The sequence below is a fragment of the Aulonocara sp. 'chitande type north' Nkhata Bay genome, linkage group LG9 (assembly GCF_057382095.1).
Source record: "Aulonocara sp. 'chitande type north' Nkhata Bay isolate Kocher_YH1m ecotype deep benthic linkage group LG9, A_spYH_male_GT1.1, whole genome shotgun sequence".
NCBI classification, from domain to species: domain Eukaryota; kingdom Metazoa; phylum Chordata; class Actinopteri; order Cichliformes; family Cichlidae; genus Aulonocara; species Aulonocara sp. 'chitande type north' Nkhata Bay.
Window position 1 is genome coordinate 1,134,180 of NC_141352.1, and position 72,089 is coordinate 1,206,268.

The window sequence follows — 72,089 nt, forward strand, 5'->3', positions numbered from 1 at the left end:
CTGCTAGGCAGATAAGGATGAAAAAACACTATGATCGGAGAGCAGTTGTTCGTCAGTTTAAACCTGGTGATCAGGTTCTAGTTTTGCTCCCCATCCTGGGCTCTTCTCTGAGAACAAAGTTTTCGGGACCATATGTTGTGGAAAAGAAACTTAGTGAGACAAATTATGTTGTTCAAACACCTGATCGTCGTCGCAAGACCAGAGTATGCCATGTTAACATGATGAAACATTATCTTACGAGAGAGAATGAAGATGATCCCCTCACTCCGCACAAGGTTACATCTAGCTCTCCTGTAGCATGCGTAACTTCAGAGATGGCCAATGAAAGCAGTGAGGAGGATGCGATCCGGCGCAAAGATGCGTCACAGGGTACGAGACTAAGTAATGGTGAGATTCTGTCTGACTTGCCCCACTATTTGTCTCACCTGTCACTTGATCAGGCTGAAGACATTCAGAACCTGATTGTGTCGTTCCGGTGTATGTTTGGGGATATTCCTACCCAGACGAGTTTGATATCCCATGACATTGTTCTTACCAATCCTGCACCCGTTAAACAGCATGCATACAGAGTCAATCCCATCAAAAGGGAGGCTATGAAAAAGGAAGTAGAGTATCTAATTAAGAATTGACTTGCCATACCCAGTTGCAGCCCCTGGAGTTCCCCTTGTTTGTTGGACATTAAAGCTGATGTGAGTCCACGGTTCTGTACGGACTTCCGCAGAATGAATGCTGTGACAGTTCCTGATGCATACCCCTTGCCCCTCATCGATGATTGCATCGATGACATCGGACCTGCCACATTTATTACTAAACTGGATATGTTGAAAGGTTACTGGCAGATTCCTTTAACCAAACGTGCGTCAGAGATATCAGCTTTTGTAACTCCAGACAGTTTCCTCCAGTACACAGTCATGCCATTTGGGTTATGTAATGCACCAGCTACATTTCAGAGGCTAGTGAACAAAGTACTGGGTGATGTTCCAAACTGCCGGGTGTATCTGGACGACATAGTCGTGTATTCCAGTGAATGGGCAGAGCATCTTGCTACTTTGTCAGCTGTGTTTGAACGCCTCTCAGCTGCCTCGCTGACTTTGAACCTTGCCAAGTGTGAGTTTGGTAAAAGCACCATTCTCTATCTAGGCCAACAAGTTGGCGGAGGAAAGGTATGCCCAGTGGATGCAAAGATCCATGCCATTTCAACCTTTCCAGTTCCATCTACAAGAAGGGAGCTACGTCGTTTTCTTGTAATGGCTGGATATTATCGCCGGTTCTGTAAGAACTTCTCAACAGTAGCTGCCCCGTTGACTGCCTTGACCAGTCCATCCGTTCCATTTTCCTGGTCTGATGAATACCAACATGCCTTTGAGAATCTTAAAGGATTGCTTTCATGTTCACCTGTTCTCTCCGCCCCAGACTTCAGCCAACCATTCAAGTTGGAGGTCGATGCTAGCGCTGTTGGGGTAGGTGCTGTCCTTCTACAGGAAGATCAGGATGGACTCGCTCACCCTGTGTGCTACTTCTCAAAGAAGTTCACTCTTCCTCAGAGAAGGTATTCAACAATCGAACAAGAAACTCTTGCCGTTCTGTTGGCTCTGCAACATTTTGAGGTTTATCTTGGATTAAGTGTAGAACCCATAAAAGTCTTTACAGACCACAATCCGCTCGTTTTCCTTTCAAGGCTTATGAGGTGGTCTTTAATCATTCAAGAGTATAACCTTCAAATCTGCCATAAAAAAGGGACAGAAAATGTCCTGGCTGATGCACTATCCCGTGCCCTGTAGTCTGTTTAGGGTTTTTGTTTGTGTTTGAAGGATCCAAACTTTTTGTTTGGACTTGTAAGGGTGGGGGTGTTACGTGTCTGCAGGCTGTATGTTTTCTTTCCCTCTCCTTTTGTTTGCCGTTCCCTTAGGTCGCAGACTGCAGGCTGATGTCAATCTGGGGATGTCCAACTAATTAGAGGAGGGAGACCCTGATTGGACAATCCAGGAGTGCACACCTTGATAAAGAGACTCACCTGTGGCTCTCTTCCCTCCTTTGAATTGTTTGGCACATGTGTGACAGTTCGCTGCTGTCTTTCTTTTGTTTGATGATTGTGGTGGGAGTAAAGTGGACTAGGTAAATTTGGGGACCCCATACACTTACTCACGTAGAGTCTTTTTGTTAGAAACACTAGGTAAGTAGGTTGGTGCCACCCATGTAATTTTGAGCTTGTTTTGAGTTGAGGTTTAGGGTCTTTCCCTCTTGTTTTTGCTTTTCTAGGATAATAGCTCAGCTAAGTTTTGGTTTTGTCTTTTTGGTGTTTTTTTTTTGGCACAACCTAACTGTCCCTTTCTCCCCCACATTTGTTGTTTGAATCTGGGTTATTTAATCTGTGAGAGCGCTGCCATTAAACCTTTTTCATAACACCTGTACCGAGTTTCCGGAGTTGTTGTGTTATCCCCTCCTGCCCTCGAGGAGACGTAACAATGGTCAACAGTATCGAACGCTGCACTAAGGTCTAGCAGGACAAGCACAGAGATGAGTCCACTGTCAGAGGCCATAAGAAGATCATTTGTAACCTTCACTAAAGCTGTTTCTGTGCTGTGATGAGCTCTGAAACCTGACTGAAACTCTTCAAATAAACCATTCCTCTGCAGATGATCTGTTAGCTGTTTGACAACTACTCTTTCAAGGATGTTTGATATGAAAGGAAGGTTGGAGATTGGCCTATAATTAGCTAAGACTGCTGGGTCTAGAGATGCTTTTTGAGTAAAGGTTTAACTACAGCCAGCTTGAAGACCTGTGGTACATAGCCGATTATTAGAGATAGGTTGATCATATTTAAGATCGAAAAATTAATTAATGGCAGGACTTCTTTGAGCAGTTTTGTAGGAATGGGGTCTAAAAGACACGTTGATGGTTTGGAGGAAGTAATTATTGAAGTTAACTCAGAAAGATCAATTGGAGAAAAAGAGTCTAACTTAACATCAATGGTACTAAGAGTAGCTGTAGATAATATTACATCTGTGGGATGATTATTGGTCATTTTTCCTCTAATGATAAAAATTTTATTTGTGAAGAAGTTCATGGAGTCATTACTAGTTAACGTTAAAGGGATGGTTGGCTCAAAAGAGCTCTGACTTTTTGTCAGCCTGGCTACAGTGCTGAAGAGAAACCTGGGGTTGTTCTTATTTTCTTCAATCAGTGATGAATAGTAAGATGTTCTGGCTTTGTGGAGGGCTTTCTTATAAAGCAGCAAACTATTTCTCCAGGCTAAATGATGATCCTCTAAATTTGTGACACGCCATTTCCTCTCCAGATTACGAGTCATCTGCTTTAGGGTACGTGTTTGAGAATTATACCATGGAGTCAGGTACTTCTGATTTGAGACCTTAGTTTTCACAGGAGCTAGAGTATCCAGAGTCGTACGTAGTGAGGAGGTAAAATTATTAACAAGATAATCGACCTCTGTTGGGGTAGCATTCAGATAGCTGCTCTGCTCTATGTTGGTACAGGGCATTGAAGATGATAACAGTGGGTGGATTATATTCTTAAACTTAGTCACAGCGCTTTCAGAAAGACATCTACTTTGATAAAGTCTACTCTCCACCGCTGTGTAATCAATTATTGTAAATGTAAATGTTATCAGGAAATGATCAGACAGGAGAGGGCTTTCAGGAAACACTGTTAAATGTTCAGTTTCTATGCCATATGTTAACACAAGATCTAGAGTGTGATTAAAGTGGTGGGTGGGTTCTTTTACATTTTGAGAGAAACCAATTGATCTAATAACAGATTAAATGCCAGGTTGAGGCTGTCATTTTTAGCATCTACATGGATGTTAAAATCACCCACAATAATTATTTTATCTGAGCTCAGAACTAAATTAGATATAAAGTCTGAGAAATCAGACAGAAACTCTGTGTAAGGCCCAGGTGGACGATAGATGATAACAAGTAAGACTGGTTTCTGAGTTTCACAGCTGGGGCGGACAATGTTAAGCATCAGGCTTTCAAATGAATTAAAAGTCTGTCTTGGTCTTTCATTAATTAATAGGCTGGTGTGAAAAATTGCTGCCACACCGCCCCCTCGGCCTGTGCTTCAAGATTTCTGGTAGTTAGAATGACTCGGGGGTGTTGATTCATTTAAACTAACATAATCATCCTGCTGCAACCAGGTTTCTGTAAGGCAGAGTAAATCAATTTGTTGATCAATTATTAAGTCATGTACTAACAGAGACTTGGAGGAGAGAGACCTAATATTTAATAATCCACATTTCACTGTTTTACTCTTTGGTTCAGATGTGGATACTGTATTGTTCTTTCTTTGTAATTGTTTATGTTTAAGTTGTTTGTTGCTGGTTTTTAGTTTGTTATTTGTCTTTTTGGAAGCTGACACAGTGTCTATGGAGATGGGTTTTTGGGGGGGTAGCAGGAGGAGAGAAGCTGCAGAGAGGTGCTTCCTGGTCCCAACTCTGGATAGTCATACAGGGAGTGCAGAATTATTAGGCAAGTTGTATATTTGAGGAATAATTTTATTATTGAACAACAACCATGTTCTCAATGAACCCAAAAAACTCATTAATATCAAAGCTGAATGTTTTTGGAAGTAGTTTTTAGTTTGTTTTTAGTTTTAGCTATTTTAGGGGGGTATCTGTGTGTGCAGGTGACTATTACTGTGCATAATTCTGATTTATTGATTTTATTGATTAACATTCAAATTCAAATCTCAGTGAAAACAGTGAAAAACAAAACAAAACAAACAAACAGTGAAAACAGAACAAAAATCTACCATAAAGAAAGAAAGCATGAGACAAGGCTAATCAAAAGGTATTGGCTGAAGCATTTGCTTATTATGCCAACCCTTTTCACAAAATATCTTTTTGTATGCAGCTCCTGTACACAGGGCTTGAAGAAAATAATAATTATTAGGCAACTTAACAAAAAACAAATATATACCCATTTCAATTATTTATTTTTACCAGTGAAACCAATATAACATCTCCACATTCACAAATATACATTTCTGACATTCAAAAACAAAACAAAAACAAATCAGCGACCAATATAGCCACCTTTCTTTGCAAGGACACTCAAAAGCCTGCCATCCATGGATTCTGTCAGTGTTTTGATCAGTTCACCATCAACATTGCGTGCAGCAGCAACCACAGCCTCCCAGACACTGTTCAGAGAGGTGTACTGTTTTCCCTCCTTGTAAATCTCACATTTGATGATGGACCACAGGTTCTCAATGGGGTTCAGATCAGGTGAACAAGGAGGCCATGTCATTAGTTTTTCTTCTTTTATACCCTTTCTTGCCAGCCACGCTGTGGAGTACTTGGACGCGTGTGATGGAACATTGTCCTGCATGAAAATCATGTTTTTCGTGAAGGATGCAGACTTCTTCCTGTACCACTGCTTGAAGAAGGTGTCTTCCAGAAACTGGCAGTAGGACTGGGAGTTGAGTTTGACTCCATCCTCAACCTGAAAAGGCCCCACAAGCTCATCTTTGATGATACCAGCCCAAACCAGTACTCCACTTCCACCTTGCTGGCGTCTGAGTCGGACTGGAGCTCTCTGCCCTTTACCAATCCAGCCACGGGCCCATCCATCTGGCCCATCAAGACTCACTCTCATTTCATCAGTCCATAAAACCTTAGAAAAAACAGTCTTGAGATATTTCTTGGCCCAGTCTTGATGTTTCAGCTTGTGTGTCTTGTTCAGTGGTGGTCGTCTTTCAGCCTTTCTTACCTTGGCCATGTCTCTGAGTATTGCACACCTTGTGCTTTTGGGCACTCCAGTGATGTTGCAGCTCTGAAATATGGCCAAACTGGTGGCAAGTGGCATCTTGGCAGCTGCACGCTTGACTTTTCTCAGTTCATGGGCAGTTATTTTGCGCCTTGGTTTTTCCACACGCTTCTTGCGACCCTGTTGACTATTTTGAATGAAACGCTTGATTGTTCGATGATCACGCTTCAGAAGCTTTGCAATTTTGAGACTGCTGCATCCCTCTGCAAGATATCTCACTATTTTTGACTTTTCTGAGCCTGTCAAGTCCTTCTTTTGACCCATTTTGCCAAAGGAAAGGACGTTGCCTAATAATTATGCACACCTGATATAGGGTGTTGATGTCATTAGACCACACCCCTTCTCATTACAGAGATGCACATCACCTAATATGCTTAATTGGTAGTAGGCTTTCGAGCCTATACAGCTTGGAGTAAGACAACATGCATGAAGAGGATGATGTGGACAAAATACTCATTTGCCTAATAATTCTGCACTCCCTGTATTTTTGGGGGGTTTAATAAATTTGTCCATATTTCTAGAAATGAGAGCTGCTCCATCCAAAGTGGGATGGATGCCGTCTCTCCTAACAAGACCAGGTTTCCTCCAGAAGGTTTGCCAATTATCTATGAAGCCCACTTCGTTTCTGGGACACCACTCAGACAGCCAGCAATTTAAGGAGAACATGCGGCTAAACATGTCACTCCTGGTCTGATTGGGGAGGGGACCAGAGAAAACTACAGAGTCCGACATTGTTTTGGCAAAGTTGCACACCGATTCAATATTGATTTTAGTGACCTCCGATTGGCGTAACCGGGTGTCATTACTGCCGACGTGAATTATGATTTTACGGAATTTACGTTTACCCTTAGCCAGCAGTTTTAAATTTCCTTCAGAATTTGACCCCTGGCGGGTGTGTCGCCGAGTGGGGAAAAACGGTTAGACACATTAACGGGTTGGTGGTGTACCTGGGGCTTCTGTTTAGGACTATGCTTCCTCCTCACCGTGACCCAGCCGCCCTCTTTCCCCAGCTGCTTGGGGTCTGCCGGGGAAAAGCTAGCGGGGCCTACGCTATCTTCGGCTGCACCAGCTACAGGGGCCTGGCCAGCTACGGGTGAATGAAGGGTGCGAAGCAGAGTCTCCAATTCAGTAATCCTGGCCTCCAGAGTTGCAAATATGCTACATTTGTTACAGATATCATTACTGCTAAAGGAGGCCGAGGAGTAACTAAACATCTGACATAATGAGCAAGAAAGTGCAGCAGCGACAGGTGAAGTAGCCACGGTGCTAACGAGTCGGCTACGAGCTAAGCTAAGCTAGCGAAACAGTACAGAGACAGTGAGTGAATACTTTGGCTATAAATTAGGTAGTGAGTACACAGAAAGTGTGCTTCGGATGAAGCACGTGAAGATTATACTATGAAAGAAGAATGTATTTAAAAGTTTTTAATTAAATTGCTAAGCAAATAAGCTACTCAGAAACACCACTGTGTTTGAGCAGGAACAGGAAGTGATACTCTACCGCAGAGAGAGCGAACACCAAGTGACAGCACCACCAAGAGTATCAGTACGGTTTTCAATTCCATGTTCAATGGAACCGATAAAAAGAGTTGTATTCAAGTGGATCTCCGTTGAAAGTTGGAATGGAGATGTCAGGTAATAGAGAAGCTTTGTGATTCTTTACCACATACTGTAGGTGTCAAACTCTGGCCCGCGGGCCAAATTTGGCCCGCAGCCTAATTACATTTGGCCCGCGAAGCCATACCAAAAATACTATCAGAGCTGGCCTACTGGTATTATACAGCTAATATATATATTGTTTAGTATTAAGCTTTGCTTGTTCCATATTCAGTTTTTCAGCAAAACGTGTTTGAGTCCATAAGAAAAGATTCATTCTTATATCTGGAGGAATAAATACAGTATATTTCAATAAATATATTTCAATAAATATTAACGTTAGCCCGCAACTTTGTTCCAGTTTTGAATTTTGGCCCACTGTGTATTTGAGTTTGACACCCCTGCTTTACCAGGTACTCAGTGACATTAACTTGCTGAGAAATGGCTTGACACAAACTATCGAGCATAGGTTCACCAGCCCTTTCAGTGCTTGGCGCAGGCACTGTCCTTTCTTGCATTGGTGTCTGAACATCATTGTCGTCGTAGGGTACAGATGAGACGTATTGCAATGTTGGGTGGAATGTGGTTTTAATTTCAGTTTTGCCATTCTGATCATCATCTGCAAAAATGCTCATGCCTGGCTGTGTATCTTCATATTTTTGCAAAACTTCCAGTTTTGCGTCTGACTCAACAAGGGCAGTCTGCATAGCATGCATTTCCTTTTTAGCCTTTATTGCAGCCTCTCTTTGTTTTTCTTCCACCTGCAATTGAGCCTCTTTTCCTTTCATTTCTGCATACCAATCCGCTTCTTCCTTTTCTATTGCCAAACTCTTCTCCAGAGCTGCAGCCTTTGCCTTTAATGCAGCACGCTCCATTTCTACCTTTAATCTAATAGAGGAAGATGTAGAGGAAAGGTTGTGATCCAGATCTACTGGAGCGTTTGCTTGCCGACTTGATGATATGGACCTATTATCTGCCTGCTTTCCTATGCCGTCCTCTCTGTTCTGTTCAGAGCGTTTCATGACTTCATTCATCCACCCTTCACATTTCCAAAATAAATCATTCAGGGACTTGTTCTTTGGATCAAACCAACTATTTTGATCTTCCAAAAATTCATCTTCACTCATAAGTTGTTGCAGTTCAGAATTTAGGCTTGCAAAGTCTTGCTGCAAAGAGCTAAAGTCAACTCGTAATTTAGTTTTAACGAGGTCAACATTTGCATCATCTTCCATTAATTGCTCAATTTCTTTTTTCATGCCTGTTAATTGAGAGAGCTTATGTCTACGTTTGTTGACATTTCTAGTCTTGCAGTCTTCCATAACCTTCTCAGTCATTTTTACAATCCTTTTTCCACTGCTTTGTTCGTCCATGGGCAGCAAAATTCCAAACTCAATCAATACACATGCACCTCAGCAAATTGAAAAAGGGCAAGGCAATTTAAAACTTACGGTTTTCCATCTTCAGTTTTTCCTCGGTTTGGTATTTCCTTCTTACTTACAGTTTTTTCTGAATGCTTAAACCCTAACTGTGATTCCTGTAGCACAATCTCTAAAACTATTCAGACTTATAGCAAAACCACTCACTGAGTTTGCAAAACTAAAAGCACAAAAACTGCTTTGCACTCAGTTTGCAATTTTGTAACACACACTTTGCAAAACTGTAGGCACAATTCACTGCACAACACTCAATTACCAAATTTCCAACACACTCCTAGCAAAAGTATACACATGTATGGCTATCATTAACACTAACTTGCCAACTGTCTGGCACACTTTCACACGTGAAAACTTTTTTAGATAATTAGTTCACTTTGCAATCAGCCTAAGCACTATAATACAGGTAAGCTGTGTGTGCGGAGTACAATGGAGGGAGCAGAAAGAGTGAGAAGTAGAGGAGGCCGAGGAAGAGGACGAGGAGGTGAAGAAGTAGGATGAAGAGGACGACAAGGACAAGGAGGAGCAAGAGGAAGACGAGGAGGGGGGAGAGGAAGATGAGGAGGGGGGAGAGGAAGGGTAGGAAGAGTAAGAAATAGAATTGCTGATGACATCAGAGCTACAATAGTGGACCATGTAATCAACCGTGGAATGACCCTGAGGGTAGCTGGCCAACGGGTCCAGCCTAACTCGAGCCGCTACACTGTAGCAAGTACCATAGGGACATCTTGAAATGAGAATCGGTTAGTACAGTCACTTCGCACAAAGATTTGTAGCACTGCCATATGCCAATGAGAAACACACCAATACCATTGATGTAAAAATACTGAAATTGTTACTTTACAGAATCGCTAGATGACCAGATGCTGGGGCAGAGGAAGCATGTTCACTGCAGACCAAGTAACCCATATAGTCATTATGGCGATTGCAAATAATCCTATACTTGGAAATAAACACTTGTGTTTGTTTTGATGTGTGTGAATAAACAGCAGTACTTGAAGTTTGGATCCCTCTATGCTTATGGATCTATGACAGAAGTATGAGCTCAAACTGACATAGCCTACCTTGTGCACAGAGAAAGCAAAAGCCAGATGTGTTTTGTATTCATACCATCAGTGTGCAGTTGGCGCATTTTGTGCTTAGTAGATGATGGCTTGTGTGTACTGTTTGATACGGAAACACCATTTTTACGAAGGTGTGAAGAGTTAATCTAGCTGTGTTTGCTTTTGCAAGAGAACTACAATGTTTTGATTATTGGGTGACAGGTTTTCTTATTTGTGTGAAGAGTTTTGCAAAATTAGCCAATAGTTACAAAAAATGTGCTTAAGCAATCAGAAAAAACTGTAATAGTCAGGCATTTTCAAACTCCATTAATCCGTGAAGAGCAGGTTTTTTGACTAATGTAGGTTTCCTTTGAATGGAGCCTTAGCTTGACGCTCCGCTTAGTCCCTCTTTCCATATCCAAAAAACAAAAAACAAAAACAACAGTCCTTGATAGTTTCTCAATATTTATTTCAAAAGTCCAAACAGGTACACAGCAACAGAATTCCAAATTACGAAAACTTATAAAGCTCAATTCAAAATGGATGAAGAGAGATTGCGAGGTCAAAAAACCATGTGGCTCCACTGTCCTCTCGCCCAACTTCCTGTTTTTTCTGCACTATCAAAATAAAAGCATATATTTCAAATTAAACTGCATGTAGGCTTCTACAGTACTCATGGCCAATGATCAGTGGTCTTTGATCAGTGTTGGTGATCAGTGGTCATGACAATTTGCATATTAATGATCAAGATATTGACCTCACAGCCCATTGTTCACCAGTTTCATTCATTGTGCAAATGTTCTGTCTCACTCAGGAGTGGGCACACTTCCATCCTCTCGAAGCCATTCAGTGTGTCCACTCCCAAAGTATGTGGGAAAAAAAGTATGTGAAAAAGGTATGTGAAAAAAAAATCCATGAATTCACATGGTAGGATTTGTAAAGAATTTATTCGTAAATTAGGGTGGAAAATAAGTATTTGGTCACCTCAAACAAGGAAAATCTCTGGCTCTCACAGACCTGTAACGTCTTCTGTAAGAAGCTTTTCTGTCCCCCACTCGTTACCTGTATGAATGGCACCTGTTTGAACTCATCATCTGTATAAAAGACACCTGTCCACAGCCTCAAACAGTCAGACTCCAAACTCCGCCATGGCCAAGACCAAAGAGCTTTCGAAGGACACCAGGAAAAGTATTGTAGACCTGCACCAGACTGGGAAGAGTGAATCTACAATAGGCAAGCAGCTTGGTGTGAAAAAATCAACTGTGGGAGCAATCATCAGAAAATGGAAGACATACAAGACCGCTGATAATTTCCCTCGATCTGGGGCTCCACGCAAGATCTCATCCCGTGGGGTCAAAATGATCATGAGAACGGTGAGCAAAGATCCCAGAACCACACGGGGGGACCTGGTGAATGACCTGCAGAGAGCTGGGACCAAAGTAACAAAGGTCACCATCAGTAACACACTACAACGGCAGGGAATCAAATCCCGCAGTGCCAGACGTGTTCCGCTGCTGAAGCCAGTGCATGTCCAGGCCCGTCTGAAGTTTGCCAGAGAGCACATGGATGATACAGCAGAGGATTGGGAGAATGTCATGTGGTCAGATGAAACCAAAGTAGAACTTTTTGGTATAAACTCAACTCGTCGTGTTTGGAGGAAGAAGAACACTGAGTTGCATCCCAAGAACACCATACCTACTGTGAAGCATGGGGGTGGAAACATCATGCTATGGGGCTGTTTTTCTGCCAAGGGGACAGGACGACTGATCCGTGTTAAGGACAGAATGAATGGGGCCATGTATCGTGAGATTTTGAGCCAAAACCTCCTTCCATCAGTGAGAACTTTGAAGATGAAACGAGGCTGGGTCTTCCAACATGACAATGATCCAAAACACACCGCCCGGGCAACAAAGGAGTGGCTCCGTAAGAAGCATTTGAAAGTCCTGGAGTGGCCTAGCCAGTCTCCAGACCTCAACCCCATAGAAAATCTGTGGCGGGAGTTGAAAGTCCGTGTTGCTCGGCGACAGCCCCAAAACATCACTGCTCTCGAGAAGATCTGCATGGAGGAATGGGCCAAAATACCAGCTACTGTGTGTTCAAACCTGGTAAAGACCTATAGTAAACGTTTGACCTCTGTTATTGCCAACAAAGGTTATGTTACAAAGTATTGAGTTGTATTTTTGTTATTGACCAAATACTTATTTTCCACCCTGATTTACGAATAAATTCTTTACAAATCCTACCATGTGGATTCATGGATTTTTTTTTAAAATTCTGTCTCTCACAGTTGAAGTGTACCTCTGGTGCAAATTACTGACCTCTGTCATCATTTTAGGTGGGGGAACTTGCACAATCGGTGGCTGACTAAATACTTTTTTGCCCCACTGTATGTGTAATGAGAGTGTGAGTAATGTGAATGTCTAAGTTGTGGGATAAAATTGAGGCAGAGGCAGCCAGAAGGGGACAAAGGGGGGGATGCCTCATCTGCACCCTGGTGACACACCCCTACTCCAAGGCCCTGCAAAGGCAAGGGCCCCCACAGCAGCAGTGCCACCGAGCCCCACAGAGCTCGAGGCAGCCTACCCGACCCCACTGCACAGGGAAAACTACACCCACCGCAGCATTCAGTCAACTCCCACACAACACAAGTTGTGCTGTCAAAATTAATGCGATAATTTATCAGATTAATGTGAAACATTTAATGCGTTAAAAGAATTTAACATAATTATTGATTAACATTCAAATTCAAATCTCAGTGAAAACAGTGAAAAAAAAACAAAAAAAAAACAAACAAACAGTGAAAACAGAACAAAAATCTACCATAAAGAAAGAAAGCATGAGACAAGGCTAATCAAAAGGTATTGGCTGAAGCATTTGCTTATTACGCCAACCCTTTTCACAAAATATCTTTTTGTATGCAGCTCCTGTACACAGGGCTTGAAGAAAATAATAAAACAAAGCAAAAACCAAACAAACAAAGAAAAAAAACAAAAAAAAAAACAAAGAAAAAAAAAAAACTTTCCACCTTAGATAAGTAACTACATCAAAGCAAAAGAATCAAGAGGTTGGTTTTTTTTTCTCCTTTTTGCTCTTTTCATTCTTGATTTCTATATTTTTCTAATACTCTATTTTTAAACATGTTTTTAAACAAGGAAAATGAACTACACCTTTTTAAATCACTGTCATAACTATTCCACAGGTTAACTCCTCTAACAGAAACACATCTCTGCTTTATTTTTGTCCTTATCTTGTTTTTTTTTAAAGAAATCTGTTCCCCTTAAGTCATATTGACTCTCTCTGACTTTGAACAGCTTCTGAGTACTGGGGCAAAGCAAGTTATTTTGTGCTTTATACATTATCTGTGCCATTTTATATTCAACTAAATCATAAAATTTCAGGGTATTCAGATTAATAAACAAAATGTTAGTTGGTTCTATATAGTTTGATTGGTTTATAATTTTTATAGCTCTTTTTTGTAACTTGAAAATATGAAGAGTGTTCGTTTTATATGCATTACCCCATATCTCCAGACAGTAAGTCATATATGGAAGCAACAGAGTACAATAAAGTGTGTATAATGATTTTCTGTTCAGGACATGCTTTGTTTTATAGAGAATAGCAATGGTTTTTGACATTTTTGTTTTCACATGGTTTATATGAGACTTCCAACTCAGCTTATCATCAATTATCACTCCAAGAAATTTATTTTCGTACACTCTTTCAATTTCAATTCCATTAACCCTGATTTTAGATACATTTTTCATTTGTCTAGTGCCAAAAATAATCAATTTTGTTTTCTTTATATTTAATGATAACTTATTTACATCAAACCAGTTTTTTAATATATTTAACTCCTTTTCCGCTGTAGTCAGAAGCTGTTCTAAGTTTTTACCTGAGCAGTACAGAGTGGTATCATCAGCAGACAATACACATTTTAACAGTTTGGAAACACTACATATGTCATTTATATATAATATAAATAATTTAGGGCCCAGCACAGAGCCCTGAGGAACACCACAAGTTACCTTCAACTGCTTAGATTTTACATTATTGAATTCGACATATTGATATCTTTCATCCAGGTAACTTTTCATCCACTTGTATGCTATCCCTCTTATGCCATATCTCTCTAGTTTATTCATTAATATAGAATGATCAATTGTATCAAACGCCTTTTTTAAGTCTATAAAAACACCAACAGTATATTCCTTATTATCTATTGCATTAGATATCCCTTCAACAAGTTCCATCACTGCCATTGAAGTGGACCTTTTCACTCTAAAGCCATATTGGTTATCACTTAGGAGATTATGCTTCTCAATATATTTATCAAGTCTATTAACAAATAACTTTTCTAAAATTTTGGAGAACTGTGGGAGTAGTGATATTGGCCTATAATTGGTAAACTGACATCTCTCTCCGTTTTTATGGATTGGAATAACTTTTGCTATTTTCATTTGTGAGGGAAACACACCAGTTTGAAAGGACAGATTACAAATGTATGCGAAAGGTTGCACTATATATTCTATAATACTTTTAACTAATATCATGTCAATACCAAAACAGTCAGTGGACTTTTTATTTTTAAATGTCTTCACAATGTTAATTATTTCTCTATGAGTTACAGCACCAATAAACATGGAGGACACATTCTGAGTAATATGTTTATTTAGGTCGTTATTATTTCTTGACTCTGGAATTTCTTTTGCTAAATTAAAGCCAACATTTACAAAGAAATCATTAAATTCATTTGCAATGTCTTTAGTTTTATCAAGCACAATATCTTTATCTTTTTTAAAATAATCTGGATAATTCTTATTTTTTGAGCCCTTTTTGATTATACTGTTTAATATCCTCCATGTTTCTTGTGTGTTACTTCTACTTTGCTCCAATAATTTGTGGTAATATTCTTTCTTACTTGTTCTTATACTATTTACTAATCTATTTTTATATAACTTGTACTTTATTTCAGCATCTTTTGTCCTCTGTTTTATGAATCTCTTATATAGATTATTTTTCTTTTTACATGCATCTTCTATCCCCTTTGTGATCCATGGCTTATTTGATCTGTGATGCTTTCTAGTGATTTTCATTAAAGGACAGTGTTTTTCATATAGTGAAATTACAGTTGATAAGAATGCATCATACGCACTATTTGAATCTTCATTTGCAAAAACCTCATTCCAATTGTGTTCCTTTAAGTCCACCTGGAGGGCAGCAATGGCTCTTGTTGTTCTATGTCGTATCATATCAAATATTTGATTCTTTTGTTTAGTTTTAATCCCAAAATAATTTTGAAAAATTGCAAAAACAGGAAGATGATCGCTTATATCAGTTATAAGAAGTCCACCTACTATTTCATGGTCAATTTTATTTGTGAATATATTATCTATCAATGTAGCTGTATCAATTGTTATTCTACTTGGTTTTATAATTACAGGGGAAAGGGAGTTACTATACATTGTATTTATGAAATCTGTTGTTTTCTGATGTCCATTTGGGTTTAGCAAATCTATATTAAAATCACCACAAATTATTTGCACTTTTTTATCATTTAGGTTGCTAAACATAGCAGCAAGTTTTTCATTGAATATCTCAAGGCATGAACCTGGTGTCCTATAGATGCAACTTATAATTATATTGTTAGCTTTTTCAACATGAATTTCAATAGTGACACATTCCAATATGTTATCTATGGTGCTTGACATGCATTCAATCAGACTACATTTCAAAACTTTATCTACATATAAAGCAACACCGCCTCCTTTTTTATTCACCCTGTTCATTGTAAATAATTCGTATCCTTCCAGTCCCATTTCACTAACTTTCTCATTATCGAGCCATGTTTCTGATATTGCAATTATGTTAAACTTTTTTAACTTACTTAAACATTCTGTAATTTTAGAAACATTTTTATACAGGCTTCTACTATTGAAATGTATGACCGACAATGCATTTGCCATTTTAATATTCACATTGAATTGGTCATCTGTATAGTACTCACAAGTATTATTGGTGTTATTGTAGAAGTGGGTATCTGGGTCAATATTACTTTCAGGGTCATTCATGTTGTGCTCTGCATAGTTAAACGTTTTGAAGTTCGTTTTCTCAACGTGTGTGGCAAAATAACCACCTTGACAGTCCTTTTCATAATCAAAGTCTTCCTCTTCAATATCTCCGAATGGAAACCTATAATCTGTGTCCAAACTTGTCATTTATGTGTTTTTGTTGTTGTTGTTTCCATTGTTTTTGAGCCATAAGGCCAGAAACACTTTCCATACCCATTGTTCATTATCCAATCGTCACTTTTCCAATAGATTCCATAGCAGATTCCTGATTATTTATATTGCTCTAAGTCTTTGAGTTCTCTTATCATCACAACTTTCGCTTCTTCGGGATTGCCATTTAGTCTTATCATTACTTTGCAGTTCCTCGTCCATGTCGCTTGTATCTTATTTTGTTTTCTCAGGATGCGTGCCTGTCTTGCAATTTCAGCAGTCTTTTTCGTTAAATGTTCATTTAAATACACACCAGTCCCTTTTAGCTTCTTACCCTGTTTCAGTAACTCAATCTTTGTTTTGCGACTCACAAACCGAAGAATGATTGCTGGCTTTGTTTTACTGTCTTTTCTGGGGAGCGTGTGGCATGCTGCAATATGATGGCTCTGAATACTTACATTCTTCGTTTGAAGGAATTTTATCACTTGCTGTTCAAGCGTTTGCAGCTCCTCTACCGGGGCATCTTCACCGTCTTTACCTCCGCCAGCTGTTACTCTGGCGTAGGTTCGGTGTTGCGTCTCCAGACCACTTATGACTAAATCATCCATTCTTGTGTATTGTTCAATTAATGCAGTTTTCTTGTTTTCCTGTAATCCAAGACCTTTAAACTTGTGAGCAGCTCTGAAGGAGGGGGGCAGCATTGCGCTGTACTGGCATTTTGGCTTGCTGGAACAGGTTAGAAGAAGAAGTGATACCATGCTACAGGCTACAGACGCAAGCATGGACAAGAACGGACGGGCTCAGTAGTCCAGCAAGCTTGTGCAAGTGAGGAATGTCGCTCTCAAAGGAGACCACTGGACTTTGGTGAACAACGATAACTACTTGGTAACAATATTGACTCGACTCTACAATCGTTTGCACTAACGGTGAGTAAAACTGAAGAGAGACACTATGCTGAGGCGTGTGCTGGACATTTTTTGACTATTGCAAATGAATGGAAAATCAAGGACAAGTTAACCACCCCTGTCATCGACAGTGCTCGTAACATGGTTGCAGTTGGCAAACTACTTCCATTTGAACACCTGCCCTGCATGGCCCGCATTCTGCAGAGAACAGTCACAGTTTCTCTCATGACAGTGGATTTGAAAGGGTTTTGGCCAAATGTCACAAGACTGTTGGATATTTTAAGCATAGTCCAGCAAACGCTCAGGAATTTAAAGGAACAGCAAGTTGTACATGGACATAAAACAGTGTGAGAGATTATTCTCACTCTCATGTCACATCATTCAAAATAAGCGTACTTCTTTGTCCTCAGATAATGTAAACAAAACAGTCTGCCTCAGTTATTGGCTGAGTGCAAAGGACCAGGTCAAATTACTTCTTTGGAGTGAAAAATTTTCAACATTCTGGGTTTTCAGCTGTGTCTTTTTGTGTTTTAAATATTGACTTTTGTGCATTAGGATGTTACACATTTTGTTGTTTACATTTCTATTGTTGCTAGATTCTATAAGAAAGTATTATTATTAAAACTAAAATCTCATTTTAATGTCCTTTATTGTTATGGTATTCTGCTTCCACTTTTTAGTCGTGGGTTCAGTATTATTTCCTATGAGCAGATACTAGAAAGATGTCTTTAATGTGAGTCACTGTTGATGACCTTGAAGGTTTTTTTTTAAAGTTGTATTTCACAGGAGAGAACCCGTGTTAAAAGATTGAAGAAAACTATTAAAATTCTCTTTGAATTTAAGCGTACATTCTTGTGCGATTAATTAGTTTTTTTTTTTCAATTGATTGACAGCCCTATACATAAGACTACAGACACCCAGGTTGAGTTCATCCTCCACCTCTGCTAGATTTCTGCTAGAAGTTTAGAGTCCACCTGCCACTAGGTAACAAAAGGTCAACACTGCCCCCTAGCATCCTGGAGCACTTCCGTTGTGTTTTAGAGTTTGTACGTGTTTTGGAGTTTGTACGTGCTTTGTCTCTAGGGTACGGTAGCCCTGAAGTGCAAATCACACCAACAAATTGCTAAACACAACAAAAAAATTGAGAAGCTCTGAAGCACAAAAACAAATTAAGACGCACAAAAACAAAACTGAGAAGCACAAAAACAAAATTGAGAAGCACAAAAACAAAAGAAGAATCACAAAAACAAATTGAGAAGCACAATTACATTAAGAAAACCGGAAAGGGTAGGTACCAGTCGGCAACAGGAGACATCACTGATTGGATGTCCGATCTGTTCGTCTTTGGAACCGGAAGTTACTCTGCCTGTAGCGCATTTCGTTTGAAGAAGAACGGCGGAATGTTTTGTCCTAGCTGTGGGAAAAAGCTGGTTGAGGAGTCGCCGAACTTTTGCAGCGGCTGTGGCGAGAGGCTTTATCACGCATCTTGCATCGGAGACACTTCACTCCCATTGAGTAAGTTACAGTTTTTTACAGAAGCTAGGACACATTTCCCAATACTTAGGTCACTTTTGCAAAACACTTCACACAATCCTCCTAACTGACCGTCAGCTTGGCAAAGCAGTTCATTTCACATTCAAAATGCACTACAACTACCAAAACACTTCATTCAGGTCTCAAATAAACTCATTCTTCCAGAACACTAGCAAAGGTTGACAGCCGACAAACACACTTTGTCACCCACAAAACAATGACCTAAAAAACACTAACAACATGTAGCATTACACAGTGTTTTCTTGTGTGAAACAAGGACACATCTCTGTTTATAATTTCAATATATGTTACTGGAATGAATCAGACATCATGCAGAATTTGTTAATATTTGTTTCTGTATTTTTATTTTTTTTGCACTAAGTAATCCCAAAATACAAGAATTTGTATACACACCATCCACTGATACACATACAATAGTAATGCTAATCTACTCGGTCTTCTCCATTTGGCCACAGGTTCTCATCCACATCACATCTTATGTCATCAGGGCAACACACCTAGGAAAGAATCTTCTGGCTGCCAGAATTGAAGGAGTTGAACAATTGAAGGAGTAACACCTGTGTAGATGTTCATCTACAATGAGAATCAGCTGTGGCTGGTTAAACTGCATTTTTAGATTTAAAATATGTTTCAATAAAATATTGCTGTTGCATTTTGCTGTCTTTTTAAGTTTTGCATTGTGTTATTGTTTTGGCCATACGTTTAACAGTTTTGAAAACAGTATGTAAGCACATGCAAAATGTCCTGTCCGTACAAAGATTTTTGGCAGTTGTTGTGTCTGAGTGAGAAGATAATTCATGAAATTTGAGAGATGTAGTCATTGAATGCATTTTGTGCCAAAACAATGATAACTGGTCCTCAGTTTAGCCCACATAGACTTCTGTTGTGCTCACTGTGTGAGGAGTTTTGCAAACGTGACCTAAGTATTGAGAAATGTGTCCTAGCGTCTGTAAAAAACTGTAATAAGCATAATAAAATGTTTATTATTTATTGATTTATTAGCCTAGCGTTAGCTGTTTCCAGACCATAGCAGACCAGAGGGCTGTTCCACTAAGCGAGCTCAGAAAATCGAGGTTCATTTGAAAATGCACGCAGCTGTCAAAATGACTGCTCAAGACTTTTCTAGTAGTGAAGGTTTGAGGGCAGTTCTGGTGTTAACAAACCTCGCAGCTAGGGTGCCACCGACCAGACTTGTCCACAAGCATATTGCATAATGAATGAGCAGAAAGACTGCAGGTTAGCCTCGTTCCTGGAACCGAATTTGGGGCAATCGAGCCTGGATTTTTCAGAGTGAGCCTGGCTTTTGGGATTAGCTTGCTTCGTGGAACAGTCCTCTGAGCATTTCCACAACTGAAACGATAATAAATTAGTTCATTTATTATGTTTGGTTAACTTTAGGAACTAACACTATTATGTGTCTATACATTAAAACTTACTGGTGTAGAATTGTATTGGTCAATAGTATCAGTTGCATTGTCATTCCTTGGTAGAAATTTTCTAGTGAGATTATTCAGTGTTGTCCTTATTTGCGTGTTGTGTGGACAATGGAATGTCACATGAATGAATGTCTTTAATGTGTGACATTGTAGTACATTTTTCCTTTGTTTCCCTTTAGCATCACAGACTACCTCAAACTGCCCGACTCCAACCTTCAGCACCTTCATAGAATACAGAAAAAAGAAAAATGAAGAGAGGCAAAAGTTTTCTGAAGGGAGGAAGGGCTTAAAGAAAAAGGAAAAAAGAAAGGTTCAGGTAGTTTGGCTAGCTCAGTCTGAAAACAAGTTGAGGTTAATTTTCTAATGACATTCTTTTGTTATTCCTTAGGGGAGTTGTGTAAAAAATGTTCAGTGTAGTAAAGCTATCCAGAATAAGAACAATTGTTTAGGAGTAATTGTACATTTAGGTTGTCAGGAAGATCCCTCTTTTGCAGTTAATAAATATTCAAGTTTGAATAGATCTGCTTAGAGTCATATTAGTATCTACTTGGCCCATTGTTCATGTCTTTTTCCCAACCCGTTCTCACTCCCGACGCGTAAAATAATGACGATTTGTCACGTCCCTTAACTTCTCATGCTGACGCCTAAGGTACCCTTCCACGTTTTTATGTGACGCTGTGGGTTGTCAATTCATTCCAATATGAACCCGCTCGCAGCGATCAGAGACGCTTCGAGCAGAGGCTCCAGCCATCCATTTACTCCAATAATAACCCCGTCACGGCGAAACATGACGCCGTGAAGCACAATCTAACTGGAGAACCGGGGACCCTCTCCGCGAACGGGTTTTTCTCCCTAATTTAATGCTTTCTTTTAATGACATCGTTAACATTTCTCAACAAAAACACGTGAAAGTATCACTGATAATTCAACAATAAAATCACTTCATGTTGTGGCCATCACACAGTGTTTTCCAAACTGATTCACGATCTGAAAGTGCGCAGATTTAACGTATACATAATCCTTCGTTAGGTTTATTATTTTCATTTCACACGTAAAACACATTTATAGATTCATTCACCACTCCTGCTAGTTTTGGATGCGCTCGGCTCCAACCAATCAGACCAATTTACGCAGACGCACTAATCCCGTAACTGCACACTACCCATAATCCTCAACCGCCGTCGCTATGGAAATGAAGATAACAACAGCTTGGTGCTACCCGTTATTCCTTTATTTACTCTAAAATAATAACCAGCGATAATACGAAATTAAACTGGCCCAGTGTTTAATTATGTAATTAAAAAATGCAAATTGTAGTATTTTATTTTTTACAAATTGCAATATTTATCTACAGCGCGCCTTTAGCGACACGTCAACAGATCTTAAGCAAGGCGATTGGATGGTTTTTACTTCAATGCATCTTGGGAGTCGTAGTAAATGTATCTTTCAACTCACGGTCCTGCAGCGAAGTTTTCGACTGGACACGAGGCAGATCCTAGCTAAGTAAGTTGTGATAAACTGTGGGTAATTTGCATGTTCACTGAAATATTAATTTCAGTGATATTAAACTGATATTAAACTTGAAATGTTTTCACAGAGCAGTCTGTGTACCAAGAGAACTACTTCTGCAAAAGTTTATTTAAATTTTTTTGTGATGTATTCTCATGTGTAAGACACTTGCTTGGCCACCCAGCTAATGTTAGTACTGCTCTATTTTAGCAATGTATCTTTTCTGTAATCAATTCAGGTTTTTTTTTAACCCTATTCACGTAATTAACTCAATATTAATGACTTTAATCTCGTAATTGATTTTTTTTTTCTAAATATGGTGTAATACTGCCTCGTAATATAAGTTATTTCTTTGGTCATAAATTATTTTTGTAATCGTTTCACCAAAACAGACCTGAAATAATCCCTACATGTTCCATTTTCATTTGCAGAAATGACAAAGCCAAAAACCAAACCATGCCCTTCCTGTCAGGCCCCAAACACCTGCAACAGGAAGACATGCAGTGGATGCCTGGGCAGCCTGAACCTAAAGGAGGGATTGAAAAAAAAAACAAGAACAGTTTAAAAACAGTAACTGGGCTGCCTCTGTTAAAAAAAACAGAAATGTGAGCAGGGTGGTTAATTCAGCCCAGTTGTCAGTAAGTTTAAAAGTTCTGATCTAATAAGTGGTTGGTCTGGTAGACAATTCTTTATTAATCACAGTTGTCAATGTTTTCTTGTATATCATGAAGTAAGAAACTAACAAGACATGTATATACACATAAAATATTAATTTATAAAAGAGCATAAATAAAAAAGTTATTCACATCAGAATAACATCATCACACTAAAGACATCCAACTAGAAAAAACTTGTTAAAAACTATTTTTATTCAAGCTACTTCTGATTTTTAATTTAATCGGCTATTAACTGAGAGACAAAACATTTCAAGATGGATTTTATCATACATTTACAGGTTTGGTCACCATAAATACTTTTTAACTATCGACAACAATAAAACAACAAAGATGTGAAACTTAAAGGTTTGTTATACATCAATTTGCTTACATGAAAGACTGGCTGCATGTTTTTCTTTGTTGTTCTTGCAGGTTTCAAAGCTACATGCCCTGGGCTACCAACCAATTCTGTTTCTTGGACAGTTTGACCGTAAGGGCCGTATAGTAGGGGACGTGATCACTCGGATCGAACCAGCGGAAGGTGCTGCACGTGACATCCTCATGAAGATGAGGAAGCTTTATGAACACCTTCTGAGAAGTAAGATATGCTTTGTCCATTATCTGTAACCAGGTGTCCTTATCAGGTAGCCTATCCTAGCTGTCTTTGGGTGATACTCATGGTACACCCTAGATAAGAAGGCAGATCATCACGGGGTACATAGAGACAAACAAGATGGTGAGGATGAGGATAGTTAACAGTCACCAGCTATTCTGTTCTACTCTACTCTATTCTGTTCTGTTCTATTCTATTATTCAGCCAAGGTTCAGACCAGTAACCTTCTTGCTGTGAGGTGACAGCTGCCCTACATGTCCTGTTGCTAACATGAAAATAGTGTTATATCTGCCTTATTACCTCCCCATGTGTCGGTCACATCACCAAAGCTAGCCATACTGAACCTCTGGTGTTACCCACCTGAACAATTTTGTATGTGTGTGTGTGTATAGTATGGTCTTTCACACTCATGTATATACAAATGTAATTTTAAAAATCTTCACGAAAACCAGACCTGATAATTCTCTTTGAGACTTTCTAGTATAACAAATGTTATATAATGTTACCAATATGAACACCAAGATTCTTAAATAATTTATATACTTCTTAAGAGGTTACCTGATTACCTCCCTGAGGTAGTTAGCATCACCACTGTACAAAACTCCTAAGTCACAGTACTAGCTTGAAGTGTCAAATGTTATTCACTACAAAGTCAGGAAAGTAGTGTCATCAGAGGAAAAAGTCATTATCTATCTGGATTTATAGTCACACTCATTAATTTTTTAATGTACAATGTAGAAAAGCACTACAGATGTCACACTACCCTAGAGGGCACTTGTACTGAATTATTTGGGTCAGTGAGTGTGCGAGATGACTTATTTGATGCCAATATTTACCAGTTGTATCTTTAGTAAAAACTTAACTGAAAACATGCAAATCACTACTTATTATGTGTTTATGTGCACTGTACATTTTTTCAACCCATTTTAATGAATGTTTAATATTTAAAATGTTTCAGAATTACAAGCTTCACCTCCTGCTAAAAGTTCTACACCAGCAGCTGGACCATCCTCTGCTGACAGTGTCGATGCTGGACCAGTCCCAGACCCAGAGGCTCTAAACGAGGAATTTATTCTTCATTTAGAGCCTGTACCAACATCTTCCCTCTGTCAGCCTCCTGCATCCTCCTCTTCATCTCTGCTTCCTCCTGCATCCTCCTCTCCATCTCTGCTTCCTCCTGCATCCTCCTCTCCATCTCTGCTTCCTCCTGCATATTCCTCTCTGTCTCTGCTTCCTCCTGCATCCTCCTCTCCATCTCTGCTTCCTCCTGCATCCTCCTCTCCATCTCTGCTTCCTCCTGCATCCTCCTCTCCATCTCTGCTTCCTCCTGCATCCTCCTCTTCATCTCTGCTTTCTCCTGCATCCTCCTCTCCATCTCTGCTTCCTCCTGCATCCTCCTCTCCATCTCTGCTTCCTCCTGCATCCTCCTCTCCATCTCTGCTTCCTCCTGCATCCTCCTCTCCATCTCTGCTTTCTCCTGCATCCTCCTCTCCATCTCCACATCCTGCATCTCCCTCAATTTCTACGGTATACACCTCGGATGTCCCAAACAAAAAAAAGGACAAGGAAAGGTTAGACGTTATGGTATTGTAAATGTACGAAACACATGACATGTTCGTTAAGTTTGTTAAGATTTCTTTTTCTTAATTTTTGCATTTTTTCCAGTTTTACAGAACTCATGTAAATATTTCATTTGTTATTTTTCAGAATGCCGAAAACACCGTACACAGAAGATTTTCAAATATGAAGAGATAGTAGACAGGAGAGTTGTAAATGTAAGTAATTTAGCCTGCTGTTGTGCAGATTTGTTTGCGTCTTTGGACTTCCCGGATTTGAACTGTGCCTGACTGAATATCCATAAGCTTTTGTATTTGATGAATCTACACTAATTCAGCCACTGAGTCAGGATTTCACTCCAAATAGGACATTAAATAAGAACAGACCACCTGATACGACCTGGTCGTGCTGCCTTCCTGATGTTTAAGTTCTTTAAAGTCCTCCTGACATCATGCTCAGAAGGAGTGATTGATGTGGAGAGCTCCTTCCCATTCAGTAACATCTGCTTCAGTTAGTTTTGCTTGTGAGCCACAATGTAAGCAGTGTTGCTTTGCTGACATGCACTCGATGCTGGCAGTACAAGCATTGTAGTGGTTCTTATGTTTTTGTAAACTAATTGTATAATATATTGAGCCATTCAATAGTACACAAATGTTTATAAGCTCCTTTTTGTATGCAACTTGCATGTCTTTCTTAATTAATTGTTTGTTTATATCATGTTTTTCAGGAAAAAGAAGAAGTTAAAGTCAAGTGGAAGCCTTGCTCAACATGGTATGTAGTAACAACTTTGTTGGACGGGAACAGACATTCATATTGTTGATAAATAGTTATCAACTCAATTTGAATTCATGTATTTGGACTAAAGTAAATTGGGAGCTTTTAGCTATCGAGCTCCTCTTCTGTGAGGAGCTTGATAGCTGTCCACCTCCAAAGTCCATTATGAGTTTTGGAGGTGGACATGGTCAACACTTTTAAGAGTAGGCATAAGACTTTACTTCTTTATAGAGCTTATAGTTAGGGCTGGTGCAGCTCAGCCCTTAGTTATGCTGTAATAGGACCAGACTGCTGGGGGTTAGTGTCCCCCCCCCCCCCCCCCCTCTCTCTGTCTCTTTCAGGGTTATGCAGGCTCAGTATTGGTTGGAGATGCAGTCACGTCTCCTTTTACTGAAAACTCTCCCCCTCTCCCTCACCACCATCTGTAAACATACATGTCTCAGTAATGCAGTTCATGCATGTTACTAACTAAACTTCTTCCCTGGAGTTTCTGTGCTCTCTCATCCAGCAGGTTCCAATGGATCGTTGCTGCTGCTGTGGTCCTGCTTGACATCTACTACATATATTAATACTCTCTGACTTGATTTGATTAATTTATATTACAATGAAGGTGTATAAAGCATGACATGAATATAGAAGATATTTCATCCTAAAAAATTGTCATATGTCACAACCTAAATTGTCCTATTTTGTGTGTGGTTGTCGTTGTTGTTTGTTATGTTTTTCTCCTGACAGTGGCAAAGTGTGGGATGACACATGGGAACCTGCGCAGTTTTACACACAGTAAACCAGGCACCACAGGTCGCAGAGATCGCACAGTTCACAGCTTGTAGTTCAGCATAAAAGTTCAAAATAAAATATTTACTATACATTTCAACCAGTGTCAGTGTCTGTTTCACTCTCTAATTGTGGCTTAAGTACCTAACATATTCATGAATCTGATCGATCAATAATATCTTCCCTGCACTCGACATCTCATAGTTTTACATATCAGCCAACATTATTGTCTACATCCTCATAAATATAGAAGTGACTTGCTTATTATAACATATTACAAGGTAAAGTAATACTGCACTGCACGTATAGTAAGTAACACCTACTGTGTATGGGAGCCTAAAGCAAAGTTAACTGCACCAGTACCAGCTTCAGAACATATTGTATATTATATGTTTCTACCTTTTTGTAATATGTCATGTTTAGATGCAGTGACAATTGCACATTTGGAGTTGTGGTCATATGTGGTCTTTATATACAGGGTATTAAAAAAATTGACATTTTTTGCTATTTTTCTTGTTTGTTTGCACAATATTATTGTGTACATATTACATATGTAACATTATTGTTAATATTATTATTAGATATCAAAGATACAATTTGATTGAGGGTTTTCCTGTCATAATTTCAATAAAAATGCAATTACACACGTAAACAATAGGATCAAAATAAACTTTTAAAAAGTCTGTTGATCAAATGCTGATTTTCAAAACATTCTAGAGGAAAACAGAGATAAAATAATCTGAACAGTAACAGTGATTGTGGATGATGATGGAGGCTTCAATGGATTATTCTGTTTCAATCAATAGGTTCGTATCTATGACAATAATTTGATAAGTTTAACAGGTTGGTTTAGGCCTGGCAATACAGCAAATATTCACAAACTTTTGTTTTTGAAGAATGTTTATCTTTTTTGGGATGAAGCTATCTGGCAAAATGAGACAACCCTTTTAACCTCATCTTTATGTCTTTTTTGTGGCTATGATACTGGATTTTGGTTTGATGCATATGCAGGTTACAGCTGGGGAATGGCAGTATGTTGTGGATTGATTTGGCATGTTCAACCACTGTTACACCAAACTCTCTCACTTATAACATGATCAAGGCCTCTTACTCAGTGTCATGGATTTTCTATACTTTTGGGGACACAGGGCCAAAGTCTGAGGCAATAAGTCAGATCAAAGAAGGCAATGATTCTAAAATGGGAGTTTACTTATGTCATTATATATATCCAGGAATATGTGCCAGAGGATAGTTGTCATGAAATCAATATTAAATCAAAGTATTCCTTAATTACCACAGCTGACACGAGTTCTCCATAGCTGCCTGCTGTCTCAGGATCTGTCTCCAAAAAGGACCAGGGAGCGCTAACATGTTATGTTCTAAAATGATGAAGAAAATGTACATTAAACATAATATAAACTTACTGAGTGAAGTAATGTCAAGAGGATTCCTTTAGCTCCTATTGGGTTGGTTCCTTGATCAATGCAATACAGAATCATTAATCTGGTTTTATGTAATGTCCTCAAAACATGTCAAAATGAGGCTCACTAGTCTGTGTGGCCTCCACATGCCTGTATGACCTCCCTACAACACCTGGGCATGCTCCTGATGAAGTGGCAGATGCTCTCCTGATGGATCTCCTCCCAGACTCCAGGACTAAAGCATCTGCCCACTCATGGACATTTTGTGGTGCAGTTGGTGGATGGAGCGAGACATAATGTCCCAGTTGTCCTCAATTGGATTCAGTTCTGGGGAATGGGCGGGCCAGTCCACAGCATCAATGCCTTCGTCTTGCAGGAACTGCTGACACACTCCAGCCACATGAGGTCTAGGATTGTCTTGCATTAGGAGGAACCCGGGGCCAACCGCACCAGCATATGGTCTCACAAGGGGTCTGAGGATCTCATCTCAGTACCTAATGGCAGTCAGGCTACCTCTGCCGAACACATGGAGGGCTGTGCAGCTCCCCAAAGAAATGCCACCCCACACCAAAACTGACCCACTGCCAAACTCATGCTGGAGGATGTTGCAGGAAGCAGAAGGTTCTCCACGGCGTCTCCAGACTGTCACAAGTGCTCAGTGTGAACCTGCTTTCATCTGTGAGGAGCACAGGGCGCCAGTGGCAAAGTCGCCAATCTTTGTGTTGTCTGGCAAATGCCAAACATCCGGCACTGTGTTGGGCTGTAAGCACAACCCCACCTGTGGACGTCGGGCCCTCATACCACCCTCATGGAGTCCATTTCTGACCGTTTGAGCAGACGTGCACATTTGTGGCCTGCTGGAGGTCATTTTGCACAGCTCTGGCCTTTCTTTCCTACCCCACAGTACCTTCCCTTACCATTTGTTTCATACTCTTTTACTTCTTCTTTGATGACGGTTGTCTTTCTAGATAAGCAATTTCATTTGCTCTGGGGCGAGTCAATGGCTCGGGTGCATTCTGGGACTGTCAGTTCACCAGTGTGCTGGCATGCTTCTTAACAAACACACCACTACAGCAAACATCTCAATTGTACTTGTTGATTTCTTTGACAAAACACTGAACAAAAAATTTACTTGTGAGTGTGCTGCCTGGTGCTTTTAAATTTTGTGATAATTTGAGCAGCCCAGAAAGCATCCCATAAATTAAATTATGTTATCGTATCTGAACATGTACACTAGTCATTAAATTAGATGAGAAATAATGATTCAGGGTAAACAACTGCACCAAGGAAATTCCATTTTTCTTATCAAAATGTAAAATGTCTGTTGAAAAATCACATTGAACAGAGATGTGATTAACTTTTTATTTTACCAAACATAACATCAATGATGACACAATCAGTCTTCATCAGAAGTGCTCAAATCACTCTCAGTGGCATCGTCTGGAATGTCCTCCTCCTCCTCCGAGTCCATTTCCAGGAGTGGTTGGTGGCTGAGGATTCTCTTGTACACGTCCTTTACTTTGAGCATTTCAGCTTTCAGTTCACTTTGTTTTTTTAAAACCAGGCTACAGAGTCCCTTCTGTGCATCCTCCGACATGCCAACAAAGGAGGCTGTAAAAAGAACAAAACAAATAAATATGAGAAAAGTAAAAAAAACAAACAAAAAAAAACCTCACCTCATAAACACAAGGAATTAGGATGCTGTAATTAAACATTTTTTTAAAAGGGAGAAGGCAGTGTTAGCTAGCAATCTAGATATAGGTAAAAGATCCAGTAAGACTTTAGCATCTGCTCTTATTTTCAATCGATTCATCAAAAAATTAATAAATAAATAAAGTGCTTACAGTCTGAGGAGATTGTCCCCAACACCACAGAACGCATTCGCAACACTGTCCAGTGATGCTGCATCTCCCTGCAAAGGATCATCTCCTCCTCTCTCAGGCGCCTCACAGCCATCACCTTCTCAAAGACCTTTCTCTTTGTCTGGAGGTCAGCAGCAGCTACAGTTTAACAACATCAGATGGGAAAACATAGTAGCATATTATGATTCAAGAACAAAACATTCAACTACTGCTCAGATACTGGGAGTTTGTTTAAAAAGGATATTTATAAATCAAGAGCTTACGTTCACTTGTGCTCTGCCAGGGCCAAATATCGGTCTGCATGAGGGCATCACTGGATACGATTTGCTTTGTTGGTTCAGCGAGCTTGTTGTAGTCGTCAACAGCAGCCGCCAAGCGTTTCTTCTCAACTAAGATGACCTTGCGAATTCTGTGTCGCCTCTTATTGCTATCTGTAAATAATCATAAAAAATTCACACCTTCACATAATGTATATAGTTTCATTTTAATCTACACTCATCAATTTGTTTGCTAGAACAAATCACATCCAGCTCAAACAAACCTGGATCTGATTTGATTCTGTTTACAAAGTAGCTGCACAAGCTGTACAAACTGAGCATCAAACGGTCCGTTTCAAAGAAACTGGGACGTACCATTTTGTCTGTAAAGACTTTGTGTTCGCACTCTGATGATGACGACAAGCTCCTCTATTCGTGCCTGCAACGCTCCAAGGCTGCCATCAGTTTGATCACTTTCTAAGTGAGAGGAATATTAATCAGAGCACAGGATGAGTAACAGTCACCAAACTACAGTGGACTCTGTAATCACTGACTTGATGACATTCATTATAAGACATCTGGAGCCTTCATGTGCTGCTATCTCATGATAATCATGAGATAACAAGTATGTTGGTGTTCAGGTTTATAAAACCAACTAGTACGACATCATTTCAACCCAGGTTCTATCCAATTTGATGAAACGCAACAACTCTGCCATAAATTTGCTTTTCCAAGGCTTATTTTTCATTGTTTGTTGACACTGTCAGAAAGATCTTAACTCTAAGTTCTTTAATGAGGCCATGGTGGGTCCTATTGTTATACATGAGTGCATTATATTGAGACTCACCTTCAGCCCATTTCTGCACATCGGCCACCCATTGCTGCAGTGTGTCGTCATCCACACCCAGCTCATTTCTGGTCGCATTCAGGCTCTCCACTTGTTCTCTAAGGATCCTTATGATCTAAGAATGCATTCATAAATGTCATTCATATTGACATTAAAAGAGTACTGGTGTTTTCCCCCCATTACCACACACATTAAAATGGGTGTTGAAAAAATGACCTTTAGATATCGCTGGCTCAAAGTGCGGCCCAGTTGTTCCATTTTCCTTTTGTTCCACCCCAAAGCCAGGAGGGTCAGCATGTCTGTTCGCCCTGCATTTCAGTTAGTATACAAATTAGAATTAATGAGCAGGAGACTGAGTGGAATCTCAGACACGGACACACACCTGCTTTAGACATGTACTTCGTTGTGATGGCCGCCCTAGACAGGAAACTGTTTACTTGTTCCACCTCTTCTCCAACTGTTGAACCGGCCCCATCCTGAAACGCACCTCCCCATTTGATCTATAGAAAGGAGGTCACAATACATGACTGCTGAATTCATTCAACCTTATAACAAAATGTCTCAAACTAATCCAAAACTACAAGCTGCAGTATACCTCGCATTTCCAAGTGTGAGCCTTTGCATGCATGACGGAGAGAAAAGGACGCATTGACAAGAGGTTCCTCAGCTCAGGGCACTGCTGAGCCACCTTGGTTAAATAGGGGAAATATTTACAGGCCACATCGGAGCAAAGGAACGTAATACAGTGGGGCAAAAAAGTATTTAGTCAGCCACCGATTGTGCAAGTTCCCCCACCTAAAATGATGACAGCGGTCAGTAATTTGCACCAGAGGTACACTTCAACTGTGAGAGACAGAATGTGAAAAAAAAATCCATGAATCCACATGGTAGGATTTGTAAAGAATTTATTCATAAATCAGGGTGGAAAATAAGTATTTGGTCAATAACAAAAATACAACTCAATACTTTGTAACATAACCTTTGTTGGCAATAACAGAGGTCAAACGTTTACTATAGGTCTTTACCAGGTTTGCACACACAGTAGCTGGTATTTTGGCCCATTCCTCCATGCAGATCTTCTCGAGAGCAGTGATGTTTTGGGGCTGTCGCCGAGCAACACGGACTTTCAACTCCCGCCACAGATTTCCTATGGGGTTGAGGTCTGGAGACTGGCTAGGCCACTCCAGGACTTTCAAATGCTTCTTACGGAGCCACTCCTTTGTTGCCCGGGCGGTGTGTTTTGGATCATTGTCATGTTGGAAGACCCAGCCTCGTTTCATCTTCAAAGTTCTCACTGATGGAAGGAGGTTTTGGCTCAAAATCTCACGATACATGGCCCCATTCATTCTGTCCTTAACACGGATCAGTCGTCCTGTCCCCTTGGCAGAAAAACAGCCCCATAGCATGATGTTTCCACCCCCATGCTTCACAGTAGGTATGGTGTTCTTGGGATGCAACTCAGTATTCTTCTTCCTCCAAACACGACGAGTTGAGTTTATACCAAAAAGTTCTACTTTGGTTTCATCTGACCACATGACATTCTCCCAATCCTCTGCTGTATCATCCATGTGCTCTCTGGCAAACTTCAGACGGGCCTGGACATGCACTGGCTTCAGCAGCGGAACACGTCTGGCACTGCGGGATTTGATTCCCTGCCGTTGTAGTGTGTTACTGATGGTGACCTTTGTTACTTTGGTCCCTGCTCTCTGCAGGTCATTCACCAGGTCCCCCCGTGTGGTTCTGGGATCTTTGCTCACCGTTCTCATGATCATTTTGACCCCACGGGATGAGATCTTGCGTGGAGCCCCAGATCGAGGGAGATTATCAGTGGTCTTGTATGTCTTCCATTTTCTGATGATTGCTCCCACAGTTGATTTTTTCACACCAAGCTGCTTGCCTATTGTAGATTCACTCTTCCCAGTCTGGTGCAGGTCTACAATACTTTTCCTGGTGTCCTTCGAAAGCTCTTTGGTCTTGGCCATGGCGGAGTTTGGAGTCTGACTGTTTGAGGCTGTGGACAGGTGTCTTTTATACAGATGATGAGTTCAAACAGGTGCCATTCATACAGGTAACGAGTGGGGGACAGAAAAGCTTCTTACAGAAGACGTTACAGGTCTGTGAGAGCTAGAGATTTTCCTTGTTTGAGGTGACCAAATACTTATTTTCCACCCTAATTTACGTATAAATTCTTTACAAATCCTACCATGTGAATTCATGGATTTTTTTTTCACATTCTGTCTCTCACAGTTGAAGTGTACCTCTGGTGCAAATTACTGACCTCTGTCATCATTTTAGGTGAGGAAACTTGCACAATCGGTGGCTGACTAAATACTTTTTTGCCCCACTGTATGTCCTGGGACGTTAGCTGCCAACTTCCTCTGGAGAAAAAGGGGGTAAGCAAAGATCTCCCCTCGAAACATGTTCAATGCAGCTAAGAGGACTCCGTGGCGACAAACAGCTATTTCCATGCCCTCCTCATCCAACTTCCCAGTGGACTTTTTGGACGACTCCTTTGCTGCAGTCCAAGATGAAGATCCGCACAACCCTTTCCCCGGGATCTATACACTCAAAGATTTTAACATAAAAGATATGACATGATTAAGCCCTATCAGGGACAAACTTTTTAAAACAAATGCATAACAATTAGCTGAATTAGCCTCGAGTCACACAAGACCTCATATCTCCCCAGGACAGCACTGATAACACAAAATAAAAATCATGTTGTTTTTTTTAAATACACATGGTGACAAAATTAAGTACACATTAAGATAAAGTAAAGTAAATAGTATTACGACAACACCAAGAGAAAAATAAAAAAAAATATCGACCCATCCATATATGTCCACACACACACACACACACACACACACACACACACACGTATGTGTATATGGTTACGGCATTAACGTCATTTTAACAAGATTAACGCTAACAGCACTAATATATATATTAGAGATGGACCGATCCGATATTACGTATCGGTATCGGTCCGATACTGACCTAAATTACTGGATCGGATATCGGAGAAAAATAAAAAATGTAATCCGATCCATTAAATATCACGAAAGCACCTCACAAAACTTGCAACACGCCGTAACTCACCTCAGAACGTATGCATCACGTGATAGAGCGGCTGTGGCATGCAGGACCTGTCGGTGGTCTGGATAGCATGTGGAGCTTCGCTAGCAACCTGGCATTTCATCTCCGACAAAGTTATCCCCGAGAGAAGTAAAGCAAGTGTGTAAGTCCATCTCTGAATGTTTGTAAAGCATTCCCACGTTAAGCTTAACAAGCGACTGCCTCTCGCTCTCCGGCTGCTACTTCAATCGTGAAACTGCTTAAATCAGCTGATCGGCTTTTCTGTCGCGAGTCTGTCTCTCGTTTGTTTTTGGTCCACTTTGCGCCAGAAAGAGGAAACCAGCGGCTGAACAACAGCAGCACGTTTAAGCTTGATAAGCTGTTGTTAGAATTTATTTAATATTAATTTCTACACCAGGATCTTTTTTCTACGTAGCTGACGCTGGTAACTGTGCAGGGGCGGATCTAGCAAAGTTTAGCCAGGGGGGCCGATAGGGCATTAACTGGGAAAAGGGGGCACAAAGACATACTTTTCTTTCTTATTCTCATTTAAAATGTCGAGCTTTTAATAAATAATTATCTGACACACAAAGTTTTAATTTGATGTAAAATGAATAGAAGTCAATTACTGTATATAGTGACTATTAAGTCTAATATATTTACCCTAGTAAGCTATAGTACTTTTTACTTTGGGAAGGTACCATCTGTGCAGTCTGCAATTTTGTTGAAGAAAGATGTTGAATCTATTTAATATTTCTTGAAAAATAATTGATTTCTGTTCATTTTTTTTCACACTGCATCAAATTAAGGTTGATTACGTCGATTAAGCATCATGAGGTGGCGCGTGAGGGGTGGTTCCCTATTTTTTATTTATTTATTTTTGTTGTTGCTGGGAGTTGGAACCCTATTAGTTAGGTTGCTTAATATTTACGCTAAGTACTCTTTAAAATACCAGAATAGGGAGGATGGTGTAGGTCTAAGTTTATTAGATTGATCAGTATTGCTGAACTATGAAATATTTTTTTTGTATACAGGTATAACAGAATAGCTTTAGTGTAGTTGTTGTTTTAAACTTGAGTATGAACTTATACAAAATGCAGCAAGATATTTAAAAAAGCAGTTTTGTTGATTAAAAAACACTATATCGGATTCATATCGGTATCGGCAGATATCCAAATTTATGATATCGGTATCGGTATCGGACATAAAAAAGTGGTATCGTGCCATCTCTAATATATATGTGTATCTTACATGATTTGTGTGTCTCTGGATGTATTTCACAAACTCAGCAACTTCCTCATCTTTTTCAATGAAGACACCTTCAAAATTCCCCTGCTCTGAAGTGCTGAACGAACACAGTGACAGTTGTTTGAAAAGAAACATTAAAATACATTTTTCTACAAATCCATATTTGACTTATGTACACAATGCATAACGTACCTTGCATTAGACTGAAAGCGATAAAGCTTGCGGTTTCCATCAACTGAGACGGCAAGCATGTCTGGAGTGCAGGCAGAGCAGCTAAAGCATGGCTCCTTGCACATCCTGTCCACCTCAAACTTTACAGCACTCCACTCCAAGAAACTTTTACTGAAGGCATCAGCTGATATTCGGCCATTCTTTTACATAGAGGACATACAACAGAATATTCAAGGACAGTCATCATAAACATTGATTTGCACAATTTCCTTAAACTTAGCAAATTTAGAAACTCACTCTTCCAAAATGGGCTGTTCGTTCATCCAGCATTTTGACAAATGCCTTAAGTGACATCCCTGGTGCAGCCTTCTTAATGTCATAGAAAGACTGAAAGACATCCATTGAAAACAGGGTGCAGAAATTTAAGGTGCCAGGCCAATATCCACTACCCAGGATGTCCTTAACTGAGGGGGACCACATTAGGCCACAGCTGGTGCAGCTCACCACTGGCAGTGCAAGGTTATAACGGCCTTTAGAAAGGATAAGGATAAATTCAGTCATGGCTCAAAGCATTCATTTTTTTCATGTTGTTTTCAAATCGGTCTGGTAAATCCAAATGACCTTTGACAGGTTCCCACATATACTGCGGGCCGAGAGTAATTAAAACCAAGATAGCAATGCACAATTTGCAATAAAACCTCCAAACACATCTATTGTGTATGTAGTGTGTGACAAAAGGGCAACTTACCATTTATGGTTACAAGAGCCACAATTGCGCCGGGTGAAACCTCAACGTTACCTGCTGGGCAGTCACACACATGGTCTGGCCTTTGCACAGGCAACAGCCGAACTAACATTAAAACACACAATATATATAAAAAGAATTAGAAATTAACTGATACACAATAAATATACAATAACAGCACCCACTCATACTCATACATAGCAAGAAATGCATAAGACTTAAAAACTGTACCTATTGGCTTGTGAAACTCTGATGAAGGCTGCAAAAACTCTCCTGTTACTGCCTCTCTGCTGTGCAGGACAACGCGTGTGTGAACTGCAATATCACAGTCAGCACAAAGGAATGGAAGAGACAGGCAGTCCAGACACCTCACAACTACTTGTTTGCCACACTGACACACACGGTGTGACTGTGGATCCAGAGTAGCTAACATATTGTCTATAAGACAAGGCCTGGCCTCTTTCCACTTTTGCGAGGACACCATATTTCTGATCGCCCAGTGAGTAGCAGCTGACTCAGACGACATCTCACAAGTCATGGCTGTGTCCTCTTCTCCATCCTCCAACAACTGAAGGAGCTCCTGACGAAGCACCTCAGTTCCATACACTAACAGAAAAAAAATAAAGAAAGGAAGAAACTCTTCCACAAAGTGAAAAACACTCTGGGCAGTATGTTTCTTAGGACTGCACAAAAGCCCTGCATAACTCAACTATAACAACAAATATAAAAGTAAACAGAAATCACAATATATACAAGAAGGTAAAGTACCTTTTGTTGGGTTGACACTGGCAACATAACTAGGTTCTTCACGTGGACATTGATGCTGCTCTCTGGACACTGGGGGGGGAATGAAGAATATTTACTTACTGAAATTCTTTGGTGAAAACAAGTTGTGAGATAAAATCAATGGTTGTGTGAACACTGACCACGTGGCATGCAACTAGTACTTCGACTGGTTGATGGTCTTTGAGGAATAAAATCTCCCTGTCTGTCACGTTTTTTCCAGCGCACTGGTCTTGGCTGAGGTTCACTCTGTGCATCATTCTACGCAATTAACAAGGAAAAAAGGGAACACCTAAAATACAGTCTATGGTTAAAGCAAAGATTATCAAACATCTTAAGTTAACCAACTTAATTTGACATAAACTTTTAAAAAAATTCAAATAACATAACGTTTACTCCGTACAAAATATTAGACAAGCGTGTTCCCTCTTTAACAACTGTTTCCACTAAAAATGTTACCTGCATATCTTGAAGGAGTTCGTCAGCAGCCTGAAGCTCTTCCTCCAGCTCGGGATCCTCTAAATCACTCATTTTCAAGCTAAAGAGGAAAGAGATTTTTGCAGAACTCAGTGACATAAACACATAACTAACGCAATTCAAATGATTTTCAGTCTTGGCGCTCCGGTTAATGTTAGCAATTAACGTTAGCATCATCAGTTTGTAAAGAGCTAGCAGAACTCTTAGCGCAAAAACTGCTTTACGCACCATGTGAGGGTATTTTGCAGCACACAAGTCCTTTAACGTTTGTAATAGATTTAATCCATCATCGTTGGATTAAATGGCTAATGCTGCAGTAGCCACGTGTAGTCGTTACCTAGCAAGTATGCTGACGGTAGCTGTAGCCATTTTTAAATACATTACACCGTTTCCGAGATCAGTCACCTCTGTTTGTTTGAAGCTTTTATGAAAAAACAAACTTTGAAACACACATCAAGGTATTACTTTAAATATATGTATTTTTTACATACCTGCATTAGAATCAATCAGTTCCGCCTCATTTTCTTATTCTTATAAATGGGTCTCTCCGTTCTCCCATCAGGCTTTGCTTACACAGGTTGCGTCTGATTGGCTGGAGCCGAGCGCGTCCAAAACTAACAGGAGTGGTGAATGAATCTATAAATGTGTTTTACGTGTGAAATGAAAATAATAAACCTAACAAAGGATTATGTATACGTTAAATCTGCGCACTTTCAGATCGTGAATCAGTTTGGAAAACACTGTGTGATGGCCACAACATGAAGCGATTTTATTGTTGAATTATCAGTGATACTTTCGTGTTTTTGTTGAGAAATGTTAACGATGTCATTAAAAGAAAGCATTAAATTAGGGAGAAAAACCCGTTCGCGGAGAGGGTCCGCGGTTCTCCAGTTAGATTGTGCTTCACGGCGTCATGTTTCGCCGTGACGGGGTTATTATTGGAGTAAATGGATGGCTGGAGCCTCTGCTCGAAGCGTCTCTGATCGCCGCGAGCGGGTTCATATTGGAATGAATTGACAACCCACAGCGTCACATAAAAACGTGGAAGGGTACCTTAGGCGTCAGCATGAGAAGTTAAGGGACGTGACAAATCGTCATTATTTTACGCGTCGGGAGTGAGAACGGGTTGCTTTTTCCTTACAGATAAATGTCGGCTTGATGACCATTAAAAAGGGTGGTTTGAAGCCATACCGTGGAAAAACTATTTTCCTAACAACAGACCCTGACGTTACTGCCACAAGTCTGCTCAATCAAGCTGTTAAAAAAATGAAGGCCTGGGGCTCGGTCACTCAGGCACAGCTGGCTGCCGGCGGAGCTCACGGGTGCGTCACTGCAACCCCCCCTGGCTTCTGCTCCGCGGCTGCTGAGTGAGCCCTCATCTGGGACTCTCCTCAGCTCTTACTGGGACAGTGGCGCGGCTGCCCCTCTGTTGGTCTTCCTTGGTCTCTTGTGTTCTGGGGGCCTCTGGATGTCTGGAGTTTTGATCTCCTCCATACCTGCTTCATACCCTGGAGGACGGGGCTGTGGCTCCCCACACTCCCTAGCAGATCGTTACATGGAGAAACCTTTGGAATGCAAGCATGCTGATCCACACAGGTATGCACACAGGTGTACACACGGGTATTCACAGACGCGGACTACAGCTTTCTTGGCTGCTGCCTCAAAGCACATTGTGCGCTGTCTATCTTGCGTGCTGCACAATATCGTTTATTACTTAGTATCTACTGATATTTACTGCTAGCTAGTTTATTGTGATGGTGCCGTTTTTTTTATTATGTTGCTCTTTGTTGTTTGCTTTCTCTTCTGTTTTTTTTTCTCCATACAGGTGACCCAGGTGTTTTGTTTTTTTTGTTTGTTTGTTTTTTTCTTTCTTCCACCCCTTCTCACCGTCTCTTCTCCCCTTTGGTTTTCTTTCTCTCCCTCTCTTTCTTTCATTCTTTCTCCCTGTCCTATCCCCCAGTCATGTCTGTCCCGTTTGTAGGAACTGAAAATAAAATAAATTCATAATTATAATAAAGGTCAATCAAATGGACCAATATGGCAAGGCCATGATCATCCACTTGGTAAAATAAATCCGCTTGGCATCTTTCTTGGCCTTAAGACAACAATTCTGATGGCTAAAGATCCAAACGGGACACACACAAAAAAAAAAAAAAATGAAGGACTTTAACAAAGATCTAAAAGATGGACCTTTCCTTCTTCTGTATCCGGATGGCACTGAGGTCATTACTGTCCCTGGAACACAAAGACCATTTGCACTTGAGGCTTATAAGGCTGAAGTTGGCAAGCCTTATCAAAGAATCACTGTTTTCATCTGCTTGAAGAGTGACTTTGAAGATGGTAAGCTGCTAATGTTTGTTTGGATTTTGACACAGATTCCCTTAGTTTCAACAACTGCTAATTTTGAAATTGTGAAATGTTAACATTATGCATAAAGCACCCAAGTCAATAGCATACCTACATTAAAATGGTGAATGGCCTGTATTTGATATAGCACCTTCTAGGGTTCTACAACCCCCAAGGACACTTCACAACAAAAGCAGTCATTCACCCACACACATTCACACACTGCTGGTGATTAGCTACAATGTGGACACAACTGTCCTGGGACTCACTGACTGAAGCAAGGCTGCTGTACACAGATGCCACCTATCCCTCCCACTACCACCACCTGGCATGGAGGGTGAAGTGTCTTGCCCAAGGACACAACAACTGCGACAGACTGAGCAGGGCTCAAACCTTCAACCTTTTGATTACAGGGCGGGCTTTTAACTCCTCTGCCACCATTGCTCCCTAAATTATCTTGTATATGTTATGTTTCTTCCTGGAAACATGAAATTCAGCCATTTTTGGATCTACTGAGTCATGAGTTTTCAATGCTAACTTTATGCCTTTCGTATTAATCTATTATTGATGATCAAATAAAGTTTCATACATTAGTATGAATTTAGTTAGCTTAGCTTGATTTGTTTTCATGTTTTGTAGTTGGAGAAAACTCAGAGTTGTCTGACTCTGACCCAGAGATTGTTATTAAAAGGCCCTCTGAGTTTGATCTTGCTGATACACTGGTAAGTACAATTTAACATTTTTTATAGAGTTTTCTTGTTGTTTAGCCACCACCATTTGCCTCAGTTCAGTAAAACAGTTAATAGTTATATGTGAAATACATTTTGTGTGTGTGTGTGTGTGTGTGCGTGCTTGCGTGCGTGTGTTTGTTTGTTTGTTTGTTTGTTTGTTTGTTTCAGCCATGGGAACTTCAACATGAAAGCAGTCCTTTACAGAAAGCGGCAGAATATGAGTAAGTGATATTTTAAGAACATGTAATCTTTTACTTTTTTTTTGCCTAAACTTTTGTATTAATGAGATATACACTTTTGTCAAGGTTAAAGGTTCAAGGTTCTTTATTTGTCACATGCATAGTTATACAAGTATAACACACAGTCATTCAGTCTGTATATGGTTTTTGGAACATGGACTACATAATACTTGTATTGCTTGTTTGTTAATCAAGATGCTTAAATATTTTCAAAGTGTCAATTAATATTTTCACAGTACACAACAATAATGCTTTTCTTTGTTCTCTAAGGAAGGGTGCTGGGGATCTTGTGCTTGCTAATGAAGTACAACAGGTAAAAAACTATTTTATTAGTAAAAGAGTGCAGCAGACAATCTCCACCGCCTTTACTTTGCAATTAGATAACGATTCACTGTTTGCTTATTACATTCATTGTTATTATACAATGCATTTCACATCATCAATTTTCATACTATCAATAGTTTATAACATTCACCCCTTAAAGGTACAATAAGTCATACCGGTACATGAAATAATCACAAAGCAGTCTAATGTCTCAATCATGTTGGAAGGAAGGTTACATTGAAACTAACTGTGTATGACTCGTCTTTGTCATCTAGAATCTTCTGGCGCTGATCCGTAGCCATGAAACTCATGGAACGGGAGGAGGGAGAGTCACTCGTTTGTTTATAAAGATAGACTGCAGTACACAGATTTGACCACAGGATGTTCTTCTTATTTCATTCTTACTTACTTACTGTACCTTTAGATAATCTATTGGGATAGGAAACCTAAGGTACATCCATCTACTTCCGGACCATGGGTCCCCTACTGCTAAAAAAATAGGAGTCTATGAGCCAATAAAAATTATTTTCTGATCCCGTTTGATGTGTGCCATGGATTTAAAATATGATGTCCGTGAAGTATATAAACACATTTTGATGCCAAAAAGTGCTTAAGCGACAGGTGGCAAAGGTTATTTTAGGTTTTGTTTGAAAAGACGTGGCGAAATGTAAATGTTCGTCTCACAAAATTGACATCATTGAGCCAGACACAGAGAAGAGGACAAGCTTAGTTTTGTTTAGCGAGCTTCGAATCCTTCTTCCAAGATGATGTGGAGAAAACCACTATAAATCTGGTCATGTGATAATTTGCAGTTATGCTGGGGGAGAAAAGCTTCTGAGGCGACGTCATATTTGCGACATCTGACTTGTAGTCATTTTAATGACGAATTTTTACAAGCTAACAAATCTCAAATTACATTACAGACATAGTCGAAACACAATTATTTATTATTTAAATTGAAGTACAACATATGTGTGATTCAGAGAGTAAGGCAAAGCAGACCAGAAAATAACTTTTATAGCTCCATTCACTTCCATTCATTTTTCTTTTGTTCAGGGACCCACGAGCAGACCAGAAGGGGAGGAGACTTAGGCTCCCTATATTAAAATAATTATCAATTGGTCAAATATGAATTTTCATTCATCCTCATTTCTGTATTTCCAGGTCATAGATTTGGAAGAAGAAAACGATACAGGCACTACTGAATGCCTCACTGTCGAGAGCTCCTGTTACAGGTGCGTTGTATCTTGAGTAATTATTCCAGAGGGTTGCACAAAATATATACACACAATTATTATAAATGTATGTAGTTTGACTCTTTTACATTTGATTCTTCAGAAAAAAAAATAGTAGAATCGTTCTATAAAAGTGGAACTGCATGTTTATGCATTTGTCTTTTTGCATCTACACTTTGTGTACATGTTTTCACTCTGCAGAAACTACACACAGCTGTTTGAACCGATTGTGATTGATGATGAAGATCCTACTCCTAACGAAGCCAAAGCTGAGCCCCCAGAAGAACCTGTGTTAGTAATTTAAACATTTGAATCCAATTAACCGCCATCTTGTTCTGTACAAGACATCATGCAATCATGAGAGAAGTATATACACCCTTTTTTCTTAGAGACACCAATTTGCAGGCACATGAAATTATTGCAAATTTGGCACTGGAACTTGACCACAAGACGGTCAGCAGGTTCAATATATCAAGGTCAGCTGTATGGGATGGAGCTGTTAGAGGATTTCGACGCAGCACATACTCTGACAACTACGACATGTTCATCAAGTTTAATGATGATGCTGGCAGCTTTGAAGACGGTTTGGATACAGGTGGCCTGGGGTGTGAATTCCTCACACTTCTTATGGGCAGTCTGACAAATCGCCCCATCTTTGATGGACCTCCAGAGAGCCGTTATCTTGTATATAATTCAAGAGGTGGATGTTTTCTCCGTAATTATTACAATGGAAATTTTAATAAAAATTGGCTTATTTTTTTCATTAGCATATTTTTTTTTTTTTTTTCTAAATGACATCAGAAACAGCAGTATGCGACATTACGTGATGGCAGAGCTTCAGTTCATCCTTTGTCTTTTTTTTTTTTTTTAATAAATAGGACAGGGGGAATGAATGAGAGAAAGAGGGGGAGAGAAAGAAAGAAAACCAAAGGGGAGAAGAGACGGTGAGAAGGGGGGGGAAGAGAGAAAGAGAGAAAAAAAAAAGAACTCCTGGGTCACCTGTATGGAGAAAAAAAAAAAAAACAAACAAAAAAAAACAAACAGAGGAGACAGCAAACAACAAAGAGCAACATAATAATAGAGAAAACAAAGCACCATCACAATAAACTAGCTAGTCATAGATATCAATATTTACTAAATAATAAACGATATTGTGCAGCACGCAAGATAGACAGCGCACAGTGTGCTTTGAGGCAGCAGCCAAGAAAGCTTTAGTCCGCGTCTGTGAATACCCATGTGTGCATACCTGTGTGGATCAGCATGCTTGCATTCCAAAGGTTTCTCCATGTAATGATCTGCTAGGGAGTGTGGGGGGGCCACAGCCCCGTCCTCCAGGGTGTGAAGCAGGTATGGAGGAGATCAAAACTCCAGACATCCAGAGGCCCCCAGAACACAAGAGACCATGGAAGACCAACAGAGGGGCAGCCGCGCCACTGTTCCAGTAAGAGCTGAGGAGAGTCCCAGATGAGGGCTCACCCAGCAGCCGCGGAGCAGAAGTCAGGGGGAGTTGCAGTGACGCGCCCGTGAGCTCCGCCGGCCCCCAGCTGTGCCTGAGTGACCGAGCCCCAGGCCGAGAGGCCGGGGGCACCCCACCTCCAAAGGGGCCCGAGCGAGCCCCAGGCCCCAGGCCCCGACAAGCGGCCGCCAAGGAGTGAGCCGGTGTGTACCCGGACGCTCACCCCCAGACACAAAGAACCACCAACACACCGACACCTGAGGGAGTCCGCCACCGGCAGGGGAAGTGGTGGTGGGTGGAGATAGGCCTCCAAACCTTGGAGGGCCTGAGGTGTCCCCAGAGAGGTGGCGTCTGATACCCAACCTGACATATAGACACAGACATACAGGCACACACAGACACAAACATCCATTCCCACCCTCATGCTCTCATATGCACTCACTCCACACTCAACCAACGTGGAGACAGACATAAAGAGACGCTGTACACACATTAGCATATTTAATAGCAATTAACCATGATAATTATGTGCCCTGTATAACAGCTGCCAGGCAAGATGAGTACTTTTTAGCAGGAAAGATGATCGCTGTATCCATTGTGCATGGGGGACCAGCACCACATTTCCTCTCCAAGAACCTGGTCAACCACATCACAGGGAATCAGAGTTTCAGCGCCACTGTAGAAGATGTGCAAGATGAGGAGATCACAAAAGTTCTACATCAGGTAGAAAATTACCTAGGCTCAGGGAATGGGTTTACTTAGAAGACACTTGGGGCCAGTTTAAAAGATTTAATCAGGATAAAAGTTATCCGGGTTGGATCATATCTTGAAAGTAGGTTCAAGGCAGATTCTGTAATCTGAAAGGACAGATTTCCACCTCCCAACAACACAAGTGAAATAACAAATTGATTATTTTTTTAATCCAATGTTTGAATGAATCGTAAAAGTAGTGAAAATTATTTTTGCTTTTCTTACAGTAAATCTTTTTTTTTTTTTTTTTTTTTATAGGTCCTGAAAGCTGAATCAGAGGAGTCTTTGCATAATCTTATTTTGCAAAACAGCACAATCTTCCAAACTGCTGGATGCCTCAGAAACGTCAAGCCTTGTGAGAAACAAGCATTTGTGGAGGAGTACCTCAGATGGTACATCCTTGAAAGAAACCAAAGTGTCATTCATTGGTAAACTCATTACTCCTTTTAAATTCAGGATGGCCAGATGCTCATCACAGCAGCCACTGACATTTTCAGACCTTCAGATGTATATGAAAAAACTGATTCGGTAGCATCTGTGTGATCTGATGAACAACAAGTTAATTCCTGAGCCACTGTTGCACGCTATTAACCTTTTGACACTAGAACTCTAATTTAGTATACATTTATTGTTCACAATGACCCATAATAATCATAGTCATGCAACATGATTAATTTTTAGTTATTTATAAAAAGAGGTGATCCCTTGTTTGACACACTTGTTTATTCCAGTGTGAAAGCACTATTTTTTTTTTTAAATGCTGAAATCCCAATGAGCTCTTCTTTTTTTGCTGTCACAGTTAATTTCTGAGCACTATGAATTGTTTTTGTGTATGCATTTGAAATCTGTCCAAATTTATAATGAAAGATCTAGTAGGTAAAGACATTTAAACACAATTTAGAAGACTGCAATAGTTATAGCTATAAACCAATTATTAGTTATTTGTCTATCCTTTGCAGATTTAAAGATGGACTGGAAAGTCTGAATTTTTTAAGTGCACTGCAAAAACATTCCAGTGTGCTGGCCCCACTCCTATGCTTCTCTGCCAAGGCCCTGACTGCTTCAGAACTGGAGAGCATGTTCAGACCAGATCTCAGCCCAGCAGGAAGCAACAAGCGGCATAAGGAGGTCCTAACACTTGGCTTTTGGGCAGATTATCTCCTTGATTGTGAAGGTTTGAATGGCCGTTTTTAATTGTTTATAGTTTTATGAAAGGAGAGGTAAGGAAATTAATTTTCTGTAATGTACTACAGTGTTTACTTTCTTCTTTCAGAGAAGGCAACAGCAGTGTGTCTGGAAGATTTGATGATGTTTGCCACAGGGCTGATGGCAGTTCCACCGGCAGGAATGACACCACCACCATGCATCCAGTTTTTAAGTGATTCGCCTTTTCCAGTTGCAAACACCTGTGCAAATACTCTGAAGCTACCCATCTGTGACTCATATGGCATCTTTAAGGCCAACATGGACTTTGGAATTCAAAATGCTCCAGGATTTGGATGTTCTTAAATCAGCAAGGTCATCAAGTTATAGTTACTGAGTTACCCTGTTAGGTTCAGCTGCCGTTGGCACACTACTTAACACATTCATGTGACAAGCAACTTCCATATTGTTAAACATTTAGTTGTTTTTTCTGAATATTGTGTATGTTGGAAAAGTGACAGAAATGCTGGACACTATTTGTAAATGGTTTTATTAAAGAAAATTTTAAATGTTTCCTTGTGGTTAAATGTTAATATTTAAATCCATGCCAGTTCCTGTATATTATGAACAATATTATATTCAATTTAGCAAGAGGGAAAGGAAACACTACTAACATTAAAAAATGAAGGAAAAACAGAAGGGCTGGAGCACTCAAGTAAGTCCAAAGGTTTTATTAGGTGCAAAAAAAGGAAAGAAACTAACGTTTCGACACCGTGTGTGTCTTCGTCAGAGTAACTCTGACAAATGTCATTACAAACTGAAGTTCAGTTGGTATCTAAAACCCAGCTATGTCCTTCAGGGCCAAATACAGTTCTGTGGCCGATTCCCAGTCTTGTGGCTGCTGCAGTGTGTTTTGTTGTACAACCTGTTGTAAATATTCCTCAATGTTTGGATCACCACACAATCCAACCAGTAGCCCCTCCTCGGGAAACACATCCAGTTCCCTCTCCTCAACAGCAAATCCACAGTCTCTTGAACCATATCTGCAAAATGAAAATAGAACAGTGAAGGATTTTTTGCTGACAATATGGAACTATATAAATCAACGCATGCAGTGACATGTTATAAACTGCTCTATCATACTTATGTGTAAAATTATGAATATATATTAACCAACTTAAGCAATAACAACACCTTGCATTTAGTTTGATGCAAAAGGTTAATTCATTTTGTTAAGAACTCAAATACCTGTGAGGCAAGAGAGAGTTTGTTTGGAATCCCCCCTGGACACGATGCAAGTCTGCTTGGCCGGATCCTGTGTTTGTTCCAGAGGTCCTTGCATTCATCCAGGTCTTTCTGTAGAACCCCTCTGAAGCAGAATCTCAGCAAGCATTGGTGTTCGTGGCTTCCATTAAGTTTCGAGAGTCTCTTAGGTCTCCAAACAAGTCCATCCAAAACTGAGACCTGGGTATATAATTAATATTTAAGAATCAATTTAGCTTTGTTCTTGGTCATTTTATAGGGTTTGTTACATTTTGGTCCTATTTAAAACATGCCACAAATGGATGTCAAACAAAGTAATGCATATTAGTTTTCCATAAATATTGAAGCGACCCTGCAGTAATGTTCTTGTTAAAAATGCCGTATTCTTTTCACTCTGTTCTGTGTGTTGATTGTGAGGAGTGGAGAGTTTGGTCTGAGTTTTTCATTTTGTATTGGCGTCGTTAAATCTAGGCAAGCATGCTCATTTCGGCACAACAGCTGACGGTGACCATTTTGAGTTCCTGCAATAAAGTGATGGCTGTTAACGTCTATCTCATCCAACTTTTCAACACGTCCAGCAGGACGCTACTCTATTTTCTTAAATGCATGTAAAAAAATCTGATCAGCTTTCACTGTAGCTTACACCTACCAGACACAAATGTACCCACCTTCCTCTTCTGAAATAAGACCACCATGACTCGATGCGCTGATTCCCAGTAGATGATCCATAACTGTGGCTTGACGATCCAGCATAATAGTCCGTGTGCGCGTGACGGAGGGTACACTGTATGGCTGCCATAGTCCCATTCTCAGTCCCGAAGTCTGTTCGTAATCTCATTGGTATCACACCAAGACTCTTTACACAGTTTATATAATTGTGAGCTATAACAGCCGGGTTGTTGTTTGTTGCTCCACACACAAGCCACATCAGTCTTCTTGAAAAGCCATCTATACATCCTGACAGGGCCAAGCCAAAGGGTTTCAGTTTATCATAGCCATCTACATGCCATATGTAATTGGGCCCCATGGAGTGATACGTGCGTCTTGTGAACCTCCTTCGAGTTCTCAAAGCGATTCCTTGAGGATTTAGTTGTCTCAACAGCCTCATAACTACATCACGCTTGACACGCAGCTTGTGTTTTTGTTTGAGAACTTGCCACATGGTCCGATATACAAACAATTGTCCTGGTCCTCGAAGCTCGGCCAAAATGGCACGCCTCACCTCAGGAAGTGGAGAATAGTTGCCTCGTCTGTGCAGTCCAGATTCTTTTAAATACGTTTTCAGTGTACGCATACTAATTGAGATGTCACGATTACACTTGAGCATATCCAGTATCACCTCGTATGTATGTCCTGAATCAAAATATTCTCGCATAGCGACAGCTATGTTTGGGTCACCGGTAATGTTCATGTTTGAAAAAAAATGTGCTACAGGCAGAGTAACTTCCGGTTCCAAAGATGAACAGCGCGGACGTCCAATCAGTGATGTCTCCTGTTGCCGACTGGTACCTACCCTTTCCGTTTTTTTTAATGTAATTGTGCTTCTCAATTTGTTTTTGTGATTCTTCTTTTGTTTTTGTGCTTCTCAATTTTGTTTTTGTGTTTCTTAATTTGATTTTGTGATTCTCAGTTTTGTTTTTGTGCTTCTCAGTTTTGTTTTTGTGCTTCTCAATTTTGTTTTTGTGTTTCTCAATTTTGTTGTTGTGTTTCTCAATTTTGTTGTTGTGTTTAGCAATTTGTTGGTGTGATTTGCACTTCAGGGCCACCGTACTAGGGGCCTCTGTAAATACATTTTTATTTATTCACCCCGCATAAAATGTAATAAATAAATTATAAAATACAAAAAACAACTATTTACATTTCAGCTTTTAACTATTTACATTTTCAGCTTTTTTCTTTTAAACAAATTTAAAGTGAAACAACACAAAACGCTGCAAACCACAACACAATTAAATATAAATTAAAATATGCAAAACAAAAAGAACATGCACATTCTCTGTCATATGGGCCGGGGATGATTTTTTGGGAGAGTGTTTTCCTGCTTTGAATTGCAACATTGGATTCACTGCATGAATAAACTTTCTGAATCCTTTATCATCTGCAACTTAAAATAGTTGTTGATGATTACTATACCTTTCTAATGTGACGTTGTTGTCCCTGGCTCTCTTTCTCTCTCTTTCCCTCCGGCTCTGTTCCTGTGCTACTGAGAGTGTAACTACTGCCCCTCCCCCCACTGCTCAGCACAAAGCACAAGGCTTGCGTGCTGAGTGAAGCGGAAAGAAAGTGCGAGAGAGAGGGCGAGAGAAAGAAAAAAAACCCGATGCCTCCCAATAAGGAGTCGGTTCGCGTCATTCACTTCAAAGAGCCGGCTCTGATGGACTTCCGGTGTCATGGTGGCGAGAGTAGCAGCATAAACAGGAGCTCCTGCATCGATAGCTAAAATAATCCGCAATTCAAGAATATAATTCATTAAAAGCGACTTTCCCTTTAAGAATAATGAGTGGAGATAAAAATAAGAAGGGACGAGCCCCAGGCCGAAGCTTAGAAACGCGACTTGAGAGTAAGACATATGAAACACGCTCCGAGCAAGAGGGCGAGAAGATGGCAGCGGAGGCCGCAACATCAGCGCTAGGCCCCCTCAGACAAGTGGTGAGTGAAGTAGTGGCGGAGGGCATGCAAGACCTTAAGGCAGAGATGAAGAAGGAGCTATCGCTCGTGAGAACAAGTTTGAAAGAGGACATGAAAGCCCAAATGAGCGAGTTAACACACGAGATAAATCAACAGGTTACCGCCGCCACAAGCAGGATCGAGGAGGCGGGGAAATGTCTGGAAGAAATGGAAAGAAACATGGTAGGGAAGGAGAAATGGGACATTGGAGTGAGGGATGCCATTGTTCAGCTGCTGGATAACCAGAGGCAGCTCCAAGAGAAGGTTACGGATTTGGAGGGGCGCTCACGCCGTAATAACATACGGATATATGGCATCCCTGAGAACATAGAAGGCACCTCCATGCTAAGGTATGTGGAAAGCATGATGATATCGGAGTTGGGGGACGATGTGGACTTGGGCAGCGAGAAGAACCTAGGGATAGAGAGAGCTCACCGGGCGCTGGGAGTGCAGCCGCCGCCGGGGGCGCCCCCTCGATCAACGGTGGTGCGCTTCTTAAAGTTCAATATTAAAGAACAAATCCTATGCGCTGCATGGAAGAAGCCTGTATATATAAAGGAGAAACGGATTTTCTTTGATCACGACTATGCCGAAAACATACAAATGAAGAGAAAAGAGTATGGCCCGGTTAAAAAAGTACTTAAAGAAAACGCCATCCGGTTCCAGACCCTGCTTGCTAAAATGCGGGTTCATTTTGACTCGGGAATGGTCCTATACAATAACGCGGAGGAAGCTGCGGCGGATCTAAGAAGACGCGGATACACGGTGGGACCGGTGGCCACAAGAAAGCCCAAAGGCATTACGGCGGAGATGATCAGCAGTATCCTACCGACGAGTGTGGGTGGGCCGCGACGCGCCGGGAATACAGCTGATCTATGCGGGAGCGCACGGGAAAAGCTGAAGGTTTTCCAGCGCACGGAGGACGTCGGTACGGAGGAGTAACACCTGCGCCCCACCCGCCCCGTTTCGCTGTTAAGATGAACATAAGACCAACGGAACAACAGGTGCGCTGGGCTGCTGATCAATACAGGGGGATATATGGTTGGATGGCCTCCTCCCCTGGCCGTGATGGAATATGGCACGTCGATACCCCTTTGAGCATAGAGTGGTGAGGGTCCGATGCAGGTGACTCACATGTTTTTTGTTTTTGTTTTTTAGTTTCCCTTTTTCTTTTAAAATAGGAAACGAGAGGGGCCCCACGCTGTGGCATTTCCCCCAGACTGAGAGGAGAGAGAAAAAACCTCTCTTATGGAAGACCTGGTTTATTTGGTTAAGACAAGTTCTGTCTTTGTTCATGTGTGTTTATTATGTGTTCTGAGGGCTGGGAGTATTGTTATGTTGGTGCAGGAAAATAAGTTGGAAATATATAGAACATATGCGGTATTATAAGGTATTGTCTTTGAATGTAAATGGTATAAAGAATCCCATTAAGAGGAGTAAGATAGTTTCAAAGCTAAAAAGGGAAAAAATTGATATTGCATTTCTACAAGAAACGCATCTCTCAAAGGAAGAACATGAGAAGTGGAAGAGAATGGGATTCAAAAATATCTATTATGCCTCACATAGATCTGGCAAAAAAAGAGGAGTGGCCATCCTGATACCGAACAAGGTTGGTTTTGAGTTTACTGGAGAACATAAAGATAAAGAGGGAAGATTTGTGTTGGTGAAAGGGAAAATGGAACAGGAGGACGTCACGCTGTGTAATATATATGCACCCCCTGGTAGTAGTACAGGGTTCTATAAGGAGATATTCAGTCTTATTGCTGCAGAAAGTGTTGGTACATGTATATGTGCAGGAGATTTTAATTTACTTCTCCATCCAAAATGGGATACAACTAGCCGAGACCGGAGGGGAACTAAATTAGAGAAACAAGTAAAAACAATGTTGTCTGAGTTGGGGCTTATAGATATATGGAGATATTTACACAAACATGAACACAAATTTACATTTTATTCAGCGAGACATGATATGTACTCGAGGATTGATTATTTCTTTACTTTTAGTAAAGATCTCCACAGAGTGAAGGATTGTATAATAGGACAAAGAGATTTATCTGATCATTCGGGACTAACTATGAAGATTGGGTTTAAAGCTAGCCCCAAAAACACCTTATGGAGGCTTAACACAGGTCTGTTAAATAATGACTTGTTTAAAAGAGAAATGGGACAGGAGTTAAAAACATATTTAGAACTCAATGACAATGGAACAGTTAATCCTACGATTTTATGGGATGCGGCTAAGGCATACCTTAGGGGTAAAATTATTGCAAAATGTGCAGTCCTAAAGAAGGTCAGAGCAAAAAAGCTGTCAGATTTGCAGGAAAATTTGGGAAAATTGGAACAATTGCACACCGTTACAAGGTGCCCCCAGGTATTGGAGCAGATGAGGCCGGTTAAACAGGAGATCCACAAAATTTTAAGTGAGGAAATTGAAAAAAAATTAAAATATCATAGACAACGGTGGTATGAGGCAGGACCCAAAGCTGCTAGGCTATTATCATGGAGACTCAGGAGGCAACAACAGGAGAACACTATTCATAAAGTTCGAAATTTAAAAACAAATAAGATAACTAATAAACTTGAAGAAATTCAGAGAGCATTTGAAGAATATTACACTGAGCTATACACACAACCGGACAAAGCAGATGAGCATAAGATTCAGAATTTCTTATCCAGCCTAGATCTACCATTTATAGGTAAGCAGCAGAATGAAAAACTCATCAGAGAAATATCAGCAGAAGAGATTAACATTGGGATCTCAAAACTCCAGACTTTTAAAGCCCCAGGATATGATGGATTTCCACCAGAGTGGTATAGGCAGATGAGGGAACCCTTAATCCCGCTACTAAAGGCCTCTTTTAATTACTCTCTGAGTGGGGGGGCACTCCCACCATCGTGGCGGGAGGCGTATATCTCTGTCATACCAAAAGCAGGGAAGGATAAAACTGACCCCAGAGGTTATAGACCTATTAGCGTGTTAAATATAGACTATAAACTATTTGCCGCGATTTTGGCTAGGAGGTTGAGTACATTGATGCCCACGCTGATAGAGGAGGATCAAACAGGCTTCATTGGTAACAGACAAACACACGATAATATCAGAAGGGCCATTCATATTATTGACCGGATACTTAAAGGGAAAACTGGAACAGTTCTCATTGGGCTTGATGCGGAAAAGGCATACGATACAGTTGGGTGGGAATTTCTGTTTCATGTGTTGAAGAGATTTGGGCTATGTGACAGGTTTATTCAGTGTATAAGAATGATTTATATGTCTCCAACAGCGAGGATCAAAGTTAATGGAAGCCTCTCAAATCGGATAACGCTACAACGTGGCTGCAGGCAGGGCTGCCCGTTGAGCCCACGGCTCTTTAACCTTTTCATTGAGCCGTTGGCTCAATGTATCAGGGAAGATACTCGATTGGAGGGGGTTACAACGGGGAATGTGGAAAATAAAATTTGCTTGTATGCAGACGATGTGCTGGTAGCGCTAGGAAACCCGGAAGAGGGAATTCCTCTGCTTATGGAAATACTGGAAGAATATGGCAGACTGTCTGGTTATAGACTGAACATTCAAAAAACTCAAATCTTGACATTCTTCTTTAACCCCTCAAGACAATTGGTAGCAAGATATAGATTCGGATGGCATCAATCTCAAATGGAGTATTTTGGGATCCTGCTGACAAAAGACCCTGCATTGTTATATGAAGTTAATTACAATCGGGTGAACAAGAAGATATATGAAGATCTGGAGAGGTGGGGTCTGCTCCCCCTCGATCTGGGCAGCAGAGTTAGAGCGATAAAGATAAATATCCTCCCAAAGCTGCTATATTTGTTTGCAGCACTTCCAGTTGAGGTTCCAGCAAAACAATTTAGGGAGTGGGATATGCATTGCTCAAGATTCATATGGGGAAATAAAAGGCCGAGAGTGAAATATGCAACAATGCAGCTGCCTGGTGAGTGGGGGGGGCATGGCTCTACCGTGCTTTGAGGCTTACTATCTGGCAGCCCAGATCAGACCTGTAGTGTGCTGGTGTAACTCTAAGTTTGAGGCAAAATGGAAGGACATTGAGCTTTCTTTGATGAATTTCCCAATGCAGTCTGTTCTGGGGTCTCTTGAGAGTTTGCCACAGGCATATCAGATGCAAAATTTATGTGTAAGTTTTTCCCTGAAAAAATGGGCAGATGTGATTAAAATTTTTGGTCTTAATAGGGAAATAGGGTTGCTGGGATGGCCAGCGTATCTCCCACGCTTCCTTCCAGCATTGTTAGACCATAAATTCAGGGAGTGGTCCAGGCATGGAATCACTGCGATCTGTAAGATAGTTAAGCATGGGGAGCTGATCAATTTTGAGGACGTGTCAGATTTACGAGATCGGCAGGGAAGATTTTTATCGTTACCTGCAGCTTCGGAGCTTCTTCCGGAAGGAAATTAGAATGCTTGACGCAGATGCTAGTGGGGTGATCCAAATATTTATGGATGCTTATGGTGAGAACATTATAAGAGGTACTATAGGCAAAATATACAGAAGTTTTACAGCCATGAAAAAGACCTCAACAAGATATGTCAGTCATCGATGGGAAAAAGAAGCAGGTATAACTATCTCAGAGGAAGATTGGTTGCGGATGTGGAAGAATGTGTTGTCTACCACAAATTCTTTAACATGGCGAGATTTTGGATGGAAGAATTTAATTAGATTCTTCATCACACCAAAGCAGAAATCCAAAATAAGTGGTTCAGGCGCTTCATGCTGGAGGGAGTGCGGGGAGGTCGCTGCAGGTTGCTTCCATGTCTTCTGGTCATGCCCTAAACTGAAGACCTTTTGGGAGGAGATTAAACAAATAGTGATGGATGTGCTGTAAGTAACACTGGACTTCTCCTTTAGTACCATGTACCTTGAGAATATCCCTGAGGATATAAATAACAGAGACTCATACTTGCTGAAAATAATTATGGTTGCATGCAAAAAGGCAATTACTAAGTGTTGGTTACAGACAAGCCCCCCCACACGGAAGCTGGTCATAGACATTATTAACACAATTCATCATATGGAACTGATTACCCTCTCACTGCGGCTACAGAAGGAGAAAGGAGAGAGACTTTGGGAACGATGGGATCGTTATATGTCAAGAGACTAGAAACTGATACCTCTGTGATGCAGAGGGACAGCTGCGAATTTGTTTGAATGGAACATGCACCTGTGTAATGTGTAATATGTGTAAGTAAAACAAGGCGTTGTGTATTTTGGAATATGCGAACATATGTGACTGTGTTGGTTTCCCTTGCCCTCTTTAGTTCTGTATGTAAAATAAGATGAAAATCAATAAAGAGAAAGTATTAAAAATAAAATTAAAAAATAAAAAAAAAAGAGCCGGCTCTAAGAGCCATTTCATTTGAGACCGACACATCGCTAGTGACGTGGGCCAAAAGTGGCCCCAGGGATGCGAGTCTGAGACCCGTTTTAGACAATAACTTGGGTGGTTGAGATAAAGGAATTGTACCACAGTTGGTGGTGTTTGTAACTTGATTAAGCCTAAATTTATTTTTTACTATAGATTTAATTTATTGCTATGCTAAGAATCTGTTCTTATTGATCCCATACTCTGTAACTAATCTGTCAAATGGAATATATGTTCCAAGTATTTAATTCCTTTACAACTCCAATCTGTGAAGCTAATCATGTTATTGTTCTGTAATATGTCAGGATTGCTCCACATAGGTGTATGTTTGCATGAGATCAATAAAGACTCGGTCATTTTTAGAAACTCTCACCATGCAGTCAAAGAAGAGCTGATGTTGATGCTTTTAAAGCATTCATGTGGTTTGATGTTTGAGCTGATAAATGGTAGGTCTGAAATCTCTAGATTATTGCATAGTGCCTGTTCTATATCTAGCCAAGGTTCATCTGAGAGGGTGTGTTTTAATCATCCTGAGATAAATTGAAGCCTGTTGGCTAAGAAGTAGTGTTGAAAGTTACGCAGATCTAGTCCTCCTTTATCCTTGGTAGAGTGTTTAACTTAATAAACAGGGTTTGTCTTTCCAAAGGGAAGATTTTAGGCACCTACTTAGTTTCTATCTATACCGACAGACTAACATGCCCAAGGGTAAAGAATGCAGACGACAGACTGGATTGGCCAGGCAATAATCAGATGACCCCCTCTGCTCTGCTCTCTCTTTCTAGTTCCTGTCAGTATTCTTGCTGCAGTATTTTGGATCAACTGAAGGCTTTTCAAGAATTATTATGATATCCTGATAGCAACAAATGACAGTAGTCCAGCCTAGAAGTAATAAATGGTTTTAAGCATCACTCTGACACAGGAAGTACATATCGTGGTTAAAAACATCAGATCTATCAGATTTATTCTGATGTGAAAGAGAGTGTAAAAACAGATCATGTTGAAATGAATATTCATGTGTGACGGAGCAAATGTTAAATCTGAGAAAATAATAAAATCATGGTAAAATAGCATAAAACTGAAAGAAATATGAAGGAAACAATATGCATTTGGGTTTTAATAGTTGCAACGGAATTCATTATTAATTCATTAATAATTAATTGTGTTAATGTATAACATAGAAAAAGTGTTCTCTGCAAATGTTAGCCCATATGGAAAAAAATAGAAAAAACTTATAAAAGACTTGCATCAGATTTGGCTTGCTTCATATAGTAAATCATATAAGGCTTATATGATTTACTCATGAAAGTAGCCATGTTCTCATTACTTTCATATATTGTTTTAGGAAGTATCCAAAACATACAAGTTTTATTTATATAGTTTTTCAAGCGATCTTATATCTGTTTTCACTCTTGTATGCTTTTCATACAAGTTTCACACAAGACAGATACAAACTTTGTGGATTTATATATATCTTTTCTATATGGGAAAGTTTAGACTGTCGACTTTGATTTTATGTTTTGTGGCTTTTTTGTGTTCACTTTTGCTGTGTTAGATTGTAAATTCCACTATTTTCCTGTGGATTGAATTTCTAAGGGATGCTGCTTTTCTGTCTCTCTCCTCTCAAGATCAGAACAAAAATCAGCATTGGCTCAGAGTAGGTTAATTAGGTGATATGTTTTAGTATCCAAGTGATTTGTGTCTGTGAATATTAACATTATTTTATTTGGCTTTTGCTTTGCTTCTGTTAAATTCTTTTAGTAAAATGTCGCGTATTCAAAAAGTTGAAATTGTGGACACATGGGCGGTGTGTACAAAGGGCAGGGACTTAATCAACGCGAGCTTATGACCCGTGCTTACTGGGAATTCCTTGTTCATGGGAAATAATTGCAATCCCCAATCCCTTTTAAACCTTTTGTGAAACAGTAAAGCCTATGTAATACCTATGTATTACAATAGCAACACTCATAAGCCCTTTTGTGGATTATTCTAGCCTTAAAAATGAAGGGATCCTTGGAACTTAGTTTTCCAGGCCACTAAATTAAACCCAGTTAGTTACCAAGTGCATGGCTTTAGAATAGACCTGCTGATAATGGGTGTTGCTGAAGAGGGAGAGGACTTGGCCAGAGGGCCACCCTGGTCAAGAGTGCCTTCAGAGGACATTGCATCGACATCTGGAGGGCTGAGTAGCAGTTAGAGCTTTGCAAGTCTCGTCCCTGACTCCATCTAAGCTGTGTTTGCCTACTGGATAATACTTGCAGGATCAGATATAGAACTTTTTTAACAGAGAGGCAGTTCCAGCCTTCCTGTATTGGAGGTACCTGTTTGAACATCAATAACTATTCAGTTTAGTTTGACTTTCCAAAGCTGTATTGAGTTTGTGCTTGCTTTTCCTGGGGGAAGGCTAAAGTAATCCCTCTAAAATGACTTATTGTATTGTGCTTTACAGACAATGTCATCATTTGTTTTAATAGAGAGCAACTCCTATTAACATGCCTCTGTGAAAAGGTCTATATTGCCTCTCTGGTGTGGGCTATATGAGCAAGAGCCCAGGAGGGCTTTGGAGAAATGAAAAGGGAGAGAGGGAGAGAGTCTGCCTATTAGCATTCATGAATAATTGAATTCTGCGTATCTGGCTGAAGTCCAAGTGCATAATTCACTAATTGCAATCAGAGAGGGAAAGCCAGGGAAGCAGAGAGCTCTGTGGTATTGTGTATATGAGTGTATATGTGTGTGTGGCTTGGAGATATGAAGGTAAGGGAATTGGCTTTCTGGATTTAAAAAGGAGAACTGAACCTTCCATGCATGGTAAAACCTCTTCTCACCGGACCTGCTTTGCTATTATACAAGCAAGCAAGGGGCCTGTGTGTGTGTGTGTGTGTGTGTGTGTGTGTGTGTGTGTGTGTGTGTGTGTGTGTGTGTGTGTGTGTGTGTGTGCGTGTGTGTCACTGATCCAGTGTTTATTGTAATATTAAGTAAAATACTATCAGAAGCATCATAAATCATTTTAATCGTTTTTGCAGTTTTTAGGGAATATATGGATAAGAATCATGAGCTAACTGAATAGTTTGGTTATCTTTCCATTCAGACAGTGGTGAGGTATGGTTGGAGTGATGGGTTCAATGGGGTGGGATTGCATCAGGGTTAGCAGTCTGAGAGCAAAGTGCTTTAAGATAAGATGGGGCATAGCTGTACAAGACATTGTATGTGAGTAAAAAGACTTTACATTTTATTCTGGATTTAACAGGGAGCCAATGAAGGGAAGCCAATATACTGTAGGAGTCAATACCCTTGATGCAGCATTTTGGATTTTTCAGGGAGTAGTCCAGCCTACAAGCAATAAATTCATGAACTAGTTTTCATAAGACCCTTATGAAAAAGACACCGAGGGAACAGTTTACCCTGCCCGGGATAGGGTTACCGGGGCCCCGCCCTGGAGCCAGGCCGGGGGAGGGTGCCCGAGGGCGAGCGTCTGGTGGCCGGGCCTTAGTCCTTAGTCTAGCAGAGGCCGGGAACAGCCCGAAGAGGAGACATGGGCCCATCCTCCCGCAGGCCCACCACCCGCAGGAGGCGCCATAGGGGTCGGGTGCATTGTGTGCCGGGTGGCGGCCAGGAGCGGAGGCCCTGGCGGACTGACCCCCGGCTGCCAAGACTGGCAATAGGGACATGGAATGTCACCTCTCTGGTGGGGAAGGAGCCTGAGTTAGTGCGTGAGGTTGAGAGGTACCGGCTAGATATAGTCGGGCTCACCTCTACACATGGCTCGGGCTCTGGAACCAGTCTCCTGGAGAGGGGCTGGACTCTGTCTCAGTCTGGAGTTGCCCCTGGTGAGAGGCGGCGGGCTGGGGTGGGTATCCTAGTATCCCCTCGGCTTGCTGCCGGTACGTTGGGGTTTTTCCCGGTGGACGAGAGGGTTTGTTCCCTGCGCCTTAGGGTCGGGGAACGGGTCCTGACTGTCATCTGCGCGTATGCGCCGAGTGGCAGTTCAGAGTACCCAGCCTTCTTAGAGTCCCTGGGCGGGGTGCTGGAGGGTGCTCCACCTGGAGACTCTGTTGTCCTGCTGGGAGACTTCAATGCTCACGTGGGTAACGACAGCGAGACCTGGAGGGGCGTGATTGGGAGGAACGGCCTCCCTGATCTGAACCCGAGCGGTGCTCTGTTATTGGACTTCTGTGCTAATCACAGTTTGGCCATAACGAACACCCTGTTCGAACATAAGAGTGTCCATAAGTGCACGTGGCACCAGGATGCTCTAGGCCGTAGGTCGATGATCGATTTTGTAATCGTATCAGCAGACCTGCGACCATATGTTCTGGACACTCGGGTAAAGAGAGGGGCTGAGCTGTCAACTGATCACCACCTGGTGGTGAGTTGGATCAGGTGGCGGGGGAAGACGCTGGACAGACCTGGTGCACCTAAACGCGTAGTGAGGGTGTACTGGGAACGTCTAGCAGAGGCCCCAGTCCGCGAGATCTTCAACGCACACTTCCGGCAGAGCTTCAACAGCATTCTGAGGGAGACTGGGGACATTGAGTCCGAATGGACCATGTTCAGCGTCTCCATTGCCGAAGCTGCTGCATTGAGCTGCGGCCGCAAGGTGGTTGGTGCCTGCCGTGGTGGTAATCCCCGAACCAAATGGTGGACACCAGAGGTGAAGGGAGCCACCAGGCTGAAGAAGGAGTCCTATCGGGCTTGGTTAGCCTGTGGGACTCCGGAGGCAGCCGACAGGTATCGACATGCCAAGCGGAATGCGGCTCGGGCAGTGGCTGAAGCAAAAACTCGGGTGTGGGAGGAGTTCGGAGAGGCCATGGAAAAAGACTTTCGGACTGCCTCTAAGAGATTCTGGCAAACCGTCAGACGTCTCAGGAGGGGAAAGCGGTGCTCTACCTGCACTGTGTATAGTGCTGGCGGAGCGCTGCTGACGTCGACTGAGAAAATTGTCAGGCGGTGGAAGGAATACTTCGAGGACCTCCTTAATCCCACTGACACGTCTTCCGAGGAGGAAGCAGAGTTCTGGGGATGAGGGGAATGACCCGCCAATTTCCGGGGGCGAGGTCACTGAGGCAGTTAAACAACTCCTTGGTGGCAGAGCCCCTGGTGTTGATGAGGTCCGCCCCGAGTTCCTGAAGGCTCTGGACGTTGTAGGGCTGTCCTGGTTGACACGCCTCTGCAATGTTGCGTGGAGATCAGGGGCAGTACCTGTGGACTGGCAGACTGGGGTGGTGGTCCCCATCTTTAAGAAAGGGGACCGGAGGGTGTGTTCCAACTACAGGGGGATCACACTCCTCAGCCTCCCTGGGAAAGTCTATGCCAGGGTGCTGGAAAGGAGAGTTCGTCCGTTAGTCGAACCTCGGATACAGGAGGAACAATGCGGTTTTCGTCCTGGTCGCGGAACACTGGACCAGCTCTTTATCCTCTCCAGGATACTTGAGGATGCATGGGAGTTTGCCCAACCAGTCTACATGTGTTTTGTAAATGGCCTGCATTTGTATAGCGCTTTTCTAGTCCATAGGACCCCAAAGCGCTTTACACTACATTCAGTCATTCACCCATTCACACACACATTCACACACTGGCGATAGCAAGCTACATTGTAGCCACGGCTGCCCTGGGGCACACTGACAGAGGCGAGGCTGCCGGACACAGGCGCCACCGGGCCCTCTGACCACCACCAGTAGGCAAACACGGGGTTAGTATCTTGCCCAAGGATATTTGGCATGCAGCCAGGAGGCAGCCTGGGATTGAACCACCGACCTTCTGATTAGTGGCTGACCTGCTCTGCCACCTGAGCTACAGTGGACTTGGAGAAGGCATTCGACCGTGTCCCTCGGGGTGTCCTGTGGGAGGTGTTGCGGGAATATGGGGTGTCTGGCCCATTGCTATGGGCCATTCGATCCCTATACAACCGTTGCAAGAGCTTGGTTCGCATTGCCGGCAATAAGTCGGACTCGTTCCCGGTGGGTGATGGGCTCCGCCAGGGCTGCCCTTTGTCTCCGGTTCTGTTCATAATTTTTATGGACAGGATTTCTAGGCGCAGCCAAGTGGCGGAGGGCTTTCGCTTTGGTGGCCTCAGAATCTCATCTCTGATTTTTGCAGATGATGTGGTTCTGTTGGCTTCATCGGGTGAGGGCCTCCAGCTCGCACTGGAACGGTTCGCAGCCGAGTGTGAAGCAGCGGGAATGAGGATCAGCACCTCCAAATCTGAGGCCATGGTTCTCAGCCGGAAAAGGGTGGAGTGCCCACTCCGGGTCAGGGATGAGTTCCTGCCCCAAGTGGAGGAGTTCAAGTATCTCGGGGTCTTGTTCGCGAGTGATGGGAGAAGGGAGCCGGAGATCGACAGACGGATTGGGGCTGCAGCTGCAGTAATGCGGACGCTGCACCGGTCCGTCGTGGTGAAGAGGGAGCTGAGTGTAAAAGCGAAGCTCTCAATTTACCGGTCGATCTACGTCCCTACCCTCACCTATGGCCACGAGCTGTGGGTAGTGACCGAAAGAACGAGATCGCGGATACAAGCGGCAGAAATGATCTTCCTCCGAAGGGTGGCTGGCCTCTCCCTTAGAGATAGGGTGAGAAGTTCGGCCATCCGGGAGGGGCTCAGAGTAGAGCAGCTGCTGCTCCACATCGAAAGGAGCCAGCTGAGGTGGTTCGTAAATCAGGGTGGAAAATAAGTATTTGGTCAATAACAAAAATACAACTCAATACTTTGTAACATAACCTTTGTCGGCAATAACAGAGGTCAAACGTTTACTATAGGTTCTTTCCCTGACACTGTTAGGAATCTGGGTGTGCTACTTGACAGCTCATTTAAACTTGACAAACAAGTATCTGCTGTCGTCAGATCTAGTTTCTACCAACTTCGCCTTATTTCCAGGGCCAAACATTACATCCCGCACAATGACTTGGAAAAGCTTATCCATGCCTTTGTTACGTCACGACTAGATTACTGTAATTCACTTTATTATGGTCTCCACTCTACCCTTTTACATAGATTACAGACAGTCCAGAATGCCGCTGCACGCATTCTAACTAAAACTAGGAAGTTTGCTCACATCACTCCCGTCCTTGCTGATCTGCACTGGTTGCCTGTGAAATTTCGTATTCAATTTAAAATTCTGTTGTTTACTTTTAAAATTACTAATAACACAGGGCCAAGTTATCTTAAGGAACTCTTAAATTCATATCTTCCTACGAGGGCCTTAAGATCTTCCTCACAGTCATTGTTGGTTCAGCCCAGATCTCGCTTGAAGTCTAGAGGTGATCGAGCGTTCGCTCTAGCTGCACCTGAGCTGTGGAACAGTCTCCCGATTGGCATCCGGGCGTCTGATTCTATTCAATCTTTTAAATCACGGCTAAAAACATATCTGTTTGAACTTGCTTTTTCTACCAGTTAAATTCTCGCCTTGCTTCTAGTGTGTTGTTCTAATGTTCTAATGTGTCTGGTTGTTTTGCGTTGTCCTGTGCTGTCAATGTTTTCCATCACTGTGTTTGATGGTTCAGCTTTACAGCTTTACTCTGCTATAGCTCTGTGCTATAGTTTATTCTTATTAGTGGTTTTTACCTGTGAACATAATCTCACACTTATATGACTCTGACGTTATAGTCTTAATTATTTTATTATTTTATTGTTGCGTTGCCTATGTCCTCTATCACTGTGTATGATGGTACAGTTCTCTTTGCTACAGCTGTGTGCTATTGACTGTTCCTATTAGTGGTTTTTACCTGTGAACATAATCCCACACCTATATGATTCTGATGTTTTAGTGTAAATCATCTTATTGTTTTATTGTTTCATGTAAAGCACTTTGGCATGCCCCTGGCTTTTAATGTGCTCTATAAATAAAGATTGTTGTTGTTGTTGTTGTGTTGTCTTTACCAGGTTTGCACACACAGTAGCTGGTATTTTGGCCCATTCCTCCATGCAGATCTTCTCGAGAGCAGTGATGTTTTGGGGCTGTCGCCGAGCAACACGGACTTTCAACTCCCGCCACAGATTTCCTATGGGGTTGAGGTCTGGAGACTGGCTAGGCCACTCCAGGACTTTCAAATGCTTCTTACGGAGCCACTCCTTTGTTGCCCGGGCGGTGTGTTTTGGATCATTGTCATGTTGGAAGACCCAGCCTCGTTTCATCTTCAAAGTTCTCACTGATGGAAGGAGGTTTTGGCTCAAAATCTCACGATACATGGCCCCATTCATTCTGTCCTTAACACGGATCAGTCGTCCTGTCCCCTTGGCAGAAAAACAGCCCCATAGCATGATGTTTCCACCCCCATGCTTCACAGTAGGTATGGTGTTCTTGGGATGCAACTCAGTATTCTTCTTCCTCCAAACACGACGAGTTGAGTTTATACCAAAAAGTTCTACTTTGGTTTCATCTGACCACATGACATTCTCCCAATCCTCTGCTGTATCATCCATGTGCTCTCTGGCAAACTTCAGACGGGCCTGGACATGCACTGGCTTCAGCAGCGGAACACGTCTGGCACTGCGGGATTTGATTCCCTGCCGTTGTAGTGTGTTACTGATGGTGACCTTTGTTACTTTGGTCCCAGCTCTCTGCAGGTCATTCACCAGGTCCCCCCGTGTGGTTCTGGGATCTTTGCTCACCGTTCTCATGATCATTTTGACCCCACGGGATGAGATCTTGCGTGGAGCCCCAGATCGAGGGAGATTATCAGTGGTCTTGTATGTCTTCCATTTTCTGATGATTGCTCCCACAGTTGATTTTTTCACACCAAGCTGCTTGCCTATTGTAGATTCACTCTTCCCAGTCTGGTGCAGGTCTACAATACTTTTCCTGGTGTCCTTCGAAAGCTCTTTGGTCTTGGCCATGGCGGAGTTTGGAATCTGACTGTTTGAGGCTGTGGACAGGTGTCTTTTATACAGATGATGAGTTCAAACAGGTGCCATTCATACAGGTAACGAGTGGGGGACAGAAAAGCTTCTTACAGAAGACGTTACAGGTCTGTGAGAGCCAGAGATTTTCCTTGTTTGAGGTGACCAAATATTTATTTTCCACCCTAATTTACGTATAAATTCTTTACAAATCCTACCATGTGAATTCATGGATTTTTTTTTTCACATTCTGTCTCTCACAGTTGAAGTGTACCTCTGGTGCAAATTACTGACCTCTGTCATCATTTTAGGTGAGGAAACTTGCACAATCGGTGGCTGACTAAATACTTTTTTGCCCCACTGTATGCAGAAAATGGGAAACATCAGAAACTCTTGAAATCTACTACATACTAACTATTACCCCTGATAGTACCCCCTAAACCTGAAGATGGTGCTATATGTGTGAAAACTGAAAAGAGAAGATATAGGAGTGACAATTGTTCAAATTACTAAGCAAATATGACAATTAATTTCTGAAGACCACCTTAACTAATGTGACCAAATAGAAAAAGTGGCACTTGAAGAAGTGGCATTAGATTCAAGAGAAACTGCATGTTTTGTGTATGAGATTCAGGAGAGGGGAGGATGCAGTTGTTTAAAAGACAACGTGCAAAGAAATAAAGTGTTTTTTTGGCTTCTGAGTTTTACAGCTGGAGTGGACGAGGCTAAGCATCAGGCTTTCAAATGAATTAAAAGTCTGTCTGGGTCTTTGGTTGATTAATAGGCTGGTGTGAAAGATTGCTGCCACACCGCCCCCTCGGCCTGTGCTTCGAGATTTCTGGTAGTTAGAATGACTCGGGGGTGTTGATTCATTTAAACTAACATAATCATCCTGCTGCAACCAGGTTTCTGTAAGGCAGAGTAAATCGATTTGTTGATCAATTATTAAGTCATGTACTAACAGAGACTTGGAGGAGAGAGACCTAATATTTAATAATCCACATTTCATTGTTTTACTCTTTGGTTCAGATGTGGATACTGTATTGTTCTTTCTTTGTGATTTTTTATGTTTAAGTCGATTGTTGCTGGTTTTTAGTTTGTTTGTTGTCTTTTTGGGAGCTCACACAGTTACACACCGATTAAATACTGATTTTAGTGACCTCCGAATGGCGTAACTGGGTGTCATTACTGCCGACTTGAATTATGATTTTACTGAATTTACGTTTACCCTTAGCCAGCAGTTTTAAATTTCCCTCAATGTTGCCTGCTCTGGCCCCTGGAAGACAATTGACTATGGTTGCTGGTGTCTCTAGCTTCACATGTCTGAGAACAGAATTACATAGTTATGCTGTGTATTGCTTTGTATAGTTAATATATCTTTTATGAATTAACTATTTCCAGTGGCATAACCCTTTAGACATAGTAGCTATGTCATTTGTATTTCAGTTTTACTCCATGAAAAAAAACATGTACTAATTAAAAGGAGTTGGATGCTACATCCTGACTTTGCGCGGTATTTCAAGAGGAGTTTGGCTACTGCTGAATTGTGTAGCATACACACACACAAGGAGAGCAGGATAGTCTATCTAAATAAAAAACGTTTCTGGGGGAAAGCTAGAATGACTAGGGATCCAAGAGAAGGGGAAGCAGCTAAAGGCATCTGCATTTGCATTTTCATCCAGTATGCCTCCAAAATCACAGTGTTCCAATAACTGTCTCAGCTCTGCCATGAAAGCAGCCACTGAAATGGGTGTGGAATTTGAAACTGAACAGTCATGGATGGTTTCAGGCAGTGATGATTTTGCACCAACATTACCAGTTCTTTGAAGCTGAAGTCTCTGGGTTTCCAAGACATTGTTATGTTTCAACTTGGACACTCTCGCCCCGCACGCGTTGAGAGGAACTATCCTTTTCTTGCCTTCATTATCAGTGTGGTTTGCCAAAAAAAGTGTTCCAGCCTGGAGCTAGCTGAATACAAAGTGCACCCCGACTGGAAACTCCCTAGAAAACACTCACAACTGTCTTGGTTTGGCTTTTATCATCATTGTCAAAAGGTGTTAACCTCAGGATAAAGATAGTCAACAATTAGAGCCCTTATTAGGACTTTTAATGGTCTTTTTTTAGACAGTTAAGTTGGGTTAAGATAGTTTCAGTAAATAATTCTCAGTCCCTTCTGCTGCATCATTTTACACACCTCCTGCTGTTCTTGTTTTTTCTCTCGCTCTCAGTAAAAGATTTTAAGGCAAAGTTTCTCTATGACTTGTATGGAAGCCCGTTTCCGCCACTGAAAAAAAAAGGATACTTAACTCGAAATTTCGACTTATTTTCTCAAAATTTCGACTTATTTTCTCGAAATTTCAACTTAGCAACTCGAAATTTTGACTTAATAACTCGAAATTATGAGAAAAATAACTCAAAATTTTGAGTTATTTTCTCAAAATTTCGAGTTAGCTCTGCCAATCAGTAATCTATGTGAATGACGTCATTTCCTTGTTACCCGGAAGCTGAAGCCCTCAGCTACAAATGCTACAGAAATGCTAACAGTATTACAGATACGGATCATGAATTCACAAATTGCTGAGTATTTTAAGCGTGGCTTCACAAATGAGGAGATTCTTGCATTATTAGCTGAATCACATGGCATTACTATCAGCCTCCGTACACTTGAAAGGATTTTACACAACAACCGACTTTGGCGCAGAAAGAACAAAACAGAGGTGGGAGAGGTGGCAGCTTTTATACAAGCACAATTGGCAACCTCAGGACAGTGTCATGGGTATCGTTGGATGCACCAGAAGTGTTGGATGAATGGCATTGTTACTGACAGAGAAACCGTTCGTCTTCTGCTCCGTTTATTCGATGGAGAAGGTGTGGATTTGAGGTCATGTAGACGACTGTGGAGGCGAGTGTATCATAGCAGAGGCCCCAACTATGTGTGGCATATCGACGGCTACGATAAACTGAAGCCATTTGGGATTGCAATCAGTGGATGCATTGACAGATTTTCAAGGAGTGTAATATGGCTAGACGCTTACAAGACAAATAATGACCCGAGAGTAATTGCTGGCTACTTCATGGATGCCGTGATTCAACAAGGTGGTTGCCCTGATCGAGTGAGATTAGATCTAGGAACAGAAAACGTCCATGTTGCTCACATGCAATGATTTTTGCACTTTACAGACAATGAACCAGAAAGAGAGCACGTCATATTTGGAGCAAGTACAGGAAATCAACGCATTGAAAGATGGTGGCTAATCTTATGAAGCCAGTGTATCCAGTACTGGATTGAACTATTTGACAAACTAAGAGAGGATGGCCACTTCTCAGACTCTTTCTTGGACAAATCATTGGTCCAGTTCTGTTTTCTTCACATTATACAGGTGAGTTTACATAGGTGATTGTGTAAACGACATGTATTGTAACTGTTTAATTTGTAACAACTCACACGGCCTTTGTATATTATAGAAACATCAGATATATTAAAGTACACGTGAAAAGTAGTGCTTTTTAAAAAAAAACTGTTTTGTTAAAAAAAAAAAATCCACATATATATCAAGGAACACAATTATACATTATAACACATTGATTATTTATGTGTTTAGGCCTCTCTCTGTACTCGGTTAGCATTTTTGGTGGGGCAAAACTAAGTAAATAAGTATCTGTCTGTTCATGATATATATATATATGTGTGTGTGTGTGTGTGTGTGTGTGTGTGTGTGTGTGTATAGGTATGTGTGTATATATATATATATATACAGATAGATATCATTAATGTAGCTCAAAGCTACATTAATGGTGTGTAAGCTAAGAAAATCAATGTTGTGCTTTTGTACATTAACATTTTCATACTGTATGCCTGAAAATGTTTCTTTTGTTCATTTTGTTTTCATCTAGGAAGAATTAAATGAAGTTGCTTTGGCCTGGAATGACCACAGAATGCGCCCAGTCCACAACTCCTGAAGTCCTCATGGCCGACCATCTTTTATGTATGCCCTCCCAGACATTTATGGCGCGAGGGACTGTCTCAAACATGTCAATATGGACAAAGTTGAAGCCTGCCTTGAAGAATGCGTGTTCAAAGACTTTCCATGTGAAGAGGATGTCTTTCATCTCTGTGTAGAACTCATGTCAGAACATAACCTGGACTTCTCAGATGATGTGTTTCATACAGTGGATCTGTATGTAAAGCTAAGGCAGTTGATGCTTACTGAGTTGGAGCTTTTGCCTTAAAGGTTAGACATCGTTATGCATTTTTAATGCTGTATTTTCATTTTTTACTGTAAACTTTTATGAGTTATTAATTTTTGGATGGTTGTCGTTTTTGGGGCACACATACATGGGTTTTGAGGGCCTGAAAATGTATTTCACAAACAGGGCCAATTGAAAAATGCTATAAAAATTGTATTTAATTTTTGGAGGGGTTTTTTTTTTTTTTTTTTTTTTTTGGATGGTTTATTTCAATTAACAAACCAACTTTTTGTTTTAAAAGCCTTATTATTAAAACATATGTAAACATAATGTCTGTTAGACCTGCTATTTGGAGGATATGCAGCGCATGTCACCTTGGAATTATGATTTCAACTTTTTGTAAATATGCTTTTTCATCTTTCTTTTTATTTGAGTAATTATTGATGTTTTGAAATATCTGGTTATGTAGCAGTAAAAAAAATTTTTTTCACTGTCATTTTTTTTCACTGCTGAGACTTTTTATATATACTGACTGTTTTCCTGATTATGGGCAGTATAATTATATATTTTTTAGCATATGGATAACCTAACTAAGTGAGATTTATGGGCCTATGGTTTTTCTTTTTTGGATTGTGCCTCAGAATAATAAAAACCCAGAAATTACCAAAATGAAAGATGTAATTTGTCTCATTGAACACTTTATTATAAAACACAGATCTTTTGCCATCATCTTATCTTAAAACAAAATAACTGTACTGTATTTACAGTAACATAAAAAACCTTAAAGTATTCTTATAAAAAGCTAATTGCCAGCACAAGACTTGGAAAAAGTACGACAATACACTCAACAAAAATATGCAATATGTTTTGCAAAAATTCAATAATTATTAAAAATACAAAAAGAATGGGACAATAAAAAGAGATTGAGGATAATATGGCAAGATCTGATAACAATATCCTACAATTAAAGAATAAGAACGTGTGGTCTAAAACCACTATGAAGCAAATACATTAGGCTCAAACATGAAAACCAAAATATAGGAAAATATCTTTTAAATAACTACCCCATTGGCTATGCAGTTTTGAAAAAGGGGGCTATGATACACAAGGGTTTTTTTCCATTACAAAAATCAGGAAAAGCCAACCAAAAATCAACCTTCAGCTAAGCAATTGCTGATTTCACAGAAATCCAAAATAAAAGCATATAGGTGTGCCTTATGGCCATTCAATTTAGCAAAAGTCACCATAACCCAGATGGCTAAACAGAACTGTACAAACATAACTGTAATAAAATACAATGATATAGTAAAACCTGACTTGTAAACTGTAAAATGTGTGCACGATGATAAAACATGTAGGAGATATTGCATATATCTCCTACATGTACTATATACTACATATTGCAGGGGTCTCAATCTCTAATTTTCTGGTGAACCACTACAATACATGTCATCTTGTGACATTACATTAATAAAATTTGACAAATTAAAATTAACCTAATGCATTTTTTAAAGTTGATTTTGGATTCAAATAATAGAAAAAATGAATAAAAGGTGGAAAAACTGCTTTCATTGTTCACATGCACACATGCTGACTGAGGAAATGGGAATGCTTATAAATGGTCTCCAGACTCTGAGACCTCTGCAGAAATGCATTTCACAAGTGTTTAGAAAAATATTGCCTCAGTTGTAATAGGAAAACACAGAAACACAAAGAAGTACCTCAAATTGCATTACAGTGGTATTTCACCAAAGACTTTTTCTTGGAACTCAGTTTCTAAACACCTGAAACCTTTGCTGTGACATTCACATGGGAACACTTTAGTCTTAGTTCACAACTCAAATATAATCTGTTGTAAAACAACAATAGCCTTTAAGCCATTGTCCGTGAATCAAACCTTTATATAATGTCCATAACCCACACATTTGATTCCAACACACTGTTCATCTCCGATCTGAAGTCAGGATAGCTGTCATAATTTATCGACAGCTCCAGTACACACCCACATGTGTGTGCCACAGGTCGTCTCTGGAAACCTTTCAGTTCGTTAAACCCAATGATGATGTTCTTTCCCAGATGTAAATCTGAACCTGTGCAAAACCTGAGGAACAAACACAAATGTTCCTTCTCAGCATTCTTCACATATGTAGTTAGATATTTCTGAATCAGCTTCTGGTGAGCCGTCATTGTTTCAGGGAAAGTGAGACACTTGAGAACTTTTCTCAGAGTTGGTTGGAGGGTTTCATAAACTGAAGATAGATCACAAAGGCTTTCCCATGCAGTGCTGAGTGTTCTTGCCCACTGTTCAATAACATAGGCAGGCTCTTGGACAAGTGTTTTGTGTGCAAGCTCCAATAGGACTTCAGTGGCATTGCAGGCTGTTGGTATCTTTCTGCAGCTGTGGTTATCAAGTATGTCTATAAGTTCTTCTTGGTCCACGGTGCTAAAGTCTGATCGCCACGCCTCTAACACTGTACGTCAGAGTCAGGCATGAACTTAAGGAAATTCTCCACAATATCACTCTTTACATATCCAAAGGCAGCTTGTTCCAGAATGGCAGGTGCAATTTTCACAGGCAGATATTTCTCTCTAACCCATCCAAATGCAATGATTCTGCCCACACTCTCCCATTCCGGTTGCCCAAGATCATGCCTTAAGAAGGGCACTTTTTAAACGTTTCCAGTGGTGCACTGGCCATAGAATTCTTTCCAGAATTCTGAAAGACAGTCTCTCACAACTCCCCCATCGTCATGGGCCATTTCAGGTGTTCCATCAGGCAGTAAGACCTGGATTTTGATGTCGACATCTTCAAGGTCCTTATCACTAAAATGTGAAATGAGCTCTGACATTACCTGCCCTCTGTGGACCACCACTACCGTCCTCACTCTCTCACTGGATGGACCAGGTTGTGGAGAAAAAATCTGGGTGTCATCCAAATTTATTGGCTCACTGTCAGAAAAGGGGCCAACAAAAATAATGTCACTGCTGTGAGAAGTGTTAGCGCTTAGAGACTGCGTGGAAGATTGTGGAAGGTTATCGTTTGGAGTGTCTTCAATGTATGTCACATCATGGCTGATTGTTTCAAATGGAGCAGATGTTTGGACTGTAGTGACAGTAAAAGAAGAGGTTTGGTTTTGAGGACTCGCTTCAATTTCTAAAGATGGATGCAAACCTGGGTTGGAGCTCTGAAGGCTGTCATTTTGTTTTTTCTTTGTGGTGAGGTAGAACCTGAGGATATTAAGTTTTGTGACATGATAAAGTTCTCCTACTGTCAATGCATCATCGACTATCATCTCTTGATAATCCTTCAGATCACAGTCAAAATCTGTTAAGGGCCCCTGAATGTTTCCTCCATCTGGAAAGAACAGGCCTGTTGCAACCTGTAATATGTCCCTTTTCTTGGCATCCTTGCAAATGTCTATTTTTCTTGTTCCTCCTCCTCGTCTAGCTCTAACCTGCTTGAAAACCTCAGTGTCTTCATCATAATGCATCCATCCTATTTCTATTTTTCTATTTCTCTTCAGAGCATTTCTTTTATGGGTTGTTTGGGAATGTTCTTCTTGCCGTGTGCTACTGCCATCCTCTTCAGATAATTTTCTTTTGGACAGTTTGGATTTCAGCCGTTCAAAAAGCGCTGACTTGCGGCTGCTGCCCCTCCGTCTGCAAAATCCAAATACTGCTAGACGATCACCGTATGATGGCAAATAAGTCTTCAGCTCCTCATCTGTCATTAGACTTATGACACTGGCATCAATCTAAAGATGGAAAAATAATTTAATTTATTGAAACAACCAGCCTTGAAAATACAATCCTATTTTTAACTTAAGAACAATGAGGAAAAGTTGCATTTCAACCAGTATCTTGTTGGAATTAAGTACCTTCTCATTCTCCAAGGTCTGTATAAAGTCTCCCATGCTGTAAGGAAGGATGTAAATTAAAATTACAAAATTAAAATAAAGCCACCATATTATCATCAAAGTATCTGTGCCTACCTACATTATGAGCTCTGACTATGGTGGAGAAGTGGGAACTGCATTTTTAAGTGTCCATTTGCATTGTAACTACAATCAGCATCACAATACAGTCAATCCCACATTTTCTCAGTTGTCTGGTTACAGTTTCATTGGTTTTGTTCCTTTTTTATATATTCAGTCATATTCCCTGTTTTGGGTGATTTGTGATTTTGTTTTATACAGTGCTGTACACTTATTACACATGTTTTCAGCAAAACGTCTGTTTCATCAGACATAACAGGTGTCATTAGCGTGTAACAGAAACCTTATAGGTACCTTTGGTTAACCCTGACGTTGCATGCTATTCAACTTTGTACGTAACAATCGCGGTCACACTGTTTTTGTATACCTTTTATCCAGTTATCATTTGTAGGAAGGCATTCAAAACTGAAGAACCTGGCGCCATTTGTTGTTAATACAGTAGCTCATGACACGATCCAGTTTTGAGTGCGCACCCCTTTGCGCCATATCCTTCCGGGTAACAAGGAAATGACATCAGCCACGTAGATTTCTTATTGGCAGCGCTAACTCAAAATTTCGAGTTATTTTTTCAAAATTTCGAGTTAATAACTCGAAATTTCAAGTTAATAAGTCCGAATTTCGAGAAAGTAACTCGAAATTTCGAGAAAATAACTCGAAATTCCGAGTTATGGATCTTTTTTTTTTTTTATGGCGGAAACGGGCTTCCATAGACATGACATAGAGACACTGAAGTCAGTCTGAGTCTTTGAGATTCAGTTACTGTAAATATCACTTTTC

The 72,089-nt window shown here is 40.8% G+C and overlaps 1 protein-coding gene and 3 pseudogenes across 3 annotated transcripts; 2 read left to right on the plus strand and 2 right to left on the minus strand.

Annotated features, from left to right (window-relative positions):
- Window positions 1–29,751: 29,751 nt before the first annotated feature.
- Window positions 29,752–36,799, minus strand: LOC147321379 (uncharacterized). Its single transcript, XM_086305315.1, has 14 exons — window positions 36,728–36,799; window positions 36,412–36,529; window positions 36,254–36,322; window positions 35,717–36,091; window positions 35,489–35,590; window positions 35,038–35,270; window positions 34,762–34,940; window positions 34,573–34,666; window positions 32,593–32,801; window positions 30,839–30,986; window positions 30,626–30,743; window positions 30,460–30,551; window positions 30,244–30,358; window positions 29,752–29,873 (listed from the first exon to the last, which is right to left on the minus strand). Exons 1-14 carry the CDS (start codon window positions 36,797–36,799, stop codon window positions 29,752–29,754), a joined length of 2,046 nt encoding a protein of 681 aa, XP_086161441.1.
- Window positions 36,800–38,929: 2,130 nt separating this feature from the next.
- LOC147321380 (G2/M phase-specific E3 ubiquitin-protein ligase-like) lies at window positions 38,930–45,415 on the plus strand (annotated as a pseudogene). The gene is made up of 10 exons (XR_015130928.1): window positions 38,930–39,085; window positions 39,991–40,043; window positions 40,332–40,374; window positions 41,550–41,620; window positions 41,822–41,911; window positions 42,010–42,320; window positions 43,621–43,799; window positions 44,085–44,254; window positions 44,786–45,000; window positions 45,100–45,415. The product of XR_015130928.1 is annotated as a G2/M phase-specific E3 ubiquitin-protein ligase-like (transcript).
- A 20,788-nt stretch (window positions 45,416–66,203) lies between these two features.
- LOC147321381 (uncharacterized) lies at window positions 66,204–67,903 on the plus strand (annotated as a pseudogene). Its single transcript, XR_015130866.1, has 2 exons — window positions 66,204–66,509; window positions 67,024–67,903. The product of XR_015130866.1 is annotated as an uncharacterized LOC147321381 (transcript).
- Window positions 67,904–69,216: 1,313 nt separating this feature from the next.
- Window positions 69,217–71,072, minus strand: LOC147321382 (uncharacterized; annotated as a pseudogene).
- Window positions 71,073–72,089: the final 1,017 nt, after the last annotated feature.

Coding starts and splice junctions, on each gene's coding strand:
- LOC147321379 (XM_086305315.1), bottom strand. CDS start 36,799: ATGAGTGATTTAGAGGATCCCGAGCTGGAGGAAGAGCTTCAGGCTGCT. Junction 35,271..35,488: donor GGCTCTTGTAACCATAAATG/GTAAGTTGCCCT, acceptor TCCTTTCTAAAG/GCCGTTATAACCTTGCACTG. Junction 34,667..34,761: donor CGCTTTCAGTCTAATGCAAG/GTACGTTATGCA, acceptor GTGTTCGTTCAG/CACTTCAGAGCAGGGGAATT.